The 72,089-nt window shown below is 37.1% G+C and overlaps 2 protein-coding genes and 1 pseudogene across 2 annotated transcripts; 2 read left to right on the plus strand and 1 right to left on the minus strand.

Annotated features, from left to right (window-relative positions):
* Nucleotides 1-754, plus strand: part of LOC149815972 (cation-transporting ATPase HMA5 pseudogene) — a 15,666-nt pseudogene extending 14,912 nt beyond the window's left edge.
* A 4,714-nt stretch (nt 755-5,468) lies between these two features.
* LOC149815973 (uncharacterized) lies at nt 5,469-26,428 on the plus strand. The gene is made up of 3 exons (XM_089988865.1): nt 5,469-5,597; nt 12,541-12,634; nt 25,504-26,428. Exons 2-3 carry the CDS (start codon nt 12,578-12,580, stop codon nt 26,236-26,238), a joined length of 792 nt encoding a protein of 263 aa, XP_089844991.1. The 5' UTR covers nt 5,469-5,597; nt 12,541-12,577; the 3' UTR covers nt 26,239-26,428.
* A 1,257-nt stretch (nt 26,429-27,685) lies between these two features.
* On the minus strand, nt 27,686-44,298 carry LOC149815974 (calcium-dependent protein kinase 20-like). Its single transcript, XM_089988481.1, has 8 exons — nt 43,149-44,298; nt 40,676-40,799; nt 40,435-40,578; nt 39,933-40,085; nt 33,125-33,240; nt 32,621-32,788; nt 28,400-28,630; nt 27,686-28,097 (listed from the first exon to the last, which is right to left on the minus strand). Exons 1-8 carry the CDS (start codon nt 43,644-43,646, stop codon nt 27,942-27,944), a joined length of 1,590 nt encoding a protein of 529 aa, XP_089844607.1. The 5' UTR covers nt 43,647-44,298; the 3' UTR covers nt 27,686-27,941.
* Between the last annotated feature and the right edge of the window lie 27,791 nt (nt 44,299-72,089).

Consider the following 72,089-nt stretch of genomic DNA (forward strand, 5'->3'; position numbering starts at 1 on the left):
ATTTCAGCAATTAGTGTCACATCACCTACCACCCCTGCATTCACCCACTGGTTGCATATGTCACACTTTCATAGCCACTTCACGTTCACCCACTTCACTACCCGCACTTGTGTATACACTACACACCCACTCTGCACAGTAGGTGCACAACACCACTTTATACTTACCTTTTCATATCCCAACTATACAACCTTATATGCCGTATACATTCACTCCTGCACCCACATTTCAGCACTTTCACTCCATCACTCTACAACACTCCCTAAACATTAGCACCATAGGCATCTTCAGCACTATATTCCCTAAAACCACCTGCTGTAGCAAGGTAGCGCCCTGCTTCTCCAAACCCGATCATCATCACCTGTGTTTTATTTCTGTTAATCACCTATTGTAGCATCATTTTTTGTCACATCCACAACACAGGGGATTGCCTGCCACTTCGCCTTTGATATAGCCTCATCTATCACCTCTAGCCTATTCTACCCACAGATGCAACCTCTCACTCATTCAGAGCAATATTTAGCATTGTTGTGATGTTCCACTCACTTACAACAATGTCTAAGCATTGCTGTAATCTTCATACACTTACAACAATGCTCAGTGTTGTAATTTCTCACTTATTCACAGTAATGCCTAAGCATTGCTGTGATGTTCCACTCACTTACAACAGTGTCTAAACACTGTTGTAATCTCCTACATACCTACAACAGTGTCTAGCGTTGTTGTGGCTTCACACATTCCCAGCAGTGCTTAACACTGTTGTAACCTTTTTACACATCTACAGTAGTGTCAAGCATTGTTGTAGCCTCTCGTATACTCGCAACATTGTCGCATACACAATGTCATCATCCTCCATCGTTGCAACACTTGGAGTTGCATCAAGTCCGGTCCCAGTCATTCCAATGACCCCTACCTCCACAAACAGCTGCCACCTGTTGTAGGGATATCTATCACCATATTTCCATTCTTCACCACCATCTTAGAACATTGCCATTTATATTCTGATATTTCCTTTTCATTAGCTTAAAAATATCATATTTTTTTTATTTGCATTGCATTTTTTGTGCATGAGTCTTTCATCAATTGCATCTTAGATTCAACATGATATGTTGCCAATTTTCCTTTATCTATATCTTTCACCTTGTGCTAACTTGGATGTTGCAAGAAATGTATAAAAAGATGTTATTTCCTTTCTTAGTTTAGAAATTGTAATTTCGATTTCAACTCCTGCATTGTAATAATTAGATCATAATGAGAATTTATATTTCCAACCCTAGATTAAAATGTATGAGCATACATATCTTCTAGAATTGCTTGTTTCATATCATTTTGTTCTTTATTTCAAAAACTCATGAATGGGAATACGAATGGCACGTGCACCATTCTAATAAAAGGTGATTAAATCCTAAGTTGACGACTTGCATCAATGACCATAGTCAGGGTGTGAACAAAACTTAGGATTTTCATCTTTTATGGAATAACATTGGATCCACATTGGATCTTCTTTTAAAAAATCATCGTATTTCTAAATATTTTTCTCCTTTATCAGAGTTTAACTTAAAAACAACTCAAAATGTATATCAATGGCCATAGTCAAGATATATTGAGAGTTAATTTCATTTTAAACTCTATAAAGGCACTAAAAATGTATTTTATTCTACACTTGAATTTAAATATGATTATTATATAATACATCTTATGACCATAGTCAGAGATGTATTATATTTTCAATCTTATTTTAATTCATTTAAAGAATGAAATATGCTTTTCAAAATCCAAATTCAAATTCTTTTAATTCATTCATCATTTAGGACAGAATCACATCATATTTTTAAATTATTTCAAATTTTTCTTCAAAAATCAAGTAATTTTGAGACAATCTTTCAAATATCTTCTTCATTTCTCAAATTAATCTTCAATTCTTATTCATAAATTCAAATTCATCTTCCTATTCTCAATTCTATTTCTACTTCAAAATTCAAAAATTCAATATTCTAATTTCAAAGTTCAATTTAACTTTGAAAATCTGAAATTCATCCCTAAAATTCAAAATTCAATATCCCAAATTTAAATTTCAATTTAACTTTGAAAATAAAAAATCCAAATTCCAAACAAAGTTTCAGAGTTCAATTCAACTTTGAAAATTCCAAATTCATTTCCAGATTCAAGATTCAAGTTCAAATTCAATTTAATTTGAAAGTTCAATTCAACTTTGAAATTTTCAGATTCATCACTTGATTTCAAAATTCAAGTTTCATTCTCTATCCTTCCTTTCAATTTCAAAAGTTGATTTAGGATCTCTCAGATTCAATTTCAGGTTTCATCTAGATTTTCAAAATCCAATTCTATCTTCAAATTCCATTTGAACCTCTCAAATCCAAATCTAAGTTTTATCTGGATCTTCAAAATCCAATTCTATCTCCAAATTTCATTTAAGTTTCTCAAATCCAATTCCAAGTCCCATCTGGATTTCCAAAATCCAATCCTATTTCCAAAATCCATTTGGATTCCTCAAATCCAATTCCATTTTCAAAAATCCATTCTCAAATCCAGCTTTCCAATCCAAATCTCATCTTGAATTCCATTTCTCAACCCAATTCCATTCTTAAATCCAAATTTTATTTCCAAATCCTGTTTGAAATTCTTGAATCCATTTTATTTCCAAATTTCATCCTGTTTTTAAATTTTGAATCCGAAATTCAATCCCTATTTTCAAGTTTTCATCTTGATATTCAAGGCTAGATTTAAATTCCAACCCTACTTTCTTCAGAGATCTCAAACTCCTTCTTTGAAATTCAAATTCAATCTTAGATTTCAAATTTAAATCCAATTTCAAAATTCATATTTAATCTAAATTTCAAGTCCCATTCATATTTTCAAGTCATTTTTTTTAATTCTTATCTTTAATCTTGAATCTTCCCTCTTCAAAAACAAACTTAAAGTCATTTTCAAGTCTTTTGATCTCAGATATAATTCCAACTTCAGGATTTCGAGTTATCTTTCTTAAAACTCAAGTTTACTCTAAACTTTGAGTTTATATCCAAAAAATCCAACTTTTCTAAATTCATTTTGACCCTTTTGATCATTTCTCCAAATATCTTCAAATCTATTTCAAAACCACTCTGATAAATCCAAAAATTCTAAAAAAATTCTTCTTAAAAAGCATACATCTTTTGCATTTTTCACAAGCATGATTCTTTGTGCATTCTTAGACTTTGAATAAATTCTTAGACAATATTAAGGCAAAGCAAAAAGGCATAAATTCGATCCTTGGTTCGATTACCCCTGGTAAAGGCGTTAGGAACGGTCGAACCTCGTACCGACGAGTGAACCCCGACTTTCAATTTTTCCGCAAATTTTCAAAAATGGAGGCGAGTAAATTTTCTAAATATTTTCAAAATTAAGGTCAAGTGAGACATTCGCAAAAGAGTTCCTCTCTCTCTTCCTTTCTTTTCTCTTCTCTCTTCTTTTCTAGCTTTTTATTTCTCCTTCAAAAAGGGAAATAGAGGTTAGAAAGGAAAAGAGTAGGAATACAAGAGGAATTTTTTTTGCGATGATCACAGATGGACATGCTACAACACGGGGGCAAGGGAAAATATTGGGTGCATGTCACAAGACAGGGACACGGTGATGGAGGAAAACTGACAGGGAGAGAGAGAGAGTAGCATCTCTCCTAGCTAGCATGATCTGCAAGGTTGGTGGCAAAGGCAGCGGCCAAAAGGGAGAAAGGCAATCTCGACTGGCCAGCAACGAACGTGGATGGACGACTGAGGGAGAAAAAAAGTTTTTTCAGAAGGCAAACAATCACACGAAAACGACTGGAAAATTAAGAGAATAATCTAAAACTTTATTAAAAATAAACTAAGTAGGATATATCTATATATCGATTTACAAGAAGACAAAATAGTAAAATACACAGGGGCGTCCTAGCCTAGATGGGACTCTAGGCCTGGTCGATCAACACAATCTCAACTTGGGTAGGACTCCAAGCTGTGTGACTTGCATACTCCCAGCATAGGCAGGACTCTAGGCTAGGCATCTCCTCTGGTCTCTTCGCATAGTCTCAGTCGAAGTAAGACTCCAGGCTGTGCGGATCCTAGGAAAACTTCTCTAGATTGGATCCAAGGCGGTCTGTAACATGCACATAAATTTTATGAGGAAGACCTCACAAAGTCTCCATAAAATATAGGTAATGATGAGGAAAGTCTGCATAAAATATATGAAGACTTACTCATCCTCGCAAATATCGGTCATTTTTCACCTATATTTTATGCAGATTTCTTCATTCTTGCCTATATTTTATGCGAACTTCATGAGGTCTGCAAAAAAATTACGTGAATTTACCTTTTAGTCACAAGGTACACTATAGTCAAAAAGTTTTTTTTAAAGAACGTTTCTCCTCAACTACTCATCAAATGAAGGCGATCTTAGTGTTGTTGAAAAGCTAATGCACGGATTTATCTCTATCTTTTTTATTATTTTTCTGAATTTTTGGCATAGGTGGCCAAAAAAACAGCATAGAATAATCGGGTTAGGCGCAATCGTGCCTGCTTATATTCTTTTTTTGGAATGTTGTAAGTGTTGTATCTCAATACTCGTTTATCGTTTTCCAGCTATTTAGATATCGTTGAAAATGTAATTATGTCTAGTTTATTTGTTTTTTCTATGTTTCTTTGAAATTCTTTAATTTCGTGATGGAAAATCAGAAGTAAAGTTTGTTACATAAGAAATTTGCATATCCTTAGGAGGTCCACACATTTTAATGCTCAATATTTGCAGTTTTGGTTATCATACGGATTTTAACAATTTTTAGGATTTTTTGAAAAACACATCATTTTTTTACACATCAAACTACATATAATTTAAACGTACTTATTATTACTTAACAAGCTCTTATGAGCTAGCCCACTCAAATATTCGTTGTTTGTGGTCAGCTGGTTGAGCCCAGTTTACTAGTTTGAGCGAGGTTTTTTTTTTCTCGATAGAGAAAGCTAGGGTTAGGCCGACCCCTAATAGTTATACAATCATACCATTGGGATTAGAACTTGCAATGTCCCAATGACGTGCACTAACTGCTTGTGCTAGAGCCCCCGTTGTTGAGTTTGAGAGTTCTTTGCAAGTCAAGTACGGGCTGAATCACGGTCAGTTTCGACTCGTTCAGAAGGCATGAGGCTTTAAAAAGTAACTAACAAATAAGAATAATTAAGAAAGATGAATAAAAAAATAATAAAAACTATACAAAACCCTTGTTTCTTGATTTTTTTGCAATGAAAATGTAAACGTCACAAATATTTTGACCGTTTAACACGAATGACAAGATACCACAGGTCCACAGTACTTTTAGAAGATATCACCATGTTGGTAACTATTGGCGTGGATCCAGTGAGGTCCGGATGGGTCCGGACTCCGGACTGAGTCCGACCCGTTAACAGCCCTATCTCTACTCTATCTCTGACTCTTCCGTTCACCAGATCAGGCGCCCTCTCTTCCCTCCTTTCATTCTCGCTCCTCCTCCTCCTCTTCCTTGCCAATTGTCCTCTGTCGGAAACGAAACGCAACTCCTCCAATCTCATTCTCATCAGCCACTGCTATTTCTCGTAAGTCTGTGTGTGTGTGTGTGTGTGTGTGTGTGTGTGTGTGTGTGTGTGTGTGTTATTTAGCTTGTAATTGCCAAACCGCCTTGCAATTTCTGTTTTTATGGGGTTTTCTTTTGTGGGTATTCTTGTTTTGGATGTAATACATTCAATATTTATAGCATCAGGCCACTACACCGGGGCTTCTCAGTAGGACATCACTAAGAAAAAAATGGTAGTATGGGTAAAGGAGTTATCTCAATAGGTTTAGTGCCTATTGGTGATAGCACCTTACTGTAGGATTCTTGATTTGATTTGACCAACAATGAGATGTAAGAGGCTTCAATGAGAGTTTTTGTGTTGAATTTAGTGGTACCATTCCATCATATGTTTTGGGTGCACGTTACTGCTGGAACGGTGAGAAGTGGGTCTGATGGAGATGTTCAAATTGGAAGTTCCTTGGTGAATGTTATTTCATGGGGAATCCCATGGTGCGTTGAAGGAGGTAGTTTATAAAAGCATCTGGAGTTGGAATTCCATATTGGTTGCAAATGGTGAACACATAATTACTAAGGAAGTTCTTTTTTGTTTGGTGTTTTGTTGAGAAGCTTTATTATGCAAAGCTACAAACATGGTTTTCTAGTAGATACCCAAGCAAGAGAAATACTCGAAGGACAAAGCCTGGTTTTTACTTTGTTAACTATTAAGCCAGAGAGTGTAAATAGTTTTTCAATAAATTCATGGCTTGTATTCCAATATTGAAAGATAATATATGTGCATTCTAGTGGATTTTTTGGTGTACATGAATAACCAGAATCTTCAAAGCTGTAACTCATTGAAGGATTTGAATCCCTCTGGTAACTTCTTGTGCCGAAACTTTCAGTCTTTGTTGGGTCTCAGTGATGATATGAGACTAGATTGATGCCAAAAATTTTGAATGCACATAAATCTCATGGAATGTATAGTTTGTTGGGGCGAGCCATGACCCAATTCTTGGTCACATTCTGCTTCAAACATGACTCATGCATGGCAAACTTCCTCTCAACTTAGGAGACCTTCAGTACTCGCAATCAACATGGTATGCTATTGCACCCTTCCCAAGAACTGGATTTGATGGCTTATAACTTGGACCTGAAGGGACCCTTGGATCGGTACCCGACGAAAGCGAGAGGATCATGCATGTGGTTCTGGGCCTCTTGGGTCTATGGCTGACATGTTTGGAGGGTTATACCCTGATTGATATGGTGTGGTAAGAGTCGAAGGTCTCTAATGGTAATGGTTTAGGAGGTACGAGAAGCTAAAGGGTCAATCTAGCTAAATCGGTTAGGACTGTTTTGGTTTCAACGAGTAGTTTGAGCACAGGTTTCAGTCCATACCTGAATGGATATGATCCTGAGGTTTTGGGATAGTCTAAGAATGTGTGTTTAGGTCTGGTACAGGTGATGGGGATTAGAGAGGTCAGATTGGGGAGAGGCATGTGAGGTCAAATGGTCAAAACTACATGTTTTGCCAAATCAGCAGGGTGCGGTTTTGGTATTTCGGGTCCCCAAGTAGGGTCTTAGCTAAGGTCAGGATCAATTCCAGGGGTTGTGTATCTGGTCTAGGGAGGTCTTAAAGGGGTCTACATGTTCAGGTGCAGTTAGGGTATGTGTAGAAGATTAGAAAAGGCAAAATAGCCCACAAAATGGGGCTTCACTGCTCCTTCGGGGTGTGATCTTGGTGTAGACACCTTAGGCAACTTTAGGGAAGGTCAGGGACTGGTCCTAAGGTATAATAGAGGTCCAAGGAGTAGTATAAATACCTGAGACACGTTCGTAAGGAAGGTTGATCAGCAGAACCATGATTGACAAGGCTCCTACGTCGATTTTTAAGGTAGGAATCACTCCACATCAAAGATACGGGTACGAGAAGGGCTCTGTCCCTTGGAAAGGATGAAGGACCAGCCTAGGGAGGCTTGGCTTCACATGGATCACGGGGAGGAGAGAGAAACATGAGGGAGGAGAGAGAAAAAAGAAGGGGAGAGGTGTCTAGAGAGCGAAATATTTAGGAAATCAATTCAATCTTATTCAATCTATAATTTAAAAGGGTTTTCCAAACCTCTATATAGAACATGAGGACCTGGAGTAGAGTCCTAACCCAACAATCAAATTGAACTAATCTATAAGCTACAAAAGAATCTTACTATGAAACAAGAACTCGACTAGAGAGAGGATTCTAGAATCCTACCTTTGTCATGACTCCTGCTCTAATTAAAAGTGATAATTAATTAAGAAAGAAAACCTAATTAGACTCTACTTAATTAACTTGAGAAACATCTAGAAAGGGAGGACGTCCTACCATGTGGGCCCTGTCGGGTGGCTCTCTTGGTTCTGACGTGGATATTTGTCAGGCTCTCCTTCTTTCTGGTATAAACATGTGTCTATTGACTTTTTCACACTATATTCAGCCACATAAGCTTTCATATCAACCTAATGGACCCCACACACAAGTTGGAATCACCATCAATGGGCATGAGGTGACATTTGAGATTTGGAGCACAGATCCTGGGGCGTCTCTTGTAAATCGGGTCGTAACATACCACCACACTTTGCACCATTTTCCCCCAAAAGTGGGTGCACTTTGCCGCTCCATTAGGGTCAAATATCTTCATTTGTGTATTCTGACAAGAGTTCGTAGCACCACTTGTAACAAGATTGGCTTGTCTGCTAGCTCACGATTTGTAGGGATAGAGTTTCAAGATGTTAGTAGGAACTCCCTCCACTCATGATGTTGATCTCCTCCGGGATCAAATACCACCTTCTGATATGCTGCACCTGTTGCAATGAAGTAGAGGTAAGTGCAGCTCGGTGGCCCAGTTTAATCCATGGTGGCTTGTTGAACGTGTTCATCTCTTGTTTTAGGTAAGAACACGTTGCTCATGAAATCATGTCGGATGGGAGGCATGTGAGTGCTTGCACGTACTTTGATTGGCGGCCATAATGTGTCCGCAAAAACATTCCTTATAACTAAGTTCGTGAGTTGTAGCATGAGAGGGTTGGAGGCTGCATTTGGCTGCTGGTTAGGCCGAGACAAGGGTAGCTCAGTTTGAGTGCCTTGTATACCCAAGAGTGCGTTGATCCTTGTGGGTTGGGTACTATGGGTCATTGTTGCACACAAGGGTGCTTCTATGCTGGCCATAGGGGCATCCTCCTCTGCAAGCATGGTGTTGCAAAAATTTTGGTTGTTGTCATCATGGCTGCAGCTATGTGATTGCATGTACTTTGATTGGCCATAACGAGTCCGCAAAAACATTCTCTACAACTAAGTTCGTGAGTTGCAGCATGAGAGGACTGGAGGTTGCATTTAATTGCTGGTCAGGCCGAGCCAAGGGTAGCTCAGTTTGAGTGACCTGCACACCCAAGAGCGTGTTGATCCTTGCGGTTTGGTTTCTATGGGTCATTGTTGTACACAAGGGTGCTTCCCTGCTGGTCATAGGGGCGTCCTTCTCCGCAAGCATGGTGTTACGAAAATTTTGGTTGTCATCATCATGGTTGCAGCCATGTGATGCAGGCTGGTTAAGCTGCCATCCTGGATTAATGTGTTCTTGGTATATGGTGTACTGTTGTGGCATCGATGATGACCCTGCTAGGGGAGGAATCACCACTAGTAACAAATATGTCAGTGGGGTATTCAACTCCATAGAACTGCCATGCAGGGATTGACGCTTCCAAAGGCCACTATTATAGATGTTGAATCTCTTCATGATTCGGTCCTCAAAATCAGCTCATGTGGGCTTTCCATGTACGAGGTCAAGCCACTCGTATCATCTAACGAGGTCAAGCCACTCATATCATCGAAGGGTGCCACCTTTAAGGAAGGGGATTGCTTCAGCAACACGTGCCTCTGAGGACACATTATGGTAGGTAAAGAAGTGCTTGAGTTCAAAGATCCATTCACACATGTTCTCACCAACAAAAGTAGGGATTTAAGGTGAGGATTCTTACCTATGCCTTAGCGAACTCATTCGGTGCCCCCCCCGAGAATCAGTCTGATCAAGTGTTCCCTTTGGCCACCGTTGAAGTCGGCACCCCAATCAGTGCCATGCCTTCTCTTGTGGAGAGCGTTCAACTGATCTCCAAGGGCTTCTACAACCCTCTCAATGCGCTCCAAGCGGCTGGTTTTGTCAGTGCTCTCTTACCTTCACCGAAACAATTCGACATAGGTTCACTTGGTAATCGCCCGAGCGATTTCGGCATACCATTAAACCCATTAAACTCAACGATTCAAACTATGTTACATGGGCTTCAATTATGAAGCACCTTATATGAGGAAAAGGGTTGTAAGGATCAGTGGATGAGACTGATTTGGAACCTAAGCCAATTCTTACAAAGATTTAAGGTGAGAAAGAAATACCTCTTACGAAGGTTGAAAAAACTAAAGTCATTGCCACTTATGATAAAAAGTGAAAGGAATGGAGAATGGGACACCCCAAGATTATGTCTTGGCTCATAAGTTGCGTGTATATCAAGAAGTGTTCAAGTCTTGCAAAATTTGAACATGCTAATGATGTTTTGGGTGACAGTCCAATTAGTCGTTGGACTGCCTCCCTTAAAGGTACTTTGAGCCTCACCTCTCTATGTAATCTCATGCTTTTCTAAAGCATTTCAAGTGTTAATACAATATTTATTTTTCTATTGTGCTCTTGTGGGCTTTGTGCCTTTGTGCTCTTGTGGATTTTGTACTTTTGTATGTCTCTTTTATGAGATTGTCATTGGTCCATTAGAGACCATATTATATTTGTGCACTTGTGTAGCCCTTCGTTGGCATTGTAATTGTGCCCTCTTGTTTCATTTCACCAAGTTCAAGTTTGAGTCTATCTTGAATACTATCATTCAAGCTCCCCTTAGTTGAGCTTGAGTGAGCTCAAGCTCTATGGCTTCACGTAAGCAAATTTAATAATATATATATTTTTAAAAGGTTGAAGGAATATAAAAGGGCACTGGAGTTGAACCCACTTAAGAGTGAAGAAGCCTAACTGTTAGAGAAACACCTTTTTTTATTCTTTTGCAATGTATGCATCAAATAAATTATTTTAAACATGTTATATGTATATGGTTGGAAGCATGGCTGTCATAGGCGCTAGGCAGTGAGTCCCTAAAAAGGCCTAGGGGTCTAGGCGGTACCCAAATTAAAATAATAATAATAATAAACATAATAAGAAACATGTATATTGTCTTCTCTTCTTTTTCTCCTCGAAGAAGAAAACAAATGATATGTCTTAAAAAAAAAACTTCAAAAAAAAAAAAAGCCTAGGTGGTGACAGCCTAGGCGGCAATATAGGGCCCCACCGCCCAGACCTGGTCGCCTAGGCTGCCTTGGCGCCGCCTTTGACAACTAAGGTTGGAAGAAAAAAATGAGCTTTAATGAGCCTAAGCTCAGGCTCGAGCTAGGCTCATTTAACTAAATGAGCCTCAAACTGGGGTAGAGCTCAGATTGTTTAATAAGCAGACCAATCTCAAGGTGAGCACAGATAAATTCATTTTGCAATCCTACAAAGGTATGTGTATGAACTATGAACCACAATGTGTAAACATGCTTGATAAGATTCAGGAGTTTCGTGAAAACAAAACACATGGATGGAACCATGTGATTATGTACATGTGTCAATTCTTTAACAATTTCGTAAACTAACTTACAAATGAAAATATACATGATCAATGGCAGATTCTTTGGAAGCAAGGCACTACAAAATAACGAACCAATATAATGAACAACATAATTGTTGTTAGAGACACATTGTTGACCATGTTTATCACAGGTTTGACTATGTTTATCAAGTGTCTAGTTATGGCAAATCTGGTGTCTGCATCAGTGTTGTGTCATCTCAGCACTGGAAATGCATACTAAATGAAGATACATGTGACAATATAACTCGGCCTATTGTTAAAAAATTGAGATAAGAGAAACAAGGTTCGGTAATCTTATAAACATAGACCAAGACATGCAAGTTTCTAAGTTCTTTATATCTTGTTTCTTCAATATTCTGAAAGAAACAGGTTGAAATCTGTCTGTATTTGTTATCTATAATGGATAATTAGTGACACTTGTTTGCACTGGTACATTAACTTGGAATCTAACTGTTGCATATGATTTCAAATAAAAGTATTCAGGTGTGTGGCACATGGATTATCTTCTTGATCATAATTTTCACAAACATGGAACCTGTCCATATATAATTATATCGTGTTATGATTTATTTCATCAGTTCTAAAGTATTTGGCACACTCTTTTGAATAACTATGGCATCAATCATTAAGCTATGAATTGATCTTAATAATTTTAGTTTTATCATATTATTTCAGAGGTAAAATTTTATTTGGGGTACATGAACTTTTGTTCATTCAAAAAAACTAAACTGTGTTGTAGCATCCTTCAAATTTGGGTCAGACCTCTTCTTCTCCTATATTGGTGTCTGTATACTATCTGAATGTCCTCTTCTTACCACTTCAAGCAATGTATAAATCCACAAAAGTTTCAGAATGTTTAGGATATGAATGAGCATGAATTGCAACAAGTATTGTTTCAGATTGATCCTTTTTCTTGGATTTAGATGAATATAGATTCTCTCATTCTTCTACCATCTATGCATGTGTTGCCCGAAATGTATATGATACAAGTGAAAAAAAGAAATCAATATCTTTCTCATATCTCACTGTCATTTCATGTTCATTATCTTTGTTAGACCACTAATGCTAAAATTCGCATAACTAAATTAGGTTTTCTTTTCAGGTAGTCAAGAGTATTAAGCCACTCAATGATGAGACTTATAGATTTTTTGTTTTCTTTCTTGGTTTGTGTTCCAAAATTTATTATGTGAAAGTCAAGTAACTACAGAAATGAACTTTATTAATAAGTACCTCTCTGCATAACTAAAGATAACTGTTGGGTGATTTGACGATGTTTGTCTTTAATGATTGTTGAATGTCAGATGGCAGGATTGAGGATCTTCTAAGGCATCAAATTATATGTTTCGCTGCACAACTAAAATGATTCTCACTCCCTATTCAGGCCTGAGTTTGATGGTAATCCTTTTATGCTTCTCTCTATCGAAACTTCAAAGAGAATTACATAATATATTAAGCTACTTTTTCACAACAAAACAATTTGTTTCATTAGAATCATTCTCATTTTATGATTAAAACAAGAAATTTAGTTTTCTAATATAATTTTGATATTGACTGTTGGTAAATTTGGAGTTTGGGTTTTCTACCTGGTGGCACACACACACGTTTAGCTAAGGGAAGTATTATTTTTCTAAAACAATGCATAACCTCTTAAACAAGAAGAAACATAAGAACTCACAAATCAGCTATCTAAGAGTTCTAATAAATATGTTTTAACAATTTGAGTTACTTATGCATTATATCTTTTTATGAAAATGTACTCATATTTGGCTATGTGCAACAGAGATGGATAACAACCTATGTCACATGGGTGCGGAGCAATTTCAAAAATTTTGGACATGGGGACACGACTATATATATGTATATATATTTAAAAATATATATATATATATAAGACTCGGTCAAAGTTGTGCCCATTAGGGGACATGGCTATATATATATATAACAATAATAAGACTCAACTATATATATATATATATATATATATTTAAAAAAATATATAAAAAGATCGATTTTTTTTGTTTTTATATGTCTTTTGCCCTAAAAATGGACAAAAATAGACTCGGTCAAAGTTGACCGAGTCCAAAATGTGGACGGACTGGGCCCCGGTGCATTGACCGAGTCCGACACTTGGTTGACCGTGTCCGCCCCGTGTCCGAAGCCGCACTTGTGTCCGCACCCATGTCGGGGCGCGTCGACGCGAGTGCGGCCTTATAGCCGAGTCTGTGTGACTTAGATAGCAACATATTGTCATTTGCATGAACAAATATTACAAAATCAGATGAATTTTAGGCAAAACATGTAGCAATTACATCACTGAGCCACTCAAATAGAGTCTGATCTCCTTGTTGGATCCTAAAAGTGGTGCCTCAAATCATCTATCAAGATTGCAAGTTGATGCATTTGCAGCTGAGGAAACACCTTTGGTGATGAGCTCCTAGCTCTTTAATATGATGTCTCGGTACTGTTAGTTTTGGATCATGGATCCGACCCGCACCACATTCCAAGGATCCACCTCGGGATGCGTGTGCGCCCCAAGAGGGCGGTGGCATATTGTAATTTATTTTTATTACTTGTGTAATGTTATACTTTGTACAATACATATAAATAATAAGAGAAAGGGGTAAACCCTATTGCCGCCGACTCCCCTCTTCTCTCTTTACCTCACCTTTGTCTCTTGCAGGTTGAACTTTCTGACATGGTATCAGAGCACAGGCGCGAAAATCAATCATCTAGAAGACCTATAAGGACCAGCACGTGCTTCTAAAGGACGTAGGATTTATTTCTTTCTCTTTTCCTTAATCCTTTTTCACGTCACATTCTAGTTTCTCTTTCGGTTCTTTTCACTTTCAATATTTTTTTGGTTCACACGTCTTAATATTCTGTTCCAGTCTGCCAAATCTCTGATTTTCTCCCCATTTTTTTTTCTATTTCTTGCTACTCCTCTGTGTGACGAAGGCACTGATATTATTTTCAGCACACGACATTGCTGGTTTTTCTCTCTACACTGTCAGTACAGTCGACACTCTAATTTGGAATCATCCCATTCCTATTTCCTATCTGTTATTACATCTCATTCTTCGTATAATCCATGGATTCCAAGTTGAACCCTAGTTTTCTTACTCACCTCATGACCCACAAGTTATCCCATGATAATTACTTACTTTGGAAGCGTCAGATTGTGCCTTTTATTCGCAGTCATGGTCTTTATGGGCATCTAGATGGGCGATCACCCGCCCCACCTACACATATCGTGTAAGAGATAACAGGTGAAGATGGGAAGGTGAGTCAACTTCGATCCTCCAATCCTGCTTATGATATATGGGTACAACGGGATCAGACATTAGTTGCTTACATCACTTCCACACTTTCTGATCGTGTTTTACAAACTATTTCTGATGATCAATCTGCCACCGAGTTGTGGAATGGACTAGCTCATTCTATTTCTCAGGTTTCCGAATCTCGGGCTTTGCAACTCAAGTGCAATTCCAATCCATGCGAAAAGGAAACAAATCTATTACAGAGTTCATGGGGGATGTCAGGGTGATTACAAATCAGTTAGCTACCATTGGAAGTCCTGTATCAGATAAGGATATGGTACAATAGGTATTAGGTAGCCTTGGACCTGAATATCGCATGTTTTGCACGGCACTCCAGGTTGTCTCAGTCCTTCCATGTTTTGATGATCTTTAATCTAAGTTTTTGCAATATGAGGTCAGTTTAAATCAGGAACACGCGTCAGATGATGCTCATCCTGTGATGATGGCACATACGCCTATTCAAACAGGAGTCTTATTTACTCCTCGTCTCAATGGAACACTTATGAACAAAGGAGGATTACTGCCTACACCAGGTGGAGGAGGTAGTGGCTCAGGCAGTGTACCATGAGGTGGACGTGTTCCTACTTGTTTTCTATGCAATAAGCGGGGGGGACATGTTAAAGCAAATTGTTGGTACAATCCTCAGAACCAGAACAAAACAAGGAGGCCAGAGCAGAAGGCAATTCAGACGTTTGCACGCACTCCTTAGGGACAGGTTCTTCCACAGGACGTACAAAATATTCTTATGACTACTTTCAATCAGATGAACTTGCGCCAAAATGATGAAGGTATATGGTATATTGATTCAGGGGCAGTAGCACATGTTACTTCTGATGCAGGTAAATTTTCTCACTTGACTCCTTACACTGGAAATGGCACTATAGTCATAGGAGATGGATCTCACCACCCCATCTCTCACACTGGAAATGTCTCCCTTTCTTTGCCTGAATCTCAATTACCCTTGTCAAATGTCTTACTCACACCTGCTATTCAAAAGAATATTCTATCTGTGTCAAAATTAGTTGATGAAACAAATTCTTCCGTTGAATTTACTCCTTCTGTTTATCTTAAGGACCTTCACACCAAGAAGACGCTCGCTAAAGGTGAACGGTGCGGGAACATGTACGTCTTTGAAGAATCTCATGTGCCTTTGAAGACGTCGTCTTCCGTAGCCTTGGCTTCTTCAGCTTCTTCCTTTCCAACATTTTTGAGTCGTTCTACAGATCATAGTTCTTCTTCTAGAGTCTTGAAACTTAATAAGCCAGACTTATGGCATCTTCGTTTGGGTCATTGTAGTCAAGTTTTTCTTGACAAGTTGTCATCTAAAGGTTTAATGCCTGCAGTCAATTTAGAGTCAAAATGTCCAAGTTGTCACTTATGCAAAAGTCATGTACTTCCTTTTCATAGTATCAATAAAAGAGCAACAAAGCCTTTTGAGATTATATGCTCAGATGTTTGGGGTCTTGCGCCCACTGCCTCTCTTTCTGGATCTCGATATTATGTACTCTTTCTTGACTCTTACACTCAATTCAGTTGGATTTACTTCATGAAAAACAAATATGAAGTTTTCAAGTTGTTCAAACAGTTTCATGCACTAGTCCAAAATCAATTCAATACCAATGTTGTATATTTCGAGTGTGATGAGGGGGGGAGAATACATATCCCATGATTTTAGTGAATATTTGAAGGAGCATGGCATTACACGTAACATTTCTTGCCCTCATACTCCTCAACAAAATGGAGTAGCTGAGAGAAAACACAGGCATATTGTTGAGACAGCCTTGAGCATAATGCACACTGTGGGTATTCCTTTCTCTCTTTGGACAGAGGCTTTCCATACAACTGTTTACGTTATCAACAGGTTGCCCATGACCATCCTTGAAGATAATTCTCCGTATTCTGTTCTTTATAATTGTCATCCATCATATGAAGAACTACATCATTTTGGTTGCGTATGTTATGTTCATATTGATCATTCATTGAGAAATAAGTTTCAAGACAGAGCTGTACAATGCAAGTTTCTTGGGTATGCAGATGACTATAAGGGATACAGGTGTTATGATCCTCACACAGGCAAAATTCGGGTATCTAGAAATGTTGTTTTTGATGATGAAAATTTTGACATTCTGGGTTCATCTTCCACAGATACATAGGACAATTATGATCCTTGGCTCAGTGACTCACTTTTATATGATTCGTTGCCTTATGAGGATTCATCTTTATTGACAGACAATGAACCTTATACTTTCGATGTGGAACCGCATATAGAAGACATTCTTCCTACAACAACATCCTCACGTTTTTTTGGTCTTGTTTATTCTCGTAGAGCTCATCCAGTCAATGATGAGACTCCTCTATGACGTTTCACTCGGATTAGACATCCTATAGATTGCTAGGTAAGTTATAACAATTTCTCTTTGGATTTTCAAACATTTCTAACCAGAGTGTCCAAAGAAACAGAACCTTCCTCTTTTCATGAGGCTGTACATTCCCGTGCCTGGGTAGAGGCGATGAATGAGGAAATGGAAGCATTGCATGAATGCAATACATCGGAGATTGTACCAAGGCCAGATAACAGGAATGTTGTAGGATCCAAATGGGTGTACAAGATCAAGCACAAATTGGATGGCAGTGTTGAGCGCTATAAGGCTCGTCTGGTTGCACGAGGCTTCACACAACAGTATGGGCAGGACTACGATGAAATGTTCAGCCCAGTAGTAAAATTGGGCACCGTCAGGATTATCATTGCATTGGCGTTACAACATGGATGGTCACTCAATCAACTTGATGTTAAAAATGCATTTCTGCATGGTGAACTAAAGGAAGAAGTTTACATGGAGCAACCACCTGGTTATAGCATGCATGATTCATCCAATTGGGTATGTAAACTTCAACGCTCTCTTTATGGCTTGAAGTAAGCTTCTCAATCTTGGTTTAAAAGTTTTTCCACGAAGATCCAGCATCATGGGTTCACTAAAAGTAATCTAGACCATTCATTGTTCATATTCAAAAGTGATTCAGCTATTGTTTGGGTGCTTATATATGTTGATGACATCATTATCACCGGGAGTGATGAGGTTCACATATCTTGGGTTAAGTCTATGCTGATGGCTAAATTCAAGATGAAAGACTTGGGTCCCTTGCGATATTTTTTGGGTGTGGAAGTTGATAGTCGGCATGAGACTATTACATTGAGCCAACATAAGTACACTATTGATATTTTACTTGCTACAAGGATGGAGAATTGTAAACCAATTAGCACACCTTGCCTTCTAAATCATAAGCTAAGTGCTAAAGAAGGCACTACTTATCATGATCCTACTTTGTATCGTCGAGTTGTAGGGATGTTAATGTTGAGAATAGGTGGTTTCTAGTTTAAGTTCTTTCATATTAGAGGTTTTTTAAAATTTTGTTCTCATAATGACTTAAATGTAATTTCTCCTTTTTGGCCTCTCTCTATTTAATATAGAGAGAAGCCCTAATCAATAAGTTAACGTGTTTTCTATTGTGCAGCCGTCTCTCTCTCTCTCTCTCTCTCTCTCTACACACACACAGGTGGCTGTGCATCGCATCCTCTTCTATATGGTATCAGAGCCCTCGATCTCGGGAGCGTGATCAACAGGGACTGATCTTCATCAACGAATACGACTTCTTAAAATCAGGTTTGGTGTTGTTTGATTGTGGAAGATCTGATAACAGATCTGGGATGTTACCCAGATCTGTCGTCAGATCTAAGGAGAATAGGTGGAGCCATAACCCTTGAGCTCCTCATCTGGATCTCCAGCCGTGACCTGTTGTTGCCGAGTCCTGTTCCTGCCATGACGTGAGATCTTTTCTGTGTTCGTGAGTTGTCGAGTTGCGTTCCTGCTGTTTGGGAGCAGCAGAAAACTTCATTTCCTGTGTTGCCGTGATTGCTGAGTTCTTTCCTGTGCTGATTGCGTGTGATCAGAATTTTTGCTGAGTTCTTTCCTGTGCTGATTACGTGTGATCAGAATTCTGCCGTGATTACAGATTTCTTTTCTGTGTTGATTGCTTGTTATTGAAATATAATTGATCTGTCTAACTGTGCCCTGAAGACTTATTGGAGATGTCGTGCCTTATATGCTTGGAGAACAGCAGGTGTAGTGAATATTCGTTTTGCGACTGCATACTATCATTGGTCATGATGTGTTTGGGCTCAGAAATGTTCGTGATTCCTGAACTTTAGTTGGTTTTTAGTTGGTTGGTTTATTTCAGAATGTGGATTTTCAACAGTCGTGATTCCTTGCTGTGTCGAGTTTTTTTTGGAAAGAAGCATGGTAGTTTAAGTTATCCTTCTGTCGTGGAAAACAGCAGTGTTGAATTGTTTTTGTTTGTGGGCTGCTGTTTTTTGTGGAAACAGCAGGTGCGATTTCCTGCTGAGTTGACAATTCCTCTTGAACACTTGCTGTTCAAGTGAGGCAATCTGATTTTTTTATTTGAATCACATATTCAGCATGGCTGAAACTTCGAAATGTGATTCCAAAATGGAACATATTGGGGAGTATAAGGCTTTTGCCAACCCCTTCTCGTATGGCTCTTCCGTAAGGTTGAATGAAACCAACTATGCCAGGTGGTCCAAAACTTTTATGATGTCGGTATATGGACATCGTCGAAAACATATTTTGTTGGAAGGCGAACCCACTGAGAAATTGGGAAAATATGTTACTTGGGATGAAGATAATGACATAGTTATGTCATGGATCATGAATAGTGTCGAACCCCATATTGCAGATGGATTGATCTACTATAATACAACCAAACTGATGTGGGATAATCTTCGTGATACATACTCACAAGAAACGAATGTGAGTCGTATCCTGCAAGTTGAACAAGAAATATATAATTTGCAACAGGGAGATCAGACCTTGGCCCAGTACTATGCCTCTGTCAAAGCTGTGTTTGAAAGACTTAATGCTCACAAGCCTCTTTGTTGCTCGAAGCAAAAGGATCATCAAGAACAAACCATGGTTGCTCGTTTTCTTACAGGTCTTTTTTCAGAGTTTTCGGTTGCAAAAGTTCAAATGTTGACTGGATCAGATGTTCCCACTCTTGTTGATGCTTACAATCGTCTGAGTAGACTTGCGATCTCTCTGCCACAATCTCAGCCTGTGACTCAGTCATCTGCTCTTGTTGTCTCATCTGGTTATGGGCGTGGAAATATTCAGAATATCAGAGGACGAGGACATGGACGTGGTATGAGAGGCAGATGAAAGCTTCAATGTACATTCTGTGGAAAATCTGGACATTTAGAAGATCGTTGCTTTGATAAGCATGGTCGGCCAACCTCTTCTTCATCAAAGTCATATACTCCTAAAGCAAATGTTACTACTATCGAGGCAACAAATGTACAAGAGAATATCTCTGCAAATGAAAGTAGTATCACCCTTAGTCATGCGGAATATGATGAGCTGATAGCTCTTCGACCTTTGAGTTTCACCCCTCCTGTAGCTGGTGTTGCCTATTCAACCAGAAATCATCTTCATCCGACTGATAGTAAGTGGGTTATTGACTCTGGTGCATCCAAACATTTGTGTGGAAATTCACGTGTTTTTTCAGATCTAAAGGATATTAAGGCTCAGCTTGGAGTCTCATTAGCCGATGGGAGCTCCTCCCCGGTTGTTGGTCAGGGAAATATTTCTATATCCTCCTCATTACAGTTGAAAAATGTTCTTCATGCTCCAAACTTTCCTCAAAGTTTACTCTCTGTTAGTTGCCTTATAAAAGAACAAAACTGTAGAGTAATATTTGATCCAATGGGTTGTCATTTTCAGGATTTGCTGACGGGGAAGAAGATTGGTGGAGGCTATGAATAAAATGGAATTTACTACCTACATCATCCAATGGGTACTGTTCATGATGTAGTGGAACATTCATTCGGTTCTGTTCAGTGGCATCGTCGTCTTGGTCATCCTTTATTGTCAAAGCTTCGGTCGGTCTTTCCTCAGATTCCTTCCACCACATCATTTCAATGTGAAGCATGTCAGTTGGGCAAGCATCATCGAAGTTTGTTCCCTTCGAGTCAGAGTCAGTCTAGTAATAAAGTTTTTGAACTTCTTCATGCAGATGTATGGGGTCCTAGTAAGATTCCTACTAGGACTCAGTGTCGTTATTATCTTGTTATTGTTGATGATTTCTCTAAGTTGTCATGGGTTTTTTTAATAAAAGAACGATCTGAAGTTCCAAGTATTATCAAATCCCTAATTCTTGAAATAAAAACTCAGTTTGAATCTATTGTCAAGATTGTTCGCACTGATAATGCTCTCGAGTTTAAATCAAAAGGTCTCTTACAATTTTACCAAGATCATGGCATCCAACCCCAAACTTCATGTGCCTATTCATCTCAACAAAATGGGGTGGCTGAACGAAAACATCGGCACCTGCTTGATGTTGCCAGGACCATTATGATTCAATCCGATGTTCCTGCGTTATACTGGGGTGATGCGATTATTACTGCTTGCTATCTGATCAACCGCATGCCTTCGTCTTCTGTGGGTGATCAAATTCCATTACATATCCTAAAACCTAATGCCCCACTTTTTTCTTTCTCACCAAAAATATTTGGATGTGTGTGTTTTGTACACAAACTTGGCCCTGACCGTGATAAATTAGCTGCTCAAGCTACAAAATGCATATTTATAGGTTATCCAAAAAATCAAAAGGGCTATCGATGTTATGATCCTATTTCTCGCCGAGAATATGTCAGTGCGGATGTATCTTTCTTGGAATCCTCTCCATATTACTCTATTTCCGGTTCCCCGCTGCAGGTTGATCCAGCTGAGTCTTTTCCATTACCTATACCTCCTTTTCCTTTGGAATCTGTGCCCTCATTACCGAACCAAACTTCATCCTCTTCTAGATTTAATAATCCTCCATTGGTATATGTGCGTAGAGCTCCACTTCCGCAAGAGCCTTCATCTTCTTCTTCTCCTGAGGTAAGTTCTACTGACAATAGTGATCTTCAGGATGATGATAACAGGCCTATTGCTCTACGAAAGGGGACACGACAATGTACCTTATATCCCATATCTCATTTTGTCTCCCATGCCAGGATTGGACATCAGATGAAGTCTTTTATTTCAGCCTTATCTGCTGAAACTATTCCTCTGAACTATCAACAGGCAGAACTTGATAATCGCTGGAAGCTGGCTATGCAAGAAGAAATGAATGCTTTAGTATCTCAGCATACCTGGGATCTAGTTGATTCCCCAGCAGATGCTGACATTGTTGGATGTAAATGGGTATATACAATAAAGTACAAATCTGATGGTTCTATTGAAAGATACACGGCCAGATTAGTAGCGAAAAGGTATACTCAGACATATGGTATTGACTTCTTTGAAACTTTTTCTCCTGTTGCACGGATGGGTACCATCCGTCTTGTTCTCTCAGTAGCTGTTCAGCATGGTTGGAGCTTGTGCCAATTAGATGTAAAAAATGCATTTCTATATGGGGATCTATCTGAGACCGTTTACATGCAACAACCTCCAGGATTCGAGGTTGAGGGGGAGTGTCAGAAGGTGTGTAAATTGAGAAAGGCGATTTATGGTTTGAAACAAAGTCCTCGTGCATGGTTTCAAAAGTTGTTTGAAGTGATGTCAAGCTTTGGCTTTAATAGATCAGCAGCAGATCATACACTTTTTATAAAGAAAACTAGCTCTGGCATAGTTGTTATGGTGGTATATGTGGATGACATCATTCTTACAGGAGATGATGTGAAAGCTATTGAAGCCACAAAGGCTCATCTTTAAAAACACTTTGTTACAAAAGACCTTGGTTCACTCAGGTATTTTCTGGGTATAGAAGTTGCTAGGAGCCGTGAAGGGATGGTGTTGTCTCAACGGAAGTATGTTCTTGACTTATTAAAGGAAACAGGCATGTTTGGGAGCTAAACCCGCAAATATTCTCATGGACCATAAAGTTCAGTTGTTTGAAGAAGGGTCAAAACCAGTTGATAGCAAAAGCTATCGCTCCCTAGTAGGGAAGTTATTATATGTAACTGTGACCAGGCCGGATATTGCTTTAGCAGTAAGCAAAGTTAGCCAGTTTATGGACAAACCAACTGAGGTACACTGGAATGCAGCCATAATGATTCTCAGATATCTAAAATCCTCTCCTGAAAAAGGGTTATTGTTCAGGAAAGGTGGAACTCTGGAGATAGTAGCCTATTTTGATGTTGACTATGTTGGATCTGTAGTAGATAGAAAATCTACCACAGGATTCTGTGTGTTTTTGGGAGACAACTTGATTTCATGGAGAAGTAAGAAACAAAATGTGGTTTCCAGGTCGAGTGCAAAATCAGAATATCGGGCTATGGCCCAAACAACTGCTGAATTGATGTGGGTTTGCACTGTTCTTCATGATCTCCAGGTGAAGGTTTCCTCTCCAATGACCATGATGTGCGATAACAAAACTGCAACATATATATCAAACAATCCTGTCTTTCTTGAAAGAACAAAGCACATTGAGGTTGATTGCCACTATGTAAGAGATATGATTCAAGCTGGTCATATCACTACCAAATACCTAAAGTCAGAAGACCAAGTTGCAGATATGTTTACAAAGCCTCTTGCTAGGCCAAATTTCTCAAAATGTTGTGACAAGCTGAGCATGATTGATATCTATGCTCCAGCTTGAGGGGGAGTGTTGAGAATAGGTGGTTTCTAGTTTAAATTCTTTCATATTAGAGGTTTTTTGAAATTTTGTTCTCATAAGGACTTAGATGTAATTTCTCCTTTTTTGGCCTCTCTCTATTTAATATAGAGAGAAGCCCTAATCAATAAGTTAACGTGTTTTCTATTGTGCAGCCGTCTCTCTCTCTCTCTCTCTCTCTCTCTCTCTCTATACACACACACAGGTGGTTGTGCATCGCATCCTCTTCTACAGTTACAATACTTAACATTCACTAGGCCTGACATAGCATACTTTGTCAATCAGGCTTCACAGTTTATGCATGCTCCTACAGATGTACATATGGAAGGAGTGAAGAGGGTCCTTCGGTATTTAAAGGGTACGATTGAAGATGGCTTGATGTATACCAAGGACACAACTTATACGTTAGGGCATCGACTATTCACTTACACAGACGCGGACTGGGCTGGTGATCCTAACGAGCGCAGATCAGTTTCGGGGTATTGCATTCTTATCGGCAATAATATTGTAACATGGAGTAACAAGAAGCAAAAGGCAATGGCGCGATCTAGTACTGAAGCAGAGTATCATGCAATGGCAGCAAAAACAACCGATGTTACATGGGTGAGACATCTACTGCAAGAATTACAAGAACCGATCTCGTCCTTTATGCTTCTTTGCGATAATCAGAGTGCTATTAATATTGCCTTCAATCCCATCCTTCATTGTCGCACGAAGCATATCGAGATCGATCAACACTTTGTTAGACAAAAGGTGGAAGAAAAAGAAATTGAACCTGCATATGTTCGGTCAGATATGCAAGTTGCTGACATCTTTATCAAGGGAATATCCACTCATCAGTTTTGGGCACTCAAGGACAAGTTGAGCATGATCAAAGACCATACTCAACTTGAGGGAGGCTGTTAGTTTTGGATCATGGATCCGACCCGCACCACATTCCAAGGATCCACCTCGGGATGCGTGTGCGCCCCAAGAGGGCGGTGGCATATTGTAATTTATTTTTATTACTTGTGTAATGTTATACTTTGTACAATACATATAAATAATAAGAGAAAGGGGTAAACCCTATTGCCGCCGACTCCCCTCTTCTCTCTTTACCTCACCTTTGTCTCTTGCAGGTTGAACTTTCTGACAGGTACAAGTAGGGCTTTACATAGTTCAAGACCAGTTGCATCTTGTTTTCATTTTTATAATCATCACTCCCATTCAAAGAGTTGATCTTGATAATATGTGCTAAGGTTCCTTGGTTGTCCCCAAAATGTCGAACTCATTTGCAACAGCTTTCCATCAAATGAGAATATTGGAAAATCCAATTGCCACAGCTCTCCTAAGACAAAAGTAGATAGCGTGAGACTAAGTGAAGTGTCAAGGAGGTGTCCATGCCTGAAAAACAAGGAAAGATGATATTCATAAGTATCAATGAGGTGTCCATGCCTGAATGACAAAGAAAGATGAAATTCATAACCAACAAATTGCATAACCAAGTTCTTGTCAGATCCAAAGTTTTGCCTTGTAGGCTCATTCATTTTCCTCTGTCTTGATTTTGTATTTGCCTTTATGCGTAGCTTATTTTTCTGCTTCCTACTTGCTTTCGTGAGCATGATAGTAACTAAGAGTATGCACTGTTGCATGTGAGGCATCACGATATGCAACTTTTTCTAGAAATTCCTTGATGAAATGTGAAATTATTTTCTCTCAAAAATGCAAATGTGCAATTATGAAGTAATGCCATAAAGAAAATCATGATCCCCTTCATGTTATATATTTCTAGCTTGCCCTGCATAAAATGATAAAAAATCGTAAGTTTGATACTTTGCTGATATTTTGCTACTTTGCTACTGCTGAAAGGGTGGTGAAAACTTATGCAAATTATGGTCTTACTCAACATATCATGATTGTCATGTTATATGTATATAACTGAAGCTCACTGTTTCTTTGTTGACTGACTCAAAACTAAACCATTGGGTGACAGTTGAGAAAATTTCATTTTAAAGTTCGATAGCTTGCATTATTGAGGGTCATCTGATGTGCAGTCTGTTTGGTGTGTTTTTCTTAGATACTTCAATCTTGTATATGCGTTGATCATGAACACTGCTGCAATGGACAAATGGAAGCTTTTAGTGTTTTCCTTTATGCAGTTAAATCATAGTGTTTTCTTCTTTTGTTTTCCCCTTCTTAGCATATGGTCTTCAATGTTATTGCTTTCATCTTCCTAGCCAGTTGATATTATGACTCAAAGTTATGAGTTTTCACCGGGCAATAGTTTTTATCATGCAGTTGAAACTCCAAGACACTGGCAAAAAATGTAAGATGGACAAGTATTCTTATACTTGGGAGAAGCATCATTGTCATAAAGGATTCTTTGCTCCAGTTCCAATGGAGGCCTATCGTTTTGCAAAGGGGCCGAGAAATGTTTACATTCACTCATCACCCGATGATAATATAGTCACTACAGGCTCGTCCAGCAAGGAGTCTGAAGCAGTTTCTAGTTCACCTATTGATGATGATTCTACCACCAAATCAAAATCCTTCAATCCTGCTGCCTCGGATTCCCAGGCCTACAAGACTGGGATAGATGAAGCTTCTAGGCTTCACGACACCAATGACAGATTGCAGATGGGCTTTGTTCAAGAGAGGGACCAAAAAATTGATTCTACTATGCAATCAACACCAAAGAGGTCACCTATGACTGCACGCGAAAAGCTAAGAGCTGCACGTGTTCTGTCCAGATTCACAGACACTCGGGCCTCAAAACCGGAGATGGGGAGAAAAGTGTTGGATGCATTGAGGAACAGTGATAAAGGGAAATCAAGATCAGGCTTGCCTCAAGCTCCAACAAATCTGTTTGATGATACCAAGCGAGGTTTGCCGAAGCAAGGCCTAACATTTGATTTTCCTGGAGGTAGCGATCTCTTCTTCATTATTTTCTCCTTTGTATTCATCAGCACTGTGATGTTTGCTACCACTTACATTGTCTGGAAAGCTGGTGCAATACACTTTAATGAGTACTGATTTTGGAAGAAATTTAGGGCCTCTTCAGTTAATTTCCTTATTTTAAATTGTCCATGAAAGAGAAAACTCATCATTCTTGTGTAGATGAGTTAGCATATTGTGGATTCAAGTTGATGGAAAATGACAGCCTGGTCTTCTAGTCTTGTATATTCTGTCAAGGGAATAAATTTTATTGGAAGGCTCTATTATTTCCAGCGGTCTTTTGGATCATGATGGACATTATTTTCCACTACCATCTCGTGCTTTGTTTTTGGCTTTTGTGCCTTCTAACTCTGTCAATTGATATATCGGAATCAGCTTAGAGATCATGTTGGAACACATCAAAAGAGCTCAATGAAAAACTTATACAGCAGTGCAACAAGAAATCTCTCTCTAATCAGGTGGCTTGTATCCATGTATTTTGTTGTTAAGGTCTTTTACATACATTGTTCAAAGGCAACCATCACTTGTAGGATTTAGGGCCTCGTTATGTTATAGATCAAAGATTTAGCTGTCATTTCAACTTTAAAAATTGAGTACTGATTTTCTTTTCAAAACAAACACATTTAACACGCCTGTGTGTGTAACTGTGCATGTGTGTGCACGTGCCTGTAACATTTATATCTAAAGCTGTACATAGGAAGGAATGGAGAGTCTCACAAAGATGCTGATGCTGTAAAGCTGTTATGCTCGGTTTTAATGCAGATCACTTGTTTAAATGGATTTGTCAGACCTTATAAGTATACAAAAAGAATGTAGCACATCCCAAATTACTTTGTCTACCCCCATGCTATAAGCTGCCTTAAGTTTTAAATATTTAAGATGAACACCCCCATCTTTTCAAGGGCAAATTTCTCCAAAAACTGTGGGTACTATAGACCACGTAAAGCTGATGAGGTCCATAGCTCAATTTGTACTAATAAGTTCCAAAACCAACGTCGTGTATTTTTTGGAGAACAGATTGGTTATATCATCCTCAAGGATCAGTGAATTCTGGTGTTGAGCTGAATTTGAAACAGCTTACACATACTGCCAATGAATTTACAGTGTCCCCATTGACCGCCCTGGCATCAACCCAGGAAGAATCAATTTAATCACCAAGTTAGTCTTTATCAGCTGGTAATGACAAGATGTTCTAATGTGTTTAAGATACAGCTCACCTTTAACAAAATTCCTTGCATTGAAAAAGTGAAATCAGAAAGGCCATTTGCAAATGTCAGATACCTGAAAATCCCGTTAATAAAAGTTGATGTACCCCATCCAGGCCAATTGGGTACTGTTGTTATACCTGTTTGCAAACCCAGGGTAGGGAACGCTAGAAACTTAGGTAATTGCTACAACTTGAGGGGCTTAAGTCCACCCATGCAACACACAAAGCTCCAGTTGAGTGCTACCGAATAGGAATAATTTCAAGGATGACCAAAAACATGAAAGACACATTTGGGTATAATATTTGAGATTAGAGAACTTAGCGACTTTGAAATGATATTCACACAATTGATCACAAATATATTTACACAAACACCACATCTACTTCACTGTCTTGCTCATCTAAGTAATCAAACTTTCTTGAAGCACAACCAACAGCAGTTTTGCATCAACAAGAATACACGACCCTGACCCTTTCCCTTTACCCACTCAGGGTCCAAATAAACAACAAAAATAAAAAGGAAAGAATTAGTAAACTTGGACAAAAAAATAGCAGTTGCTTTGCCACAGAATTATCATCTCCCCTCATTCGTCAGGTGCAAAGATCCATCCTTGAGCAGCTTCAAGCTCAGGCTTGTAAAACGTTCACGCGAATACTGTCTTGATGCCTTCCTCCAATCAGTTCCAGCCTTCATCATTGTGGCAAACTCATCGTAGCTTATGCGTCCATCCTGTATAAGATGCTATGTCAGTATTGGATAGTAGAGAAAGAGTGGGACCACACAGTATCCTGAACAGCCTAAAATCATGACCCAGTTGATCAACCAATGACTTGGTGGCTCAAGCCTCAAACTTGATCTCAGATTGAATCAGTTAATGACCAAGTCTTTTCAGTGACTCGCTCAGCTAGTTTGTCAATGCTAATATTTTAGGTCCATGAATTGAAAGTCTTATCCATGACTGCCAGAGTTATGATAATCTTCATATTCAGAGCCAACTAAGACCATAATTTTACAATCTGAATGTAACTAACCTTGTCGGTATCAACATCTCTGACTATCGAATTGATGACTTCATCATTGTCTGGACCCAAGTCATCAGCCAAGGCATCTCTGAGCTCCTCGATCTCTATGTATCCACTTTTGTTCCGATCAAAATACGCAAAAGCTTTGTGCAGATGCTCATCATTCCCAATCTTTTTCAAGTGAATGGAGATAGCAACAAATTCTCCATAATCCAGTGTGCCATTTCCATCAGCATCAGCCTGTATTAAGAACATGACCACCATCATGGATGAGCACATTAAGAAAAAGAAAATGCATAGCAGAGAAATATTTCTACTTTGAGCAACTAAAATGTTCATAAAACTCATCACTGTAATGCAAAAGGAAACTGATCTCTTCATAATCATTACGGCTCGAGAAATTCTGTGCTTGACAGATCAATCGTTCTTTTCTGATAATGATGAAAAAAAATGAAAAGCATTAAAAAATATTATGCACTATCTACTCTGTATTAATATAGCATGACAAAGCAATACACCTACAAAAGTAGTGGGGATCTGGAGGTCTCTTAACTGATCCTTTATGTGCCCCCAGCCAACCACATGACAGCATTTCATGGCTCCCAAAGCAACAGAATGCAGGTGCCATTTAAAATGCTGTCCTGTGATTGGCTGGGGCACATAAGAGATTAGCTAAGCGATCCCTGGATTCCAAGTTCCTCCAAAGTCCAGATACATCAAGTGCCGAATCCTGATTTTCAGACTCCATAAAGATGCAACATTTTATGCTTCTGAGGTATCAAAAATACAGAACCTGAGGATCATAAAATAGTCAAACGAGGTCTCATGAGGAAGACATACCACAAGATACATCACCAATGTGCACTAAGAATAAAACATATTGAAAATCATGAGAAAGAGATTTTAGCAAAAGAGCTGAAGTCACAAAAGAAAAATACAACCTTAGAGGGTGGCCTTGACAATGGACCGATGATTACAAATGGAAAAGGGGGTCTGGATTTTGGAAGGGCATGCTTCAAGTGTGGGATGTCTATACAGGGTGTCAAGGTGAAGGTTAAAGATGGCACCTCCACCGTGTTTTGGAGGGATGATTGGTGCTCAGAATCTTGCTTAAGGGAGGAATACACTTCCCTCCTTCAAGTGTCTGAGCCAATTTGTTAATGATCTTTGATCGGCTGGGTGTTGGGGGGGGATTAACCTTGAGAAGCCATCTGAATGAGCAGGCACTTCGAGAATGGGTACTACTCATGAGTCTCATTTCAGGTATAAACCTCTGCAAAGGACCGATGGTATGCAATGGAAACACACACCAAATGGATACTACCGAATCACATGTCCCCAAGGTGCTGCCCCATGGCCAGTGAGGGTGATTTGGGGAGGTGGTTTCCACCTAGAGGGTCTGTTTTCGGCTGGTTAGTGCTGAGTGGTAAGGTAAAAACCTATGATTATATGCAAAAGTGTGGATTTCACTTGGCGAGCAAATATTTTCTATGTGAGAGCAGAGGAATAAACTACCTGTTTGGGGAGTGTACCCTGCTCAAAGACATTTTGCAGGGATCATGGGGCGATGTTACATCTTTTTGGAACGACATTTCCTGCATTAGGGAGTTGCTATGTCACACGGACTCTTCTAACAGGGCACCGCACCCGCATCACACCCGCACCCGGGCGGATGCGACCCTTGGACACAACTTCCTTTGTGTTAGGTGAAGTCAACCACACTGACGTCCATTTCTATCCAAAAGTAGATTCAGTTAACCCTAATCAAGTCCATTTTATCTAATATTATATATATAAATACATAAATGCACACAAATACACATGGTGTTAACTTAAAACTGTTAAAAATTATATATATATATATATATATATATATCCTCCCCACACCCAAGTTTTTTTAAAGTGCCGCATCCGCACCCGCACCTATGTGACATAGGGGAGTTGGTAACATCAGATCAAATAGTTAGAAGCTATGTAACAGGGATTCGGCTAGCAGGGTGCCACACCCGCGTCGACGCGGGTGCAGTCAACCTGACCCTGGGTGCGTTGACCGCACCCAGGGTCATTTCGGTCCATTTTTGGGTTTTTTTTTAAATTTTCCCTATGAAATGGGATGCGGAATTTAAAAAAAAATCTTTGGGGGGGGGGGGGGGGGGGGGGGGCTGCCCCCCTATAACCCCCCCCCCCCCCCCGGACCCCCGCCCGCTGACCGCGCAGCAGGACCCACGCCGGGGGAAACCCCCGGACCCCCCTTCTATATATATATATATATATATATATATATATATATATATATATATACACATTTTTACCCCTGCCGCACCCAAGGTTTTTGAAAGTGCCGCACCCCCGCACCTGCACCCATGTGACATAGGTTAGAAGGGGGCAAAAATGGCTGAACGAATGAAAGTGTTAGATCCTGTTAACTTAGAAAGCGGTTTGGATGGAAAGAAATAATAGGGTATTCAAGGGCATTTCACAGCAAACAGGGGCCATTACTGCAAAGATCAGATGGAAATTCACAGAGAGAATCAAAAGAAAATGGCCTAAATCTGATATCAGCTGGCTGGGACGTCACAGACCTAATTGTCTGTGACTATATGTTTCTGTTTCTTCATTGTTCACAGTTATTTTTGTAACAGCAGAGCGTTTTTGTGTCACTGCTGCAAATCTGTAACCTTCATTAGCAGAGGGTTGGGAGATCCAAGATGACTGTTTCTCTGGTTTTCTGCAGTAGCTGAACTGATTCCAGGTTTTCTGAAGCAGCTGAACTGAAATGACTGAACTATGACTGTTTAAATGTTTCACTGTTTTTTTCTGTTTTTTCTGTAGCAGCAAGTTATACTTAAATCAGTTCATGCTACTCTGTAATGCTTTCCTGCTTTTAATGATATCTTATTTCTTTAAAAAAAATGAACACAGGACTGTGTAAGGCCATATAAAGGCAAATAACATTACTAAAGTTTCATGATAAGTCTCGTTATAATGTCTTCACAACATGCATGTCGCTATTGCTGTTTCTGACATAAAAGGGTTTAGTATTTAGAGTTTAAGCTATGTCACATGGACTCGCCGTATAGGCCACCGCACCCGCATCGATGCAACAGGTGCAGTCGATAAACCCTGGGTGCAGTCAACCTGCACCCAGGGTTTTGTCCAAAATGGTCGGTCACAAGTCAGGTTCATGCTCAACCCAAGCCTGGACCGACCTTGCTCGAACCTGACTCGTGTCGGATACCGAGCCTGACCCGGCCCGGCTTGTAAGGGATCTGCACAACGGACAGAACTGAGCCGAGGCTCGGTCTGGGCTCAGCAGGCACAGAGAGAGAGAGAGAGAGAGAGACTTTCCCTCTCTCCCCCCTCAATTGGGAAGAACGAGAAAGAGAGAGGGGGAAAGAACGAGAGAGAGAGAGAGAGAGAGAGAGAGTCTTCCCCTCAATCGGGAAGAATGAGAGGGAGAGGGGACCTCCTTTGCCGCGCTCCACCGCTGCCCAGCAAGAGAGAGAGAGAGAGAGGTGGCAGGGCTCGAGGGGGGCAACGGGGCGGGTCAGGCTTATATATATAATCACTAGAATATGAGAACTAGAAATATGAGAACTAATTGTGAACTGCTATTTTCATGGTTTTTTTGTCCTTTTCTCTTGAATCCATTTTTTATGCATAAATGTGATCTTTTTAAGGTTTTAAAATTAATGGCTCATAATCTTCATAAATATTCAAGCATTCAAAAATCACATTTTTTCATCGAAAATCCATGATCCAATGGTTGATTCTTAGCAAATTCACCATGCCAAGCACATCCGTATGGTTGGATTTTGCAAAAAAAGTGTTGAAAATGTCCATATTTATAGTTCTCTCTCTCTCTCTCTCTCTCTCTCTCTCTCTCTCTCTATATATATATATATATATATATATATATATATATATATACACCCATCCAAGTTTCTTTTTAAGTGCCACATCGCCGCACCCGTACCTGCACCTATGTGACATAGGGTTTAGGGTACACCACATCATATAGCGTGCCTTTGAAAGGCACATAACATTATCAAAGCTTCATGCTGAGATCTCATTATTATACATGACTTTGTAACAACCATGTCAGTATCGCCATTTCTCGTAAAACAGTTTTAACGTATATATAAGAAATTAGTCTACTGAGAAAGAACCTATGGTCATCGACAACAAAAAATTCAAGTGAAAAAAAAAACAGAAAAGCTTAATGCTTACAGCTTCCATTAGCATCTGAACATCTGCATCTGGAACCTGATGACCAATCTTATGCAAGCCCACTTTCAGTTCCTCAAGCGTGATTTTTCCATTCTTGCTTGAATCCATCATGTTGAACATCTTCTTTATATCTGCCACCTCCTCAACAGACAAGTGTTCGGCAATCACCTGCAATGGTCAAATTGAAAATGTGGTAGGCTTCAGCAGAAATCAATCATGTAATTGTAAGCTAATAGAAACATTTGAAAGAGCCATTCATATGAAACACTGGCAAACAAATCTCTAACACAATACAACTTGGTCAAATCCACTGAGACCAAGGCCAACTAGACCAAGTGGTCACCTGGCCAAGAAGCATGGCCTGGTCATCTTGCCTGTAGAATTTGCTTAGAAGAGGCACATATCAGAAGCCAGGTCCATGTATTTGACTGGAGCATCAAATGTTCAACAATGACGATAGCAAAAAAATGCATCTCAAAATTCAGAGCATGTTTCATGTCATACCCTTAACGCTTTCTTTTTAAACTTGCTCATGACCGAAAATTGTTTGAGCCTTGCTTTGACAGTCTCTCCAAGAGGAACATTTGGAGCGTTTTTCGCATTCTGCAACCATGGATGAACTGCATCCAAAACATTTATGAAAAAAAAGAGAAGTTACATCAGCACCTTTAATTGATCAAGCCTACTAGCATACTAGGTCTAAACTTTAGAAAGTGTTCACAACTTTGGTAAATACAATTGCCAGATAATAATTGAATCATCAAAGCATCTCCTTGGACCAAAAGGGGCAAGGGGAAGCCATAAGGCAATCTGAGCAATGTGTCAAAAGGATATCTTAATTGTCTAGTAAATATGCCAAATTTGCAAAAAATATTAACCACAAAAGTCATTTATGTACCAAAGATACCCATAGCATACTAGGTCTAAACTTTAGAAAGTGTTCACAACTTTGAGTAAATACAATTGCCAGATAATAATTGAATCATCAAAGCATCTCCTTGGACCAAAAAAGGCAAAGGGAAGCCATAAGGCAATCTGAGCAATGTGTCAAAAGGATATCTTAATTGTCTATTAAATATGCCAAATTTGCAAAAAATATTAACCACAAAAGTCATTTATGTACCAAAGATACGCATAGCTTCCTCAATGTGAATTAGATTGTCAATATGGTAACAGTGCAAGAACGAATATGTTGTCAGATCACATGAACAATGCTGGCAAGGGAACTGCTTGGGATAATTGTAAAACAGATAGTGGAAGCCATGGGAAAACAAGTACCCAGAAACTAGGGAACTCCAGAAAACACATTCTAGTCTATTCTTTAGCAAGGAAACTCCCTTGTTGGTGCAGACTTCCTGCTTGTGAGAATTGCATTGCTACGTTCCAAAACACATCCCTATCATAGTAATTGATTTTCTCAGAAAATGGCATAATTTTTAAAAAAATATGAAACTTTTTGCAACTTTTTTTGCTTTTCTAACTTTGTGATAAATCACATAAAATCTATGAAAATATCAGGATATTGATGTGAGCCTTTCAAACCACATGATAATGCAAACTCAGAATCATCTCAGGAAATCCTGCTTTGAAAATTTAAAAGACAATTGTTAATATAACTTCCACTAAAAGTACAATAGCAATTTTAAAACGTTCAAACTTCAAAGTATAGTTTATCTGCTTTGGATAGTGATGTATAAATCTTTTAAATAGTGATGCTGACCATTCAAAATTCCTTTTCAGATTGATACATTACTAAAGGATGACGGTAATCAGGTAATCACAGAATTAGAGTAAGTGACCTTAGCCAACGCATTAAGGTGAAGAGACGCCACCTCGTTCCCATAGGGGACGATTCCAACTTGTGTGTGGGGTCCATTATGATGACATGGCAGCAGACATGACTTCTCTAATGAGTGACGAGTCCAAGGCAGGAAAAGAAGAAACAGCACACGGCAAGCCAATTAAGGAGCGGAGTCCACCTAGGGGGCATGCTATGTTGGATAGTCCTAAAGGACGTCCCCCAGTCTAGAAGCTGATTAGAGTTAATTATATAGATAATTAATTATGAAAGAGTCCTTAGTTAATTTGTTCTTTTGATGAGTCCCTTTTAGAAAAGGAGTCATGTCAGATGAAGGACTCTAGAGTCCTTACTCAGTCTTTATTTTTTAGTAGGAGTTTATGTCACGTAGGTGCGGGTGCAGGTAGAGGTGCGGATGCGGCGATATGGCACTTTAAAAAACTTGGGTGCGGGGGTGCGGAGAGGGTATATATATATAATTTTAAACAATTTTAAGTTAATACTACGTGTATTTGTATGCATTTATGTATTTATATATAATATAGACAAAAATGGACTTGATTAGGGTTAACTGAATCTACTTTTGGATAGAAATGGACCTCAGTGTGGTTGACTTCACCTAACACAAAGGAAGTTGTGTCCAAGTGTCAAAACCAGAGTTACCGAAAGCGCCTAGGTAAAAAGGGAAGCGCGAAACGTCGCGCTTCTGAAGCGTGAGGGGAAGCGTGCTTCCGCCACGCTTCCCCATTTTTTCCATTTTTTTAGCTTCCCCCTCACTTTCGGTTCGCTTCCTAGGTCACTTCCGAGACAGTTCAAAATTTTCTTCTAAGTAGTCCCACGCTTCCTAAATTTTTTAAAGTGCCTCGCTTCCCGCTCCTGCTTCCTCGACAGGTAACTCTGGTCGAAACTGCCTAGGTACGGTGCCCTGTTAGAAGAATCCGTGTTACATATGTATGAGGCGTTATGCTTTAGAATAGATTGATTATATAGGAACTCTATCCCAGACCTCTCATCTATAAATAGATGGTTTGAGGTTCCCCTTTATGCATTATGAAATAAGATATTGAAGTTTCTCAAGCTCTCTCTCTCTCTCCCTCTAACCATCGCCCTCTCTTCGAACGAATTTTTCTCCCTCCCTCACATTTTTCTCTTTTTCTATCTATGATAGAGGTGAGACCAAGCCTCACTAGTCTGGTCCTTCATCCATTCCAAGGGACCAAGCCCTTCTTATACCCGTATCTTCGTTGTGGAGTGATCCCTATATTGGACATCAACGTAGGAGAGCCTTGTCGGCCATGGTTCTCCTGATTCTTCTTCTTTATGAACGTGTTTCAGGTATTTATACCACTCTTTGAACCTCTATCATACCCTAAGACCATGCCTTAACCTTCCCTAAAGCCGCCTAAGTCGTCTAGACCAAGATCGCTCCAATAGAATAGTGCAGTCCTCTTCTGCGGGCTGTTTTGCCTCTTCCAATCTCATGCACCTACCCGGACCACACCTGAATCTATAGACCCCTTTAGGACCTCCCTAGACCTATTTCACAAACCCTGAAACTAATTCCAACCTTAGCTAAGACCCTACCCACGTTTGAGACCCGAAACATCCAATTTGGCAGAACGTGTAGTTTTTACCGTTTGAGCATCTCAGCCAACCAACGACCTATTTTAATGTTTCCTGACCTCTAGTAGCCTATCCTAACCCTAACACGTATCTATAGGTATTGAGCAAGCCCTTGGTTCAGTCAATACCAGATCTGAACTGAAACCCTTTCCCAATCAGTCTCCAAAGTCGTTTTTAACCTACCAGATTTCCCAGTTTCTTTAAGTCTATTCCCAAAACCACCCAAAACCTACACCACGACCTCTACCCCATCGTATCCAGTGGGGATCTTTACTCCAGACACTCCCAGCTCAACCGCAGAGGGCTAAGAACTGCAAGTTCGATCCTCTCACTTTTGTTGGGCTCAAACTAGAGTCCACATCTATTGCTAGCCCGAGGCTCCCTTCAACTCTGAACTCTGAATCGATCCAACCAGACTTTGAGGAGAGCCTAACACTATCTGTGTATGCATGTGCACATGAACCATCCAACTCACCGCCTAAAGAATCAGACTATAATTTCTCATATCATATAGATATTTTATGAAATGTCTAGGCACCCATTTCATGAATTAGAAGGTGAAATTTCAACACACCATGATGTCTACATAAAGTTTAAGGAGCATAGTTGGTTTCATGAAATAATTGGGCAACAAAGTTAAGCTTTTAATAAAAAAACTCATCAGTTTGAAAGGTTAGTTAAAGAAAAGCCTCTGAGCTAGTAGACTTGAGATTCCTCTTATTTGTGTTCTCCACTTTCTTATATTTCCCTCCCTTCTTTCTCTTGTTATGATATTGATGGTCATGGTGATGATGATCATGACGGAGAATAAGGGAAAGTGAGTGTTGGAGGTAACCAACCCGCACCTACAAATAATGGGAAATTAGTGCTACCTCAACCCTTGGCACTTGCCACTGAAGAATGTGATAGTTGTACCAGAACAATTATAGCACCTCATTGGCAACTTAGCAACTGTATTGGTGAGAATTTCCCTATGCAAATGCTTTATTTAACAACCACCATGGAGTACCAAACATATTTGCAGGACCAATGCAAGTCCATTTAATGAGGGAGCAAAATGCGTTGTCATCATTTTACAAAATTTTGATATTTAAAACTGCTTTATTGATCTTCAGTTCATATTTGACTTCAACACCAATCTTTCTAAGCTCACCAATATCGTACCAACGGCATATTTAGAGTATGCAAGATCAGTATAGCTATCTTTCCCCTAACATGGCAATGTTGTTTCTATCAAAATAAAGAAAAGGCATACAAAATGGATCACCTCACCATATATAAAACAAAATTTCCCTTCCAATCTTAGTTGTCAAAAGTGGTGCCTAGGCACCGCCTAGGCTTATGGGTCCAGGGGTAGAGCCATGTTTCTCCACCTACACTCACAAAAAAAAATGACAACCATGTCCATGCGGCTTAGGTTGTCCCCAACTAGGCTGCATGGACATGGTTGTCTTTTTTTGTCTCTTTCTTTTCTTTTCTTTTCTTTTCTTTTTCTTCTTCCTCACACCCTTAGTTGTCAAATGCGGTGCCTAGGCGTTGTCTAGTTTTTTTTTTGAAGACAACATCATTTGTTTTCTTCTTCGAGGAGGAGAAGAAAAAGAAAGAGAAGACAATATATATGTTTCTTATTATGTTTATTTATTTTTTATTTTGGGTACCGCCTAACGCCTATGACAACTAAGCTCCCACCTTATAAGCTTTATTTTTTTTCTCTCATTTTATTCTTTTTTTGTTTTGTTTTTTAGCTTTTTCTTTTTTTCTTATCTTTTTCTTCTTCCTCCTTTCACCCCACCAACTTCTCTTTTTCTTCATCTTATTCTTCCTGTTTCCCCTTTTCTTTTTTCCCTTTTTTTTTCTTCCTCCTCTCGCCCCTCCACTCTCTTCTTCTTTTTTCTTCCTTTATTTACCTTTTTTTCTTTTTTTTCTTCTTTTTATTTTTGTTGTTTACATGTATGTGTGTTTTTTACTCACACACACACAAAATTTGTTTTCCAGTTATATATATATATATATATATATATATATATATATATATATGTGTGTGTGTGTGAGAATGGGGTTCATTATGTCCCCTTTTTCTTTACATCACCGTTAAGATCCTCTAAATATCAAAGTTTTAGGTGATTTATGATCAATTTGAATCATTAGATGTGTTTATCATTACTTATTTATTGAGAAACAAACATTGTTTCAAATTGATTTTATGTAAAAATGAGAACATTTTATCATGAAACTTTAGTAAGATATCAACCGATGATTTTTTTGCCTCTTTAAAATACACATTTGAGCATAAAGATGCTTAATCAATTACATATTCTTTATTCAGCAACAATCATGAAACTTTAGTAAGATATCAACTGATGATTTTTTTGCCTCTTTAAAATACACATTTGAGCATAAAGATGCTTGATCAATTACATATTCTTTATTCAGCAACAATCATGAACACATCTAATGGTTCAGATTGAGCATAGAACATTTAAAAACTATGGTTTTTGGAGGGTCCTAACAGTGACATAACGAACCAGGGGCATAGTTACAATTGTACGTTTGTTACGAAAATTAACTATTAATTGTAATATTTTTGCTTTTTTGATGTTTTATTTTTTGGGTCCCACCTAGGCCCCAACTAGTCCTTTTAGGGGTCTTCCACCTAGGCTCCGTCTAGCACTTTTGACAATTAAGCTTCTAATTCTTTCTAGTCAAGCTTCTTGATGTCATATACCTCTAGAAGTAGAAAGAATTGCAACACCTATCCTGCATGAAATCCTAGGAATTCATTGAGAGTTAGAATAGATTCATAGACCAGTTTGCTGATAAGATTTTAAAATATTCCTATATGTTCCTTCCATATTTCTTCTTAAGGTTAAAACCAAAAAATATTTATTCTTTTCCCAATGCTTCCTAGCATTTTCAATAAAGAAACAAGATAGAAGAGGGACCAGTTAAAGCTCCTAACTTGATCAATTTATTGTTAAAAACAACCAGAACACTGAAGGGTTTCTCTTGAAGATTCTTTCATAAAATACCCTATCAATATCTCATTTTGCTATGTTAAGTTTTTCCTTTCTAATATTTAGCAGTACATTATCGCAAAGGTTAGTGGAATGTACATCTAACTAGATTACACACATCTAACCTAGATTAAACAAATGAATCATCATACCCGATATTTGAGGTGAAACATCATTGGCGTTGCACAAAATTTTTGGGTTAAGCTCTTGAAAGAAGCTATTCTTCTCAGCATTTCAACAAAGAGGCTGTCTATCAGTATCACCCATGTCTACCAACACTAATGCACTCCATGCTTTGAACTTCATAGATTTATGACAATACAGTTCCTAGAAGCAATAAGGCAATGAAATCTTAAAATGGGCTCACAAAGGGTAGATTTCAACTTTGTATAAAGCACAAGCATTTATAGTTAACAATTTTACACAAAAGAAATCAAGCTATGAACAACTCATTCGATGATAATAAGAAAGAGTTCTAACTTGAAAAGTCCAAGAAAGCATGTTCAACATAAATTACCCCTTGTTGCTAAAGTAATAACATTTACTTGATTAACTTTCTATTTTCAAACCATATCCACAATCATTGAATTTGATCAATTTTGACTTCACAAAAAAAAAATATGAATCAACTGATCTGCTGAAATCACAGCACGGAAACTAGTACCTTTTAACCACAGGCCCTGTCATTGCACCAAAATACATTAAAAAATAACATTTATACTTAAAGAGAGGCAAAATACAGTAAAAAATATAATGGTAATAAACATGCCTGCATGGGTTCTTTCAAGACACATTAACACTTGAATAGCCACATGAAACAGCCCAATATCAAAGTTAGAAGGGCAGCTACAAAGTGATGTAAGAATAATAAACATACCAAGTACTTCCTGAGCACTCAGACGATGCTTGGGATCTGGGTCCAGCATTCGCTTTACAAGATCTTTAGCATTTTCTGAAACTTTCGGCCAAGGGTCTCTTTTAAAATCTATAATACCACGAATGATTGCCTGTGCAACTCCCTGTTCAGTTTCTGCAACAGAAGAGAAACTCACATCCATAACAACTTCCATACAAGCATACGAACTGCTAAATCCAGGTGTGAACATTGGGAATTCATTAACTTCAGCACTGGGGAAAATATTCTACATGGATTGGACCCAAGCCTACAGCCTCTGTAGACTCAGATCAAGTGACTATACAGTCTCCAAGTCAGCAGTTGCTGTAAACTTGGATCAAGTTGGTTCACCTATGAACCCAACCTAGGTAACCCAAGATTAGCAACCTTACCCCAACTAACAACTAATTTGCAAGTCAAGCCCACAGATGTCAAAAATTTGATTTCAATTGGCACTCAATACAATCAATTCCAGAAAGCTGACCTGCCCAAAATGGAGGTACTCCACAGAGTAAGATGTACAGAATAACACCTGCACTCCACACATCAACTTCTGGGCCATAATTCCGTTTTAGCACCTCTGGGGCCATGTAGTATGGACTGCCCACTATTTCAGTAAAGCGCTCACCTTCACAGATATAGGCAAACACTCAGTTACCAAAACAAAAAATTGAAAATAAGAAATGAATCTTTAAAGAGGAGAAAAAAAAATCTTGTCATCTTACCAGGCTTGAAGAATACAGAAAGTCCAAAATCAATCGCCTTAAGGGGAGAAGCTTCCTTTTTATTTGAAAATAAAAAGTTCTCAGGTTTGAGGTCTCTATGCATCACTCCATACTTATGGCAAAGCTGCAAAATGGAGAACTGAAAATTAAATATTGCACCACATTAAAATCTTCTGAAAGTGGGTAAGAGGTTTCTAATATAACTTAAGTAATGTAAAGAATTTTAGGGAAAAAAAAGGTAGAATCCAAAGCAATATCAGCACCTGATGTGGAATTCTGCCAAGCAATACAACTAGAACCAATGTTGCAAGTATCGTAATGTATCGTAGGATACATATCCTTACTATGGGAAACAGTGATACGATACACACTCATATTGTGATATAAGTGTGTATCGTATATGTATCGGGTGTATCGTACGATACACCTTCGGCGCACATTAAAAAGGGCCGAAACTTGCTTTTATTTTTTTAGATTTTAAAGACCTCTTGAGGGCTGACTTTCTCATTTGTCTAGAGGTTATTAGAGGGGTATCCATGCACCCTAAGAATCATGAGAGTGATTTAGAGGCCGATCTGTGCACAAGGGATCGGAATTTTGTGGTTTGCTCAAGCAAGGGTGCATTTTCACCATTTTTTCATTCAAGGAAGTAGATTAAGGTAAAAAATCTCTATTCTAAATAAAAATTACAAAACCACCCTCCAAAAAATCCATCTGCAGAAATTAGGGATTTATATCAAGGTAGAAATTAGGCCTCACACCTCCAACAAAGATGGCAGCATGGCAATAGAGCACTCAAGTAATGAGTGAAAGCCGATTGAAAATCGAGTGCAACTATTGCCATAATATTTTTATTTATGTAATATGAAAGCATGAGTCTTGTGGCATGTTCTTAATTGCAAGATATTTAATATTTTGCATTGTTCTTGTGAGATAGTTGATGTTTGATGATGTCTTCTGCAGCTCATATAGACATAAATGTTTCATATGTGATTTTATGGTTGTATTTTGTGTAATTCATCATTGTTTCATGTGTTATTATTTTTATAGAATTCTTGTTAATTTTTTTCTGATTTTTTTGAAATTTAAACAAAAAAATTTATTACAAAATTATGATTTTTTACGATAAGTAACTTTTTTGGGGCCTGACCGATACGGGTAGCTATACAATACTTACAACCTTGATTAGAACAACTAATAGCAGTCATGAGGTGGTGTTGGTAGATTAATGAACTTTAACGGTTACCCTGTTGAGGCTCAAATCCATTCCATACCCTTGCAAGAGAATGTGCAGTGATAGGCATGTGTATAGCCCTCTGAACATGAAGTTCAGCAGTTGCCAAAGATGGATACCCAGTTTCACTTTCATGATAAATCGGGTAACAGATTTCGGCATTATACACTAGCACAAAACTGCTCAATCAATTTCCAGCTATGAATTTGATTGGCTATATACCTTATCACTTTAGAAGTGTGGAAAACCCTTCTTTTGTTTTTCTAATAGCCAGAATTAAGTCATAGAAAGAGAGAAGTTTGAAATTTTTTAGGGGTAAAAGTTTAAATTTTGGCGCATATAGTACACAGAACTTAATAGCATAAAAGGTATATCAAGATGAGAGTGGCAGCATCTCCTGCAACCCAAGTATGGCTTTTTAGGCATCAACCATAGCAACTGCAGTGTCTAGAAAACAAAATTGAACTTGAGAGCCTTAATCACGATGAAAATAAAGAGGGCCATCGTTGTTCGAGTCCTGAGAGCGGCAGCTTCATGCAAAAGGCAGAAGGTTAGGAACTTAGGGTTGCCTTTAGTCCGCCGCTCCCCAGCATCCCAGATACAGGACCCCACTGGGTATGGCTCTTTCAATCACAATGTAATTGAAGTACATAAACAAAAAAGAAGCAGCAGCCCTCTTCATCCACACACGTAGCCATCTGCAGCGAAAACTGTAGTAAAACCAAGCAAACAAAAGGGCTAAGCAGTATTGGGCCAAAAAGCAAAAAGTACAAGATAGAAAAGCGAACAGGACCAAAGGCATTTACTGCGAAAAGGTTGATTCTTTAGAGATGTGGAATACAATGGGCTACAAAACTCCAAAGACAAACCAAAACTTCACCAAACAAATCGACAGGAAAGAAACAAACTAACATCAGATCCTCCACTAGTCCACATCAAGAAAAATGCCACAAACAACACAAACAAGAAAAGGAACCAAGGTTTTAAACAGTTGAGAAAATTGTCAATGTCAACCGAAATCAAAGTCGCCCATCAGAATCCAAAGAGGAACTAAATACAAATATGAATCAAACACAGATCAGACATACTAATAATGAATATTGATCTAAAGGTTCAGCTGGATCCAATGAAAGCAACAAAACCAATAGAAAATTCAAGACCAAGAATTGGCATAAACGAGCAACATTCGGGAACGTTGGGGGATCAAGAAAATCAAAATGCGCAGAAGAGAATGCAAACCTGGACAACTTCGACGATTGTGCGGGTGACGAACGCCGCTGCTCGCTCTGTGTAATGCCCGCGGGCCACGATCCGGTCGAACAGCTCGCCGCCCTCGCAGAGCTCCATCACGAGATGGACGGCATTGTCATCCTCGTACGTGTCCTTCAGGCTCACTATGTTCGGGTGCTTCGGAAGGTGCTTCATGATCGCCACCTCCCGCCGGACGTCCTCGATATCGATCTGAGTCCGCAGCTTCTTCTTCGATATGGACTTGCAAGCGAGGACCTCTCGAGTGTCCCGATCGGTGCAGAGGTAGGTGATCCCGAACTCGCCCCTCCCGAGCTCATGGCCGAGCTCGTACCGGCTCTCGAGGTCGTGCCCAGTGGGGTTGCTCAAGACGGCCAGCTTGCCGCCGGGCCCATTGTTAACCTGGTAATCGGCAGAGAAGGGATTCTGCTTTTTCTCCTTCTTCTTCTCCACTCCAGAACTTCCCGGCGAAGCACAGCAATTACCCATCAAACAATCACCGCAGAAAAACGCCAATGACGACCGAAAAAGTGACGATTTCTCTGGTTTTCTCGATCATCCGGGAAGAAAATGAGAAGAGGGATCGAAGGAAGAGATCAGGAGAACAAATTTTCCTTGGTTTCGATCTAGAAACATGGGTACAGGAATTTCGGTCTAGAGATCTAGAGAGAGAGAGAGAGAGACAATCCCAAAATTTCTCTTTCTGGGGCTAGGGAGAAATGGGTGAACCTCAAAACAAAACAGCTTAAGGGAAGATAGAAACTGGAATCTTTTTGTTGAAAAGGAGAGGAAAGGAGAAGAATGTGAACAGATGAGAAAGGAGATGCACAGAGAGAGAGAGAGGGAAAACTAGAAAGGGAAAAAGAAATGAGAGGCCTAATTTTGTGGTAGGGATTGGGTTTGGGAAGGGTTTGAAAGAGTGGGAGATTGGGGAGAAGAAGATAAAAGAGAAGGATTTCGGTGTGAAAAGAAGACCAAAGGTCAATCAGCCATGACAGAGGAGAGAGAATCTCTCTCTCTCTCTCTCTCTCTCTCTCTCTCTCTCTCTCTCTCTAATAAAATCACCAATAAAAATGCGATCCTCTCTCCCTCCTCATAAAATCACCAATTGAGAATCCTCTCTCTCCCTCCCTCTCTCAAAATCAACAACAAAATGTATTATATATATTTTTATTTATTGGGTAAACATGATATACTAAAGAAGGTAAGAGAAGTCCTTTTTTTCAAAAAATTATAATTTTTTTTTGATAAAATGTTATCGATGTGATCTAGTTTAGTATAAAACTTTTTTTGAATAATGTGATTATGACAAGTAATTAGGTTTTTAAAGAATCTAAAATCAGTTGCCCATTTAACTTACACCAAAAAAGCACCCAAGGCTTTATCTTTATTCAACAAATCATGTTGAACACATCTCCATGGTTAGATTTAATTTGTACAACTTGCAACTATGAATTTTACCTTCATTAGTAGTAAATATTTTTCTTATACATAAAAGAATGAGAAAGGAGTAAGGGTAGTTGACTACAATCCATACCTATAGTTAGGAGTGGCAATCGAGTGGGGTCGGCGAGTTGACCCGGCGGGTTGGCAGGTCATCATACCTCAACCCGAACCCGACCTGTTTATTAAACGAGTTGGCTGTGGCAAACACAAACCTAACCCCTTTATTAGACGGGTAACCCGACACGATCCGCCAACCCGTTTAATAAACGGGTTGGCGGGTTGACCTGCCCGCCTAACCCGTTTATTAAACGGGTCAGCTGGGTTGGCGGGTTGGCATACCCCTAACACGAACCCGGCCCGTTTAATAAATGGGTTAGGCAGGTCGACCCGTTTATTAAACGGGTTAGTTTAAGCCCAACCCGAACCCTCCTAAGAGGCGGGTTAGCGGGTCGTGTCAGGTTTTGCCACCCCTACCTACAGTTCGCCTATCATGCTTCTAAAGAGTTTTTGTCATGCTTTTCTCAAAATTAACTTTATAAGAATAGACTCTTGAATCTTTTGATTTTAATAGGTTGATAGGTTTTTATAAGGTTTGAAAATTTATGGTTTATATTTTTTATAAACATTCAACTTAAACTTTTGAATTTTTCATAAAAACATGATCTAGGTGTCAGTTGTCTAGTAAATCTAACATGTCCAACATATTTGCAATCAATCTTGGCAAAAATACCTCAAAAATCCCCGTTGGGTAGGCACTTGCTCCCTATTATATAGGTAATCGAAATATGTTTACCAGCAAACCATGTTTGTAGATATGGATTGAGATTTTTATAGTTTTTTTTTATTTTTTCTAAAATTTTTATCGCAGGGATGTGATCTAAATGATTGGTTTTATAGAAACAAACTCTTGGAACATCCGATTATGATGTATAAGAAGGATCTTTTAAAGCTTGAAAAATCAATGGCTCAAAATTTTGGTAAATATTCAAGCATAAATAAAATGCATTTCTTGATATGATTACGATGATCCAACAGTAGATTCCCAGCTAATGAACCATGCTGACTGAAGGGTTAGATTTGCAAAAAAATAAAAAAAAATATTTGGTTCATATCAGCAAACATGTTTTTGTTGTTTAACATATTTTAGTTTATATATAGAGAGAGAGAGAACAAGAAGGTAGTTGCCTAGATTGATCTGTGTCTACCATTGAACGGTTTTTTGTGTTTTTCTTTAATATGCTCATACAAATGTGATTTAAGTGTTTTATTTTATAGGAATCAATTCTTGCATCATCCCATTCTGATGGCAAATAGTTTTTTATGAGATTTGCTGGTGTAAAATTTTTATTAATATTATAAACATTTGAGGCTTAAAATCACATTTTCAATAAAAAACATGATCTAAGTGTTGTTCTTAGCAAACCGACCATGTGGAATGTATCCATGGGGTCAATTTGTGAAAAATGCCCCGAACCCCCCTCCCCCCTTATTGGCTTTCTAAAATTTCATTGCATGGATGTGATCTAAATGCTTAGTTTTATAAAATCAGACTCTTGGATCATCCAATTATGATGTATAAGAAGGATCTTTTAAGGCTTAAAAATCAATTGTTTAGATTTTTTTTAAATGTTTAAGCATAAAAAAATGCATTTCTTGATATGATTATGATTATGCAACAATAGATTTCTAGCAAATGGACCACTTGGACTGCATTTGCAAGGTTAGATTTGTGAAAAAATATAAAAAATATTTAGTTTATATATATATATATATATAGAGAGAGAGAGAGAGAGAGAGTAGAAGGTAGTTGCCTACATCGATCCGTGTCTACCATTGAATGGTTCTTTTGTGTTTTTCTCAAATATGCCCATACAAATGTGATTTACGTGTTCTGATGGGCAGATAATTTTTTATTAATATTATAAATATTTGAGGCTTAAAAAATCACATTTTCAATAAAAAAAAACATGATCTAAGTGTTGTTTCTATGTCCAATGTAAATCAAGCATATGGATAACATCTTAATGGTCAAATTTCAAAAAACAAAAAACTTTCAAAACCTGGTAAGCTAGTGATAGGTGGAGTAGGCAGCTCTCTCTCTCTCTCTCTCTCTCTCTCTCTCTATATATATATATATATATATATATATATATATATATATATATATATATATAGTGATAGTTACTGACCACTTTTCTAGCTTACTACCAGGAAGGGTTTTTTTCATGTTTTCTTAAATCTAATTGTATAAATGCATTTTACACGCTTGATTCCTACATACAGGTAAGTGTTTACAAGGTTTAAAATTCAATGGTCTAAGATTGTCATAAATATTTAAGTCTTAAAAAAACATCCAAGTGTCATTTCCTAACAAATAGGGGTTAGATTTGTGAAAAACAACCCTAAAACATATGCTTGCTCATGGTAGGTTGACAATAGACTAGAAAAGCGGTAGGTAGCTACCACTTCACACACATATATAGGGGCGGAGCTAGAAATCCCAGGCTCAAACCCCTTTATTGAACCAGGATTCATTTCACACACACACACATATATATATATATATATATATATATATATATATATATATATATATATATATATATATATATATATATATATATATATTAGAGGGTATCTGCCTCCATTTCATACCTAATGCAAGCAAAAGCGGGGGTCATTTTTTGCAAATCTAACCCATGGATAGGAATCAACTCTTGAATTGTCTAATTCCAATACACAAGTAGGTTTTTAATAGATTTAAAAATTGACGGTCTCTAATTTTAAAAATTATTCAATGTTTAAAAAGTCATGTTTTTATCAAAAAACATGATCCAAGTGTCGTTTCCTACCAAATTGACCATGACGAACACATTTGCAAGGTCAGATTTGCGAAAAACAACCTAGAAACAGCTATTTACTAGTGGTAGTTTAGCGGTTGGCAGCTACCTCCTATATATAGGGTTTATATTTGGTACAACCAATTGTACCTACAGTCTAGTTTGAATCTTGTGATGCCAGTTATTTTGACACAATCTAACCTTATATTGATTTAGTAGGAATCAACTCTTAGACCGTGTAGTAGTTTTGACTGAAAAACATAATTTTATGAGACAAGAAAAATTGATGCCTTTATAGTTGTTGATTTTTGGATTGCTGGAAAAACTTGTATACAAGTTAAATTCTAATGTTCTGAAAGCCAGTTGCCATTAAACAAAACTTGTAGATCATATATATGTTTCCCCCATTTGTTAGGTAGTTTGCACATACAAATGACTATAGCAAATCTTAACCCATATTGATTTATATTTGGTACAATATATATATATATATATATATATATATATATATATATATATATATATATATATATATATATATATATATATATATATATATATATATATATATAGAGAGAGAGAGAGAGAGAGAGAGAGAGAGAGAGAGAGAGAGAGGTGTATTGTTGTTGCCCCCACCCCACCCCCGCGACGAGCGGACATTGATTTTGCACAAAATAGGCCATTAGCAGTTGTTGTGACCACTGCTAATGTCTTTTTAAGCGGACATTGTGTGACCATGTGTTTGTGGTTTGAAATTGGAGCTTATCCGAGGATACCCCACATATATTTGATTTTATAGGAATAAACTCTTGGACTGTGTGATTCTAACACGTGGGTAATTTTTCATAAGGTTTGAAATTTGATGAGTTGGAACTTTAATAAATATTCAAGCTAAAGAATTCACATTTTTTGTCCAAAAACTCATTCTAATTATCACTTTCTAGAAAATTGATCAAGTCGAACGTATCAGTGAAAAACACTCTAAAAGCCCAAGTTCACTCATAATATGCTTCTAACTTTGGTAGGCACCTACTCTCTCTCTCTTTCTTTTTTTTTTATATATATATATATATATATATATATATATATAACCTGCCCACTAAAAAACATGTCAAACCTACCCACTAAAACCTAAACCCACCTATGATCAAATGCACCACTTCATACAGGTCTGCCAGTTGATTGGATGAGTGCTCGGAGGTTCTGGACTCACGGTGTGGTAGGGATGCCGAAATATAATTGGCTTATTACCAAAGGTTGTCGAACGACACTAAAAAATGATGACAAATTCAACTGAAAAAATAAGATCTTTGTAACTATGCAAGGCTCGAGTACAATAAAATAGGTCGCATCATAAAGTATCTTTGATCGTCGATCTCATACCACCGTTGGAAAGATCTTGATGTGTAGTATGTCAAAAAGTACTTGGCTAGCTCGGATTATGCTAGAATTGGCCAAAATCTTTGCCAAAAATTGCAACTGCACCACTAGTGGGTAAGTTTGGCATGTTTTTTAGTGGATAGGTTTTCATTCCTATACATATATGTAGGGGTGGCAATCGTGTCGGGTTGGCGGGTCAGCATACCTCAACCCGAACCTGAACCGTTTATTAAACGGGTCGGCTATGGCAAACACGAACCCGACCCGTTTAATAAACGGGTAACCCGACACGACCCGCCAACCCATTTAATAAATTGGTTGGGTTGGGTAAACAGGTTCTCAGGTTCATGGGTCAGGTTCGCGGGTCGGGTTGACAGGTCGATGGGTTGACCCGCCCGCCTAACCCATTTATTAAACAGGTCAGCCGGGTTGGCGGGTCGTGTCAGGTTTTGCCACCCCTACATATATGTGTGTACAAAGAGAGAGAGAGAGAGAGAGAGAGAGAGAGAGAGAGAGAGAGATGCATATCTACTCACTCATTAGGTGCTCAAACTAAGGTCACTTATGCAGCATCCAGCTCAACATCTTTTTTGTACAAAAAGACTTTTACTGAAGCTAAAATAGCCAATAAAAGTCTAACAGTGTCTGCTTAGACTTTTATACGATCGAATGGTTGATTCCTAGCAAATTCATCATGCCAAGCACAACCACATGGTTGGATTTGCAAAAAAAGTGTTGAAAATGCTCATATTTCCAATTCTCATGTTTTTGTGATTATATTTATATATATATAAACCCCAAAATATTTAATGTAAAATTTTCATTGTTTTCTTTTTCCTTTGAATTTCTCTTTTTCAAAAGCACATCAAAAGATTGTTTTTTATTTAAAGCTCATTTTTTAAAGCATGTTTCAAAACCAGGATCCAGATTGCACGCTTTTGCAAAACATAAAGGTCATTCTATTGAACAAAATGTAACATGTATAAATGTTGTTCAAAATCAACAAACACTGATACCGCCAATCCATACACAACTGTTGCAGGCTAGTTCTATTGAATTCCAAGCTCAACAACTCATACTCAAACTCACAACATCACAAAACCACCTTTGGGTAACTCATGAGTCGTCTCTTTTAAAACAGACATTGACACTTCTTTAACAAGTGTCGACTCTTTTATAATAGGTGTTGACTCTTTTATAATGGAGGTCGACTCTTTTATAATAGGTGTGACTCTTTTAAAACAAGGGTCGACTCTTTTATAATAGGTGTCAACTCTTTTATAATAGGGGTTGATTCTCTGTCCTCATAATTGCCCAGTAGAGTTTTGAAAATGAGATGTCAACCCTTTATCTCCAGAGGTTGACCCTTAGAGACAGAGCAAAAAGTATATCTATGAAGGAGTTGATTTCTGACAAGCAGGAGTCGACCCTAAACAGGGCCAAATAAAAAATCCTTTTTCTAAAATATAATCTTTCAATAAAAATTCATGGATCCTCATTTTAAAATATAAAGCAAACAATTCTAGCATGCATTTCTATAAAAAAAATGGATCAAAATTACATTTAACCTCATACCTACAGAAACGCACACATGCATACTTTTGAAAACATCATTTCCTAAGCGTACCACCATCATGGGTATATGAAAGTTTAGACTGAAAACAATGTTGAACAACTTCATAGCATGCAACTCAGCAAAAAACACATGATTTACACGTTAAACACTTCCTAAACATGCCAAAATTTTACCTAACGAGCATGGTTTTCAAAAAAAAAATCATCTACATGCTTACATGCTCCTAGAATTCATGGAGTAGGAAGATCACACCTTATAATCTCTGGAAAAATAGGAAATCCACAGAAAAAAGCTCTTCACACACGAGGGAACGAACACCATGAAATGGAAACCCCAAAACAGAGACCCAAATTCGTTCCTATAGGTTGTAGCTACTTCTCTTCAACCAAAACTTGATGGTTGTGAGAGAGATTTGTTGAAATCAAAGGAAAATGATGTGTGGTTTAGTGAAAGGGATGAGCAAGAGAATGAGGAATGAGAAAGTGAGAAGAGAATGATAAGAGAGGAAAATGAGATATATACGTAGGAAGAGAGATCGATATATATATATATATAAGCTTAGGTTTAATAAAATCCCATTAATACACTAATCACACCTTTCTTAACAAATGCAATCATAATTAAGTCAGTGGGGGCTAAGCTATTCATTTTAATGACGATTGCCCCTATCAAATTTATCAAAATTCCCTTCATGCATTTTTTATACCCATTTTGCCCCTATTTGCCAATCTATTAACCATTATGCCATTACCCAATAAAACTTAAATCTTTTAATCAAATTCCTAAAATATCCATTGACAAAATAATCCTCCTCCTTTTCAAAAATTTCTAATTATGTCCTTTTGTATATAAAATTATAGTTTTCCCCCTAGATCATATCAGATCTGATTCAAATCTGATTTTGGCAATTTCGAGGTTCAAATCTCATGAAATCTAAAATGGGACAGTATATTTTATGAATTATGCATAAAATTCACTTTAATGTATTATATCATAAAAAATATCAAGTTGCAAAAAGTCAAGATATTATATTCTATCTCACTAAAAAAAAATGGTCCTCAAAATTTAGTCATACAGGGTTAACAAAAATATAGGGGTATCTTTCTCGCATATCAACCTTGGGTTCCCAAGTGCATTCTTCAAAGTTGTCATGCTGCCATTTGACTTTGACCAATGGCACCGCTGTAAACACCTCAAAATTTCCTTGTTCATTTTCATACACCCCCCCTTTTCACATATGCCAACCCGGTAGGTCAGTGTAGGATTCTAACCTTAGGTCTGTTCTAGTTTAGGTGCCATTTCACCCATTTTGTTAGGAAAATTACCATTTTACCCTTAGATCCTTGTCAGTCAGAGTCAACCAAACTCATTTTAAGTTAAGAACGGTTATCATGTCTGTCATTTCTATCTCCTCTCAGATCATGATTAGTGAATCCTATTCATTCCTGACCATTTCAGCTAAAATTGATCCATTTCTTAAAAAATGAGCTCATTTCTAGCTCGAATCCCAATCAATTGTTTTCAAGTCAGTTAATTACAGTCAATCCTGTTTTTGTGAGTCTAACTTTAAGTTCATCGAGAGTTCAAGTGGTCCAATTTCAGTTCAAATCTATTTTCCATAGTGTCAGAGTCCATTTTAGCCCATTTCAGCTGAAATTGAGCTAAATCCATTCACTTGAGCTAGTGTTTGAGCTTCAGATTTAGTTCATCTCAGTGTTACTGACTTTAATTTCAGCTCAAACTCGATACATTTTTGTAACCCACTTCACTCCAATGTTCATTTCTCCCCATTTCTCTAAGAATTATGACATTTCCCAATCATTCAGCCTGAAAGTTTAGTTGAGTCAGTACCTTTTTAGTTTATCTGAGTTTAGAAACCCTAGGATTCAGTTTAAACCAGTCGAAACCAGTTCAAACCTCATTTGTTAGTGTTACTCTCTGCCCTGTAGGGGCAAAATCATTTATCAGTCATTTTGTCCAAAAATCAATTTTATCATTCTTCATGCTGGTATAAATGCCAATATGGGATCGAATCAATTCCTTTCCTGAAATTTTAATTATATCTGAGACCCAATTCACATTTGGATCAGATCCAATAGCGGATCTGATATCCAATTATCAATTTTCATGCTCAGACAGGAATTGTCAATTCCTTATCTCTGCCAAGGGTCTCATACTTTAAATCCCTCATCTAGGGTTTGCATTTGGCATATCATTTCATACCATTTCATGTCATTTCGTATCATTTCATGGCATTTTATAGTATTTCATGTCATTGCATATCATTCTCGAGATCCAGCACTCTTGTTTTTCAAAATATCAAATTCAGCCTTGATTTTAAAACCTTTCTTTTGAAATTAATTTCAAAAACCTAGGTTTTAAATCGACATTCGCCATTTAGCTAACCTATAGGGTTTTACATTCCTCATTTCAAAGTATTTTTCTTAGAAAAATGATCTGGATTCATTTTAAACTTGATCTCTAAAGCGATTTTCAATTTTCTGAATTTTCTTCAAGTGGGGCCCACTCTGCAGGGGGCGCCAAACCCTAATTTCTCCATCTTTATTCAATTTTATTTTATTTCATGTTTTGTCTATTTCAAAAATACCAAAAATATTAATAGATATAGGTATCCTTTTAAAGTTTTTAGAAAATCTTGTTTTTAACCCCTTTATTTTTCCTTTTTTAAAATCGTTTTTGAAAAATCAAATGGAGCCCACAATAGGTGGCGCCACATTTGAAGGTGTTTAGGTTAGTTTATGTTTAGTTAGTGTTTTACTTAAGTTAGAAGTTTTAAAAAATCAAAATCGATTTTAAAACTCCATCTTTATTTTAGAATTTTAACCTTGTTTTAAAACCTTTATTTAAAGTTTTGAAAACCAAATGTGGGCCCACATAGGTGGCACCACATTTAAGATTTTTATAGTTTTAATTAGGAGTCAATTAGGGTTAATTAGTTAGAATTTTAATAGGTTAGTACTCCCTAGGAAAATCGCCCCCCTCTTAATTAGTTTTAATTAAAAGAGCTCCAGCTAGATCGAAACTCTCTAAGCTTAAACCTAATATTTTATTATAAAAGGGATCCATAGGGGGGTCGACCAACACATGTGGTTTTTCTCTCTCCCTCAAGATTTCAAAACCAGCAGCTCCTCTTCCTCCATTGAAGCCCTAAGGTGACCTTCTCCTTTTCTTTTCTTATTATTTTTATTTACTTTTTTTATTTAATTTCCATTAAAATAGCCATTGTCCCCCCCTTGTTGGATCTTTTCCCCTCTTTTCCGTTCATGAATCTATGATCTACAATTCAAGAAGATGATCCACTGATCATCTAAGGTATTTTACATATTTTTGATATGTTGGAAACACTTAGATCATGTTTATTTTGTTAAATGCCCAAAAAGATCGAGATTCGACCTTTCTATAGGTTGAATCTCTCTTTTAATGGCTAAATCAAATTCAATCCATGATCCAGCAATTTTTTAGTTTTTTCATATTGTGTTTATGTTATTTTCATCATATACATGTTCAATCATGATCAAGATCCATTGATCTCATATTTTTATGATTTTTACATGTATAAATCAGAATATAACATGATTAGGGTTTTACTTTTGAGATATGCAATTCTGGCTGCCTGATAATGATGTTGTTTCGCATGTTTATATTTAATATTTAAATCCAAAATTTTTATGGTGGAATTATGCATATGCCTACGGTTTTTAATAAAAAAATTAGATTTTTTTGAAGTCTTTAACGCTATTTTCAAAAATCTAAACCGATGTCTGTTTCTGAACGAGGAAAATGTTGTGTAAATCTGAGGTCATCTTGTCGGAGGTATATATCCCCAACCAAAGATTGTTTTTCTAAACTGTAAAAAAGAAGTGTCCTTGTATGCATGTCTATTTTATCCTATAAAAATTTCATAAATTTCTATAGTGTATTTCTGTTTTTTTTAAGCCCGAAACCAAACCCTGTGTTTCTTAAATCACAGGCCGGTTCAAATCATGGTCCGTCTTGCCAGAGCAATATCTCTCTAATCGAAGATGATATCTCCAATCCGTAAAAAGGGTTGTTTTTGTCTGCATGTCTATTTTCTATGCTGTGATTTTTATAAATTTTCACAGTTGATTTTTATTTTCTTGAAGCTCTCGATCAGAACCTGTGTTTCTTTGTTGACAGTCTTGATTCGACTTGTGGGTCATATTGCTGAAATGATTTTTCCCTCACCAAAGATCGTATTTCTGATCCGTAAAAAAGGTTTTTCTCGTTGTGATATCTAGTTTGTCTTTGTAAAAATTTTATGAATTTTGACGGTTGTCTTCTATATTTCCTTGAACCCAAAACCGAAATTATCTCTTTTGCATCGTTATGTATAGGCCGAAATCTGGTATGTATTCCCAAAATTGTATCTCCTTAACCAAAGATGCTTTTTTCAATCTGTAAAAAGAGTTATCTTCATTAATATGTCTAATTTTACTCTGTCCAATTTTATAAATTTTTACTACTATTTAATATCTGATTCTGGCCTGACACTATAATAGGTATGAAACCGCAGGTAAAATAATATACTTTTCATCTTTTTATTTAATATTTATATTTAAAATAATCCTCAATATATATTTTTTGATTGTATATTAATTTAGGGTTATTAAAAGTGTCTTTGTCTATTTTTATGATTTTTTGAATCCATTTGATGTGTTATTTAGTCATATCATAAAAGCAGGATGCCCATAGAGTTCCGATTTAACTAAAACACGGGCAAAATTCATTCTTTTTACATATTTTATTATTTTTATCTATTATTTTTATGATTTTAGAGTTTGATCATCTTCATAATCATATTGGAGTGTTCTTCACCTAATTTGGCATTGTTCTGAATCCGTTTGATCTCCGGATTAAGCATATTACAAAAATCTTTTCTAAAAAATCTTGTTTTTAACCCTGTTTTGCAATAAATATCAATTTTCTAAGGTATTTTGGCTATTTTCCTTCAAATTATGAATTTTAAGGTTGTTTATTTTTTTTATTCATTCAGTTATGAATCATTCATTATGTTATTTAATGAGTTTCATTTTAGGGGAGTGTGGAAAATGCTTGTATCCGAATAAATCCCTCAATTCTAAATATTATTGGATAAATTCTGAAAAGCCGACATTTGTCCACTAACAAGTTTGCTAATTTTGCAGGGACACTTAAGATTATATTTTCTTTATTTCTCTTTTCTTTTTTTTTTAGTTTATTATTGATGTAAATCATAATTTTGAAATAAGAGAATTTATTTTTCTACTTAGCATAGGATGCATTTGCATATAGTTTATTTTCAATAAATGTTAATTATTATGAATGATGATTCATGCATATTTCAATTCCATAATGGTCAACACAATTGGCATGTACATCTGCTTTTAAAGAGTTAATAAACTCGGTGAAGTTCGTATTTGTGACCATAGTCAAAATACGAACGATACCCAGATTTATCATCTTCTAATCTACAAACAGCCTATGCTCTTAGGCTATCTTAAAAAAACATTACATATTTTCGAAGTTTTTTCAAATATTTTTCCTTTTAGAATCAAATGAGATATATTCAATACATATTTGTGGCCATAGTCAGGAATATTTAGAGCATTTATTTCATCTAAATTTTATAAGACACATAAATTCTCTTATAAATGATTTTCTCAAATTCTTCAAAAAATATTTTTGCAAATTGCATCCATGCATCATCTAGGCTTAGATTGCGTCATAAAAAGGGTTCATAGGGCCACACAACCACCCTTGCTGAGTTATTTCATAAATCACCCACAAAAAAATTGATTTTCTCAAGGTTACTCTAAGTCTTTTTCTTTAAAATCTATTTTCTTAAAACCCTTGGTTTTTCAAGAAATTTCCAAAGCTTTTCTAAGTCCAGTTCACAATTTTCCAAGTTTTCTTTTCTTTAGAAACGTTTTCCAAGCTTCAATATTTCCCAATTTCAGAGTTTAAATTTAGAGAAGTCAATTTTCTAAAAGTCACTTGGATTTCTTCAAAATTGATTTTCTCAAAAACATCAGGAGTTTCCCTCTTCAAAAATCGATTTTTCTCAGAATAACATCTCCTTTTCAAATATTTTCTAAGTCTAGCTCACAATTTTCAAAGTTTCTCCTTTTCCAAATATTTTTCAAATTCCAACAAGCATACATCATGTTTTCAATATGCATTTTTCAAAGTTCATAGCACATGCCTGATTCTTCGTGCATTTTGGAATAGAATATCGATTTAGACAATTGAGTAAAGCAAAGCACATGATTGATCCTAGGTTCGATTACCCCTGGTTATGGTGCCAGGAACAATTGAACCTCGTATCGATAGGTGAGTCTCAATCTCCCAATTTTTCCATATTTTCAAAACGAAGGCGAGTTATTTTCAAAACTTTTTCAAAAGGTCAGTTTGACTTGTAAAAGTAAAATTTTGCAATGATAACAGGTTTGGTGACCGAGATGGGACCTGTCTTCGCCTGATCAATCTAGTGCTTTGCTCTATTCAACTTGTCAAAATCATGTTATACAATGTCAGCTCGATTTCATGTGAACTTTGGAGCCTAAAATCAAACCTAGCTAACATGGATTGCATGTAGACTTAGACATGGTTTGGTAAGACCGATTGAAGAGGCATTATTCATGCTCACATAAACTTAGGTCTCATACAATCCTCCTCAATCTAGGATTTGATTGAAAACAATGTTTGCTTCTCATAAATTTTTCAAAATTCTACTTCTTTAGGTCATTAGAGCCTTTTGTTTTCTTGCATGTTGATCATATTTCAAAAACAACCCCACCTATTTTACCTGGCCACCATGTTACTGGGCTTTCTTCTAAAACCATAGTTTGAAACAAAGTCTCACAACTGGGTCACCTATTTGAGTTGACCCACCTGCCACGTACCGAGGGCCATAGTCCAAAGTATATTGACAAACACTCAAGGATGTTGGAAAACATGAGCCTAGAATCGAAGAATTATTTTTATGCCATGTACATCGAGCCTCAGCTCGAGTATATCAGCATAGCATGATTGGACACAGATGATTTGAAACTTAGAGTTAGAGTTAGGGTCCTACAACTATTTCAAAATTTATGTATTTAGAGTTAGCTTTTTAGGGAATGTTGTATGCGCATACTTGTTTGTGTAGGATGTGATTGAATGTATCTTAATTATTTTTCTTTATTCCTTTTATTTTTCTTATATATTTTCAATGATTTTTCTAAAAATCTTTAATTATTTTCCTTTATTCCTTTTATTTTTCTTATATTTTTCCAATGATTTTTCTGAAAATCTTGGACGATATTCAAAATCCCCTATTTTTCTTCAAAAAAACTCCAGGCGGTTTTTCTTTTCCTTTCTTTTACCTGGATCTTGAATTTCAACCTTTTTTTTTATCCTGTTTGCAACTTTCAAAAAACGTGTGTTTTTCCATGTTTTGCCCTGATTCCTTTTTTTATCTTTCTAGTCTGTCCTGATGGCATCCAGTCAGCTTGATTCCATCTTTTCTGAAGGTCATATCTCTTACGAGGTGCAACAAGGTCTCCTTGATTATCGGACTCTTAACACCAGACCTTTTTTCCTTGGTGGTATTTTTCTTGGCTCAAAAACTTCTTCCGTATGTTCCCAGACCATCTGAGCAACTGCAGATTGGAACTGGCAACGTCAGTGGGAAAGCAGATTGTCAATGATAATTTGATTTAAGCATTGGCAGAGCGATGAAATCCATGCACCTGCGCCTTCTGGTTCTCGTGGGAAGATATGACTCTACTACTAGATGAATTCTCAGATATCATGGGTCTACCTAAGCCAGCTGGTCAGCCAGAAGATCCATTAGAGCAATAGTTTTTTATTAACGTCAAGGGACAATGCTTTAGCTCGTATGACTGGACGTGGATCCTGGCCATTGATAGAGGTATATGAGAGTCAGTATGTCGACTTGTTTGAGCTATATCGACAGTATGGGGCATTTGAAGGAGTTGACTCCTTATCCTAAGCAGCGCAAGAAAGGATTCAGCATGCCATGATTCTGTGCATAGTAGGACTAGCCTTCTTTTAGGACAGACAAAACTACGTTGACATCAAAATAGTGAAGCCTTTGCGAAGATGGAAAAGTTGACAGACCAACTGTCTCTCGATCTCCATGGTCGCACTTGCCTTCTTGTACCATGGATTGACTCGCTTCACGCTCAAAGATTCGATCTTAGTAGAAGGGTGCATCTACGCATTTCAGTCTTGGTTCTTCAAGCATGTACCAACTCGAGCAAGTTCATTCAAATATAATGGCAAAGAATCACTATCCACCCCTCGGTACAAATTCTTGATCGAGAACCTCCATGAAGAAGAAATTGTGTGGGATTACTTCAATCATCGAGTCACCCCCTCAATACACTTATGCGTATGACAAGCGACTCAAGTTACTCAGACCATTCTTCTCCATCTATTACTAGCTAGAGCGATGTGTCAGGTAGTTCTCGCAGAGGCAGAAGCATATTAACACTCGATTATTATCAAGACTTGTGTCAGAATTCGATCTAAAGTCTACTCAGTGGTCCGAAACATACCATCCAACTAAATATTGCTGTGATTTTTTTGTTGTCCTTATTGTTTTTTCTGGTCCTCGAGTGTCCTCTGATCATCTTGAGTGGTGGCAGATTGTTTGTCCACACCCCTCTTTGTCAAGTTTATTACCGATAAAATCATTTCCTTTCAATAAATTTTTCAGTCTATCATGGTTTGATGACCTCGCCTAGGTAACAAGGCATATCTTAGTTGTTTACTTTATTAAGAATGACAACACAATTGTCGCAATCTCAATGATGACCCAATCTCTGTTCAAATTGTCGACCTGATTCTCACTTAATATTTTCCCTCTATTCATTTCCATCCAAATCGCCATTCTCAAATTCTAAACCATCCACCTCATTTTGCAAAGAGCATCAGTATTTCTGAATGGTTCGAACAAGATTAGAGGACCGCATTATCTCAATGTATCAGTTAGAATAGCAGTAGCAAGTAAGAGATGGATTTCCCAAGATCTGCCAAAGGACATAATCAGACTAACAGGGATAACATTGATCCCGCCGCATATCAGTTGTTCAAGAAAATGATGTCTGAGCAAGCTGAAGCCAGCCCCAAAGAGGCTCTCGTCGAAAAGAAGACACTTGTCACCTTCTTCATGACCACTCACAGCAACAATGGCAGCAACACAGGAGGTTTTAAGCCTGATAGCGACAACAAGAAAGGCAAAAGAGGTGACGCCCTCTAGCATGATAACACGCCTTCTGGCACCCCACAAAAATCAAGCACTCGAGAGAAGACAAATGTGACAATTGAGGCTATAACCACGAGTTTACTCTCCTAGATTAGCCGCGTAAGAAAGTTCTTGAATGCATATTGACTAAAGGATTGGCCAAGCTTCTAAGGGTCTCTGATCCTCCCACGGTCATGGAAAGATTCAAAGATCAATTCTGCAAGTTTCATCGGGCAATAGGACATGACACCGAGCACTTCTTCATTCTGAAGAACATTATCTAAGGTTGCATCGATAAGAATATCTTCATTGAGAATGAGAAAGAAGACCAGTTGGTCGTTCTGACCAAGCCTTTCCAATCCAGTTCCCAACAGAAAGCAAGCGTCCGACAGAAGATGAAGCACGACGATTGGGGTTACGATCGTGAATTCACCCATCTAGATCAGCCCCTCAAAAAGATCCTTGAATATATGTTGGTCAAGGGAATGGTTAAACTTCTAAAGATTGTTGATCCTCCTGTCGCCAAGGGCAAATGTAAAGATCGATTTTGCAAGTTTCATCGAGCAATGGGGTATGATACTGAACATTGCTTCGTCTTTAAAAATATTGTGCAAGATTGCATTGACAGAAAGCTTTTTCTAGAAGACGAGAAGGAGAGTCAACCAACTATCTTGTCGACACTTTTCTTGATCACTCAAGAGGATAATGACGCCAATGCTCCTTCATCTCTTTCATTTTGCTTTCGTCGTTTTGAAGGGGCAATTAAGTTTTCTTATCGATTTGTTATTCTTCTTCTTCAATGCATCAATAAATTTTCCTCATAGCTTGAAGTCACCTTTTTGTATTTCTCCTTCTTGCAAGGAGTGACCTCTTTAAGAGTGCCTCCCGAATCAATCAAGAAGTGTATTGCCAATCTTTCCCTTGTTACCTTCAAAAAGCACTCTTTAAATATCAATTATTTATCTTTTTATCCAACATCTTACTCCCTAGTTACACTGGGACATCTTTTGAAAATTTGTTTTTACCTCAAAACATCTTGTATGCAGGCAGGATCAAACAAAGTCTCTCACCATTCATTTGCATCTATTTACATTCATTTGCATTTATTTGCATCTATTTGCATCAAATTCATTACTCATTCAGGATAAGGGATAATCCTAAGATCTCGGCAGTTGTCCAAGTCACCATGAGGGTGAAGATTGAAAATCTCCCATCACAATCATCAAGCACTATCATCAAGCATTATTAAGTATTGTCTTCCAATTTGCCTAATTTGCATTCATTTGCGTTGATCGGCCATTTATTTGTCTGATCCGCATTCATTTACGTTGATCGGCCTTTATTTGCCTGATCTGCATTTATTTGCGTTGATTGGCCTTTTTTTGCTTGATCTGCATTCATTTGCATTGATCTGCCTTTTATTTGCCTGATCGGAATTCATTTGCATTGATCAACACTCAATTTACCTTGATTTGTATTCATTTGCATTGATTGGCACACATTTGCATCAACTTGTTTTCTTTTGCATCGAATCAGTTCCCATTCAAGATAAGAGATAAATCTTGAGTCCCTGACAGTCATTTATGACAATTTCTTATGAAAGTGAAGCTAAAAATTCCCACCGCAATCTTCAAATATTCTTCGAGCGCTAGCCTTTTCCTAAATCTAGTTCTTACTAGTCGAATTCACTAAATCTAGTTCTTACTGGTCAATGTTTTCAAACCCAGTTCACACTGGTCTAGTTTTTCTTTGAAGATTTGAGTGCCGACTCAAATTTTCCTTCCTTTAAAATCCGAATTGATCTAGTTTTCCTTTGAAGATTTGAGTTCCGACTTAAATTTTTTTTTCTTTAAAATCTGAATTGCTCTAGTTTTCCTTTGAAGATTTGAGTTTCGACTCGAATTTTCTTTCCTTTAAAATCTGAATTGGTCTAGTCTTTCTGTGAAGATTTGAGTTCCGACTCAAATTTTCTTTCTTTCAAATTTGAATTGGTCTAGTTTTTCCTTTGAAGATTTGAGTTCCGACTCAAATTTTCTTTCCTTCAAATCCGAATTGGTCTAGTTTTTCTTTGAAGATTTGTGTTTCAACTCAAATTTTCTTTCCTTCAAAATCTAAATTGGTCTAGTTTTTCTTTAAAGATTTGAGTTCCAACTCGAATTTTCCAGTTTCCTTTGAAGATTTAAGTTTCGACTCACATTTTTTTTTCTTTAAATCTGAATTGGTATAGTTTTTCTTTGAAGATTTGAGTTCTGACTCGAAATTTCTTTCCTTCAAATGTAAGAATCGATCTAGTTTTCCTTTAAAGATTTGAGTTCCAACTCAAATTCTATTTCCTTCAAATCCAAGAATCGATCTAGTTTTCCTTGCAAGATTCGAGTTTTGACTAGAACTTTCTTTCAAAATCCAGCTTTCGAGTTGGTCAAACTTCCAAATTTAACCTCATGCTTAATACCCATTTTGTCAATCAAATCCCTCAGGTTACTCAAGAGCAGACCTCCGGGTCACCAATTTCATTAAGCAAACCTTGTGGTTACCAATTTTATCAGTATTAATCATTTTCGACCCACATGTCGCTTTTGCCAATCATAGTCATCCAAGATTTGACCTTCGTATCGAACTCGTTTGCTCAACGTCCTGTACGCAGGCAGGATCAAACAAAATCTCTCACCATTCATTTGCATTTATTTGGACTTATTTGCATTAATTTGCATCAAATTCATTACTCATTCAGGATAAGGGATAATCCTAAGATCTCGGCAGTTGTCCAAGTCATTATGAGGGTGAAGATTGAAAAACTCCCATCACAATCATCAAGCACTATCATCTAGCATTATCAAGTATTGTCTTCCAATTTACCTGATCCACATTTATTTGTATTGATTGGTCATTTATTTGCCTGATCCACATTCATTTGCGTTGATTGGCCTTTATTTGCCTGATCTGCATTCATTTGCATTGACCAACCTTTATTTGCCTAATCCACATTCACTTACGTTGATCAACCTTTTGTTTGCCTTATCTGCATTCATTTGCATTGATTGACACTCAATTTGCCTTGATCTACATTCATTTGCATTGATCGATACCCATTTGCATCGACTTGTATCCTTTTGCATCGAATCAGTTCCCATTCAAGATAAGGGATAAATCTTGAGTCCCCAACAATCATCTATGACAATTCCTCATGAAAGTAAAGCTGAAAATTTCTACCATAATCTTCAAATATCCTCATAGCGCCAACCATTTTCCTGAATTCAATTCTTATTGGTCGAACTCTCCAAATCCGGTTCTTACTGGTCAATGTTTTCAAACCCAGTCCACACTGGTCTAGTTTTCCTTTGAAGATTTGAGTGCCGACTTGAATTTTCTTTCTTTTAAAATTCAAATTGATATAGTTTTCCTTTGAAGATTTGAGTTCTGACTTAAATTTTCTTTCCTTTAAAATCCGAATTGGTCTAGTTTTTCTTTGAAGATTTGAGTTTCGACTCAAATTTTCTTTTCTTTAAAATTCGAATTGGTCTAGTTTTAATTTTGAAGATTTGAGTTCCAACTCAAATTTTCTTATCTTCAAATCCAAATTCGTCTAGTTTTTCTTTGAAGATTTGAGTTTCGACTCAATTTTTCTTTCCTTCAAAATCTGAATTGGTCTATTTTTCCTTTGAAGATTTGAGTTCTGACTCAAAATTTCTTTCCTTCAAATCCAAGAATTGATCTAGTTTTCCTTACAAGATTCGAGTTCCGACTCAAACTTTCTTTCAAAATTCAACTTTCGAGTTGGCCAAACTTCCAAATTCAACCTCATACTTAATACCCATTTTTGTTTATCAGATCCCTCGGGTTACTCAAGAACAGACCTCCGGGTCACCAATTTCATTAAGCAAACCTTGGGGTTAGCAATATTATCAGTATCAATCATTTTTGACCCACAGGTCGCTTTTTCCAATCATGGTCATCCAAGATTCGACCTTTGTATCGAACTCGTTTGCTCAATGTCCTGTATACAGGCAGGATCAAACAAAGTGTCACACCATTCATTTGCATTTATTTGCATCCATTTGCATTAATTTGCATCAAATTCATTACTCATTCAGGATAAGGGATAATCCTAAGATCTCGACAGTTGTCCAAGTCATCATGAGGGTGAAGATTGAAAATCTTCCATCACAATCATCAAGCACTATCATCAAGCATTATCAAATATTGTCTTCCAATTTGCCTGATCCACATTCATTTGTGTTGATCGGCCATTTATTTGCCTGATCTGTTTTCATTTGCGTTGATCGATCTTTATTTGTCTGATCTACATTCATTTATGTTGATCAGCCTTTATTTACCTGATCCACATTCATTTGCGTTGATTGGCCTTTTATTTGCCTGATCTGCATTCATTTGCATTAATCAGCACTCAATTTGCCTTGATCTGCATTCATTTACATTAATCGGCACCCATTTGCATTGACTTGTATCTCTTTGCATCAAATCGGTTTCCATTCAAGATAAGGGATAAATCTTGAGTCTCCGGCAATCATTTATGACAATTCCTCGTGAAAGTGAAGCTGAAAATTCCCACCACAATCTTCAAATATCCTCAGAGCGCCAACCTTTTCCTAAATCCAGTTCTTACTGGTTGAACTCTCTGAATACGGTTCTTACTAGGCAATCTTTCTAAACCCAGTCCACATTAGTCTAGTTTTCCTTTGAAGATTTGAGTTCTGACTCGAAATTTATTTCCTTTAAAATCCAAATTGATCTAGTTTTTCTTTGAAGATTTGAGTTCTGACTCAAATTTTCTTTCCTTTAAAATCCGAATTGGTCTAGATTTCCTTTGAAGATTTGAGTTCTGACTCGAATTTTCTTTCCTCTAAAATCCGAATTGGTCTAGTTTTCCTTTAAAGATTTGAGTTCTGACTCAAATTTTTTTTCCTTCAAATTCGAATTGATCTAGTTTTTCATTTGAAGATTTGAGTTCTGACTTGAATTTTCTTTCCTTCAAATCCGAATTGGTCTAGTTTTCCTTTGAAGATTTGAGTTTCGACTCAAATTTTCTTTCCTTCAAAATCTGAATTGGTCTAGTTTTTCTTTGAAGATTTGAATTTCGACTCAATTTTTTCAGTTTCTTTTGAAGATTTGAGTTTCGACTTGATTTTTTTTTTCTTCAAATCCTAATTGGTCTAGTTTTCCTTTGAAGATTTGAGTTCCGACTCGAATTTTCTTTCCTTCAAATCCAAAAATTGATCTAGTTTTTCTTTGAAGATTTGAGTTTCGACTCGATTTTTATTTCCTTCAAATCCAAGAATCGATCTAGTTTTTTCGTGCAAGATTCGAGTTTTGACTCGAATTTCATTTCAAAATCCAACTTTCAAGTTGGTCAAACTTTCAAAATCAACCTCATGCTTAATACCCATTTTTGTCTATCAGATCTTTCGGGTTACTCAAGAGCAGACCTCCCGGTCACCAATTTCATGAAGCAAACCTTCGGGTTACCAATATTATCAGTATCAATCATTTTCGACCCACAAGTCGCTTTTGCCAATCATGGTCATCCAAGATTTCACCTTCATATCGAACTCGTTTGCTCAATGGCCCAATATCAAACATCAATCATTTTTCTTGCGAGGGACTCTGTCTCTTGGGAGAGTTCAAGGGAGCTCGTTCCTATCGCATGCAATTATTGTTTGTTCATTGAACCACTTTTACAGAGAGATTTTGAAGGTACTCCTGTCTTCGAAAACAGTTTGCAAAATAATTTTTATTGTTACACAAGGAACCCCGTTTATAGGGAGAGTTTCGACGAAAGTTCATTTTTCTTGTGGCCCCCAATATTTTTTGTTAGGCCATCCCACCATCGAGAACCCTGTTTCTAGGAGGAGTATGATGGACTCGCTCCTTTGTGACAATCCATAGACCTTATCCAATCAACCACCTTTCTATAAGAGAAGTCTAAAGTTAGAGTGTTTTGACAAAAACTTAATTTCTCTTTTAAAGTTCATTTTGCAAATACCTCCTCTTCAGGGAAGAGAGAAGTATTTTTTTTTATTGCCCGTTCAGGTAAGGGTCAAGCCTGAGTCTCTCCTTTAGGGAAATGAGAGGAGAATCTAGTAACAGATGTGTCAATCAGATGTCAAGCGATTTCTTTCAACAAGGATTTCAAGAACTTTTTGCCAATTTATTATAAAAAAAAGTTATTGATCTCAAAACTTTTACTGCACAAAAATTTACCTCAAATTACCTTCAGTATTATTCCCAAAAGAGTAGAGCTCTTGCAAAGAAAGAAGAAAATTCAAGCTTTTTCTATTGGTCGACCAAAAGGATGAAGAAAAATCCTCGATATGACTGGTAAAGAAAAATTCAATGATGTTGAAAAGCCATAAGTGAATATATATTGATCATAACTATGTCACATTTTTAAAGACTATTATTCTGGTAATAAGGCAGTAGAAATATCCTTGATGATAAAAAAAAAGAATTCACTCAATCTCAATATCTCTCCAATCATTCAAGTTGCAATCAACTATCTGCAAAAAGGATCTCTCAATCATCGTTAAGTTGAAGACTAATAGATGAGTTAGACCATCGGGGCCAAACAAGACTCGAAACATCTCCAAGTTGAAGGAGTATGTGATGTGTCCTTTCAGAAAAATTTTAAATCACTGTCAAGTTGAAGGCTGATGCGATGAACCTTCCGACAATCCCTAAAAGATATTTGATCACTGTTACCATCAAGAGATTTCAATCAAAGAGACCATATTATCAATATAATTCTTGGGACCAAAGAAGACTCGGATCACCTCCAAGTTGAAGGAGCATATGACGTGTTCTTCCAGAGAAAACCAGAATGTCACCGAGTTGAAGGTTGATGCGATGAAATTCTCACCAAATCCCATGAGCGCTCACTTTTTATGTCTCAGAAGAGTGCAAAAGATCAGAGGCCTTATTAAAAGAGATAATATTATCAATATAATTTCTAGGACCAAAGAAGACTCGAATCATCTCCAAGTTGAAGGAGCTTGTGACGTGTCCTTCTAGAAAAAATCAGAACATCGTCAAGATGAAGGTTGATGCGATGAAATTCTTGCCAAATCTCAAGAAAAGCTCATTTTCTATGTCTCAAAAGAGTACGAAAAGATCATCATGTGTAAACCCCAGATATCAAACTGCAAAATCTGCCAAGAATTATCTTTATTCATGTGAAATTCTTTTTTCAATATCCTTTAATAAAATGTTTTTATGATACTGAGAGCAAATTTCTTTATTTTCATATCAAGGAAATGGATAGCTTCCTTGAAGAAACTCAACAACAATAATTTGATTCTGATTATGAATTCTACTGAGTTAGCTCCGTTGGAGTTAATACTCTAGGTAGAAAGAGAGAATATTTTTTGCATAAATGTTCGCATTTCAATCATTTTTTAATCAACTACAATTTTTATCTTATTGACAATGTTTTTGAGCTATCCTGACAAGAAGTGAGAGCTTGATGTCCATCTTTGATATATTCTGATGTTGTTGTTATCTTTCTTTAGAACTTGATAACAGGAGTTTTCAAGGACCTTCCCTTTTTTTTTTAATTTGAGCGCTCGGGCTCTCAGATTCACACACTTTCTTGTGTTCCCCACTGTCTCGCCATATACAATTTATTTTTTTGTTTTCGGTTTGAGGTCGAGCTAGCATTTATTTTTCTAGCAAAAGGTCATTTCAAAAGTTATTTAGTCCCAGTAATGAGACACCCAAGATCATTCCATTTTCGAAGCTTTAGGGAACCCCATTTTCTTCCTTTTACAAACCTTTCTCGGATCTATTGTGCAAAATCTGAAGGTTCCATCATGGTTTCTTCATTCGAGGATTTCGTTATCCATGCCCGTTCAGGTTAAGGGTTACACCTGAGCCTCATTTCATAAGGTATTATCCATACCCGTTCAGATTAAGGGTTACACCTGAGCCTCATTTCAAGAGATATTATCCATGCCCATTCAGGTTAAGGGTTACACTTAAGCCTCATTTCATGAGGTATTCTCCATACCCGTTCAGGTTAAGGGTTACACCTGAGCCTCATTTCATGAGGTATTCTCCATACCCATTCAGGTTAAGGGTTAAACCGGAGACTCACTTTGTGAGGTATTTTTATTCACATTCAGGTAAGGGCCAAGCCTGAGCCTCATTCTGATGAGGTGATTTTTCCCCACCATTTCCTCCATTTTATATCTATCATTACCATCAAAGTCAATTCTTTCATACTCAGTCAGATTCTTCTATCTGGAGCATATTTATATGCCCAAATTTGGTGTGTTTTTCTTTACCACTAAGCTCGGCCTTCAACCGATTTAATAGCAAAGAGAGACATATGTAAACACCCCAAATTTCCTCGTTCAATTTTAGACACCCTCCTTTTCACAAATGCCAACCCGATAAGTCAGTGTAGGAGTCTAACCCTAAATTTGTTCTAGTTTAGGTATCATTTCACCCATTTTGTTAAGAAAATTATCATTTTACCCTTAGATTCGTGTCAATCAGAGTCAACCAAACTCATTTTAAATTCATAACGGTTAGAATGTTTGTCATTTATAGCTCTCCTGAGCTCATGATGAGTGAATCTCGTTCATTTCAGACCATTTCAGCTAAAATTGATCCATTTTTTAATAAATGAGCTCATTTCTAGCTCAAATCCTAATCAATTATTCTTAAGTCAGTTATTTCAAGTCAATCATGTTTCTTTGAGTCTAACTTGAGCTCATCGAGAGTTCAAGTGGTCCAGTTTCAATTCAAATCCATTTTCCATAGTGTCAAAGTCTATTTTAGCCCATTTCAGCTGAAATTGAGCTAAATCCAGTCAATTGAGCTAGTGTTTAAGCTTCAGATTTAGTTCATCTCAGTATTACTGACCTTAATTCTAGCTCAAACTCGGTACATTTTCGTGACCCACTTCACTCCAGTGTTCATTTCTCACAATTTCTCTGAGAATTATGATATTTTTCAATCATTCAACCTGAAAGTTTAGTTGAGTCAGTACCTTTTTAGTTCCTTTGAGTTTAGAAACCCTAGGATTCAGTTTAAACCAGTCGAAACCAATTCAAACTTCATTCATCAGTGTCACTCTCTACCCTGCAGGGGCAAAATCATTTCTTGGTCATTTTGTCCAAAAATCAATTTTATCATTCTCCATGCTGGTATAAATGCCAATATAGGCTCGGATCAATTCCTTTCCTGAAATTTTAGTTATATCCAAGACCCAATTCACATTTGGATTGGATCCAATAGCGGATCTGATATCCAATTATCAATTTTCATCCTTGGACAGGAATTGTCAATTCCTTGTCTCCGCCAGGGGTCTCACACTTCAAATCCCTCATCCAGGGTTTGCATTTGGTATATCATTTCATACCATTTCATACCATTTCATGTCATTTCATATCATTTCATGACATTTTATCGTATTTCATGTCATTGCATGTCATTCTAGAGATCCAGCAATCTTGTTTTTCAAAATATCAAATCCAGACTTGATTTAAAGTCTTTCTTTTGAAATTAATTTTAAAAACCTGGGTTTTAAATCGACATTCTCCATTTGGCCAACCCCAAGGTTTTACATTCCTCATTTAAAAGTATTTTTCTTAGAAAAATGATATGGATTCATTTTAAACTTGATTTCTAAAGTGATTTTCAATTTTCTTCAAGTGGGGCCCACTTTGCAGGTGGTGCCAAACCCTAATTTCTCCATCTTTATTCAATTTTATTTCATTTCATATTTTGTCTATTTCAAAAATACCAAAAATATTAATAGATATAGGTATCTTTTTAAGGTTTTTAGAAAATCTTGTTTTTAACCCCTTTATTTTCCCCTTTTTTAAAATCGTTTTCAAAAAATCAAATGGGGCCCACAATAGGTGGTACCACATTTGAAGGTGTTTAGGTCAGTTTAGGTTTAGTTAGTGTTTTACTTAAGGTAGAAGTTTTAAAAAGTCAAAATTGATTTTAAAATTCCATCTTTTTTTAGAATGTTAACCTTGTTTTAAAACCTTTATTTAAAGTTTTAAAAACCAAATGTGGGCCCACATAAGTGGTGCCACATTTGAGATTTTTAGAGTTTTAATTAGGAGTCAATTAGGGTTAATTAGTTAGAGTTTTAATAGGTTAGTACTTCCTAGGAAAATCGGCCCCCTCTTAATTAGTTTTAATTAAGAGAGCTCCGGCTAGATCGGAACTCTTTAAGCTTAAACCTAATTTTTTTATTATAAAAGGGATCCATAGGGGGGTCGACCAGCACATGTGGTTTTTTTCTCTCCCTCAAGCTTTCAAAACCAGCAGCTCATCTTCCTCCGTTGAATCCCTAAGGTGAGTTTTCCCTTTTCTTCTCTTATTATTTTTTATTTAATTTCCATTAAAATAGCCATTGTATTTGTCGCCCCCTTGTTGGATCCTTTTCCCACTTTTTCGTTCAAGAATCCATGATCCATGGTTCAAGAAGACTATCTACTGATCATCTAAGGTATTTTACACTTTTTTGATCCATTAGAAACGCTTAGATTATGTTTATTTTGTTAAATGTCTGAAAAAGATCGAGATTCGACCTTTCTATAGGTCGAATCCCTCTTTTAATGGCTAAATTAAATTCAATCCATGCACCAATGATTTTTTTATTTTTCTTATTCTATGTTTATGTTATTTTCATCATCTACATTTTCAAGCATGATCAAGAGCCCTTGATCTCATATTTTTATGATTTTTACATCCATAAATTAAAATATAACATGATTAGGGTTTTACTTTTGAGATATGCAATTCTGACTGCCTCATAATGATGCTATTTTGCATGTTTATATTTAATTTTTAAATCCAAAATTTTTATGGTAGAATCATGCATATGCCTATGGTTTTTAATAAAAAAAATCAGATTTTTTTAGGTCTGTAACCTGATTTTCAAAAATCCAAACCGAAGTCTATTTCTGAATCGGGAAAACGTTGTGTAAATTCAGGGTCATCTTGTCGGAGACATATCTCCCCAACCAGAGATCACTTTTCTGATTCGTAAAAAGTAGTGTTCTTGTATGAATGTCTAGTTTATCTTGTAAAATTTCATAAATTTCTATGGTAAATTTTTATTTTTCTTTAACATGAAACCAAACTCTGTATTTCTTGAATCACCAGGCTGGTTTGAATCTTGGTTTGTTTTGCCAGAGCGATATCTCCCTAACCAGAGATGATCTCTCTGATTCGTAAAAATGGTTGTTTCTGTCTATATGTCTGTCTTCTATGCTGTGATTTTTATAAATTTTCATAGTTGATTTATATTTTCTTGAAGCTTGCAATCAGAACCTATGTTTCTTGGTTGACGGTCTTGATTCGAGCCCTGGGTCATATTACGAGAATGATTTCTGCCTCACCGGAAATCGTATTTCTGATCCGTAAAAAAGGTTTTTCTCATTGTGATATCTAGTTTGTCTCTGTAAAATTTTTATGAATTTTGATGGTTGTCTATTATATTTCCTTGAACCCGAAACCGGATTTGTCTCTTTTGCATCGTTATGCATAGGCCAAAATCTGATATGTATTGCCATAATCATATCTCCTTAACCGAAGATGTGATTTTGGTCTAACACCGTGATAGGTATAAAGCTGTAGGTAAAATAACATATTTTTTATCTTTTTATTTAACATTTATATTCAAAATAATCCTAAAAAAATATTTTTTGATTGAATATTAATTTTAGGGTTATTAGAAATATCTGTCTATTTTTATGATTTTTGAAATCAATTTGATGTGTTATTTAGCCATATCATAAAAACAGGATGCCCACAGAGTTTCGATTTAACTGAAACACGGGCAAAATTCGTTCTTTTTGTATATTTTATTATTTTTATGATTTTAGAGTTTTATCATCTTCATAATCATATTGGGGTGCTCTTCACTTGATTTGGCATTGTTCTGAATCCGTTTGATCTTCGGATTAAGCGTATTACAAAAATCTTTTCTAAAAAATCTTATTTTTAACCCTGTTTTGCAATAAATATCAATTTTCAAGGGTATTTTGGCCATTTCTTTCTAAATTTTGAATTTTAAAGTTGTTTATTTTTATTATTCATTCAGTTATGAATCATCCATTATGTTATTTAATGAGTTTTATTTCAGAGAAGTATGGAAAAGGCTTATATCCGGATAAATTCCTCAATTCTAAATATTATTGGATAAATTCTGAAAAGCCAACATTTGTCCACTAACAAGTTTGCTAATTTTGCAGGCACATTCAAGATTATTTTTTCTTTATTTTCCTTTTCTTTTTTTTGTTTATTATTGATGTAAATTTTTATTTTGAAATAAGAGAATTTATTTTCCTGCTTAGCTTAGGCTGCATTTGCATATAGTTTATTTTCAATAAATGTTAATTATGATGAATGATGATTCATGCATATTTCAATTCCACAAT

The sequence above is a fragment of the Nuphar pumila genome, chromosome 15 (assembly GCF_984573655.1).
Source record: "Nuphar pumila chromosome 15, dmNupPumi1.hap1.1, whole genome shotgun sequence".
NCBI lineage: Eukaryota > Viridiplantae > Streptophyta > Magnoliopsida > Nymphaeales > Nymphaeaceae > Nuphar > Nuphar pumila.

Excerpts from the sequence above, each read along its gene's own strand:
- LOC149815973 (XM_089988865.1), top strand. The coding sequence starts at position 12,578 with ATGTTTCGCTGCACAACTAAAATGATTCTCACTCCCTATTCAGGCCTG. Across the intron at positions 12,635-25,503 it reads ATTCAGGCCTGAGTTTGATG|TTGAAACTCCAAGACACTGG; the intron begins GTAATCCTTTTA and ends TTTATCATGCAG.
- LOC149815974 (XM_089988481.1), bottom strand. The coding sequence starts at position 43,646 with ATGGGTAATTGCTGTGCTTCGCCGGGAAGTTCTGGAGTGGAGAAGAAG. Across the intron at positions 40,800-43,148 it reads CAATCGTCGAAGTTGTCCAG|CTTTGCCATAAGTATGGAGT; the intron begins GTTTGCATTCTC and ends TCCATTTTGCAG. Across the intron at positions 33,241-39,932 it reads GAGTGCTCAGGAAGTACTTG|TTCATCCATGGTTGCAGAAT; the intron begins GTATGTTTATTA and ends TTTTGGATGCAG.